Source organism: Acomys russatus, chromosome 16 (genome assembly GCF_903995435.1).
Source record: "Acomys russatus chromosome 16, mAcoRus1.1, whole genome shotgun sequence".
Taxonomy (NCBI): domain Eukaryota; kingdom Metazoa; phylum Chordata; class Mammalia; order Rodentia; family Muridae; genus Acomys; species Acomys russatus.
Window position 1 is genome coordinate 25,232,296 of NC_067152.1, and position 69,862 is coordinate 25,302,157.

Consider the following 69,862-nt stretch of genomic DNA (forward strand, 5'->3'; position numbering starts at 1 on the left):
GACTCTAGATCCAGATCAAAGGAGTCTAAATCACTGAGAAACATGTACTGTTCAAGCTGCAGGCGACTTTTTAGGTGGCTGGTGTGACCATGTTTCCTCCTCCACCCTGCCCTGCCTGTGTTGGGTGTGTGGTCCAAAGATCAAAAGGGTAGGAAAGGGCTAGAACGGGGAAGAAGTGAGTTTGAAGAGAAGCATTGGGTCTCCGGGACTGGTAAAATGATGAAGTGAATCTGGAGTGGTCAGAAGGTCTGTCTAACAGGAGCACGTATAAGAACATAAGCTGGGGAGGGCGAGGAATTTAGGCAGTGACGATTTCAACCACCAGGTGTCACTGCAGAGACTATTTTCTCAAGGTGCCTAGGAATGGAAATGATCTAGCATAGAGCATTAAAAAAAAATATTTATGCAGCCGGACGTGGTGGCGCACGCCTTTAATCCCAGCACTCAGGAGGCAGAGGCAGGCGGATCGCTGTGAGTTCGAGGCCAGCCTGGTCTACAGAGTGAGTCCAGGATGGCCAAGGCTACACAGAGAAACCCTGTCTCGAAAAACAAAAAACAAACAAAAAACAAAAAAAAAATTATGTATATGAGTGCTCTATTTGCATCTATGTGTGCCTGCATGACATAAGAGGACATCAGATCTCATCATAGATGGTTATGAGCCACCATGTGGTTGCTGGGAATCGAACTCAGGATCTCTGGAAGAAGTCCTCTGAGTCATTTCTCCAGCCCTAGCATAGAACATCTCCCCCCACCCCCATCCAGAGCCTAACTGTGTAGCTGTGGCTGGCCTGGAACTCACTCTGTAGACCCGGTTGGCCTCTAACTCACAGAGATCTACCTGCCTCTGCCTCTGTAGTGCCAGGATTAAAGGTGTGGGTCGCCTTACCCATCGTCAACTTTATCTTTTGAGAGTCTCTTACTGAGCCTGAAGCTCACTGATTCAGGTAGACCAGCTGGCTACTCTGGACTCTACTTGTCTTTGTCCCCTCCAGCTTTGGGGTTACAAGCACACACCACAGCTTTTGTGGGGTGTTTCTTTTTTGTTTTGGTTTTTGAGACAGGGTTTCTCTGTGTAGCCTTGGCTGTCCTGGACTCACTTTGTAGACCAGGCTGGCCTCAAATTCACAGCGATCTACCTGCCTCTGCCTCCCCAGTGCTGGGAATAAAGGCGTGCGCCATCACGCCTGGCTCTGAACATGTTTTTTAAAAAAGGTTTATTTATTATGTATACAGTGCTCTGCTTGCCTGTAAACCTGCACTCCAGAAGAGGGTACCAGATCTCATTATAGATGGATGTGAGCCACCATGTGGTTGCTGGGAATTGAACTCAGGACCTTGGAAGAGCAAGCAGTGCTATCTCTCCAGTCTTTGCACCCACGGATCCTGCCTGGCATGTGCTCCTTGCCTTCGCTCAACAGCAATGAGATTCTACTCAGCTTTCTTTTTCTGGGTTTCTGAGACAGGGTTTCTCTGTGTAGCCCTGGCTGTCCTAGAACTCGCTAGGTAGAACAGGCTGACCTGGAACTCAAGAAATCTTCCTGCCTCTGCCTCCTGAGTGCTACCACAGCCGGCAGAATTCTACTCACCGTTGAAGGCCTAGTTCAAACCATTTACAAAATCTCTTCTTATTCTTCAGCAGGAATTAATCACTTGGGGGACATCACCACAACTCTAATCACATGCTGACTTGGATGTCAACTAGCATGGTGACTCCCCAGAGGGCAGAAGCCTGGTCTTAGTCACCTCTGGAACCACCTCCCGGTACCTAGCCCAGTGAATGGCCCACAGCAGGTGATGTGATATTTACTTGACTAGGGGGTGGGGCCTAGCACTTAAGGCAGAACAGAGGGAAAACAAAAAATAATAACAGCTTATGGCTTATCACATATGCTTTCCCATTTATTACCCGATGAGCCTTCGAAGACTCTGTGAGATAGAAAGGACAAATACTATGAGGTAGCTGAGGCCCAAGAGCACACAGCTAATACGGGAGAATTAAGCTCCAATATTATTCTTTTACTTGAGGTTTAGCTCTGGTCATTGGTTTGACTTGAGGAGCAGGGAAACTTATGAAAGCAATGGGGTTGCCTGGGGTGGTGACCGAGATGCCTTAGTCATCTGCCACAGAATTAACAAGGAAGCCAGCAAAGGACAAGGATTCCCCTCTCTCCTCTAAGCACTTAGAGGAGTTCACAACACCATCCCTCAGCTCAGAGAGCTGGGGATCCTCCCCTTGCTGAGGAGGATGTTCAGACTAGGTGGCTGGTTAGCAGAAGCTTGCCTCTCTGTTGCTATGACAACCGGAGCTTGACTACTGGGCCTCTGCAAGGGTAGCAGAGTCGTATTCCTCCATAATTGAAGACCATATAAGGGCCTATGGTGCGTGTGGGAGGGGGGAGGGCGCGTGTACAGTGGAATAAACACGAAAGAAACATATTTGAGAAACATCGGTTAGCTCAGTGGTTCTTTACCTGAGGAAAAGTTCAGATGCTCAGGCCGCATTTGACCAATTAAATAAGCATCTCCTGGGCTGAGCCCTGGCATCAGTAGTTACTGAAAGCCTCGCAGGCAAGTCTCAGCTGCAGACTAAGATACAAAGCCGGCTTTTAACAGCGGAGCTCGTGCTTGCGACCTTCTCAAGATGGTGTCGCTCCGCCCCCACGTGCGCCGGTAGAGGGCTGGCTTCCCAGTGCGCATGCGTCTCGGGTCCTCTTGGCTCTCAGCTACCTCCTCCTTTTTTTTTTCCCCCCGCCTCCATTTTGTTCGCGGACGCTGGGGACGGTGGGAGCAGATCCATTTCCGGGTTGGTAAAAGGGGCGGCGGCGAGAAAGAGAGCTTGCGGCGGGGCGAACGGGCAGGACTAAACCGGGACAGAGGTGACCGAGGAATCGCTCTCGGAGCAGCCCCGGCCAGGTGGGAAAGACGCCGAGGCGGCCGAGCCCGCCGCTGAGGTGACCTGCGGACCTGAGTGGGAAGGAGAGCCGAGGAGGGGGGTCGGGAGCGGGGGGAGGGGACACCGGAGGAGGGGCCTGAGGCGGAGAGGGAGCCTGGGGGCGGGGCCCGGAGACCCTGGAGAGGGGGCGTGGGCCATCCGAGTGGAGGTTGGGGGTGTGCGGCGGGTAGGGACTGAGCGAATGGGCTGGGGGGAGGTTTTTGAGAGACAGGAAATTAGAGATCCTGAAGGGTTGGGTGAGGTGAGTAAGACGGCAACTCTGGGTGAGGAAGGAGGGGGAACCGTGCGCAGAGGGGCCGGGGCCGGGGGGGGGGCGGGGAGATGGGGAAGGGAGGACCTGTTGGGAAAGGTAATTGTCAGTAGGATGCTCTGAGTTGAGGAGTCCGGTGACATTTCGGAATTGATTGAGGTGGGAAGGAATGGTTGAGAGGGAAGGTTGTTTACACTGGAGGAAATCTTGAGTGTTGCGTGAGAGGGGGAGAGATGGCTGAGGTGCGCTTGGAAGCACCTGGAGTTGAAGGTTCCTGTTGGAGCCGGGTGGAACGAGGGAAGATGGAAATCTGAAGGCGCTAAACGTAGGCTGTGTGTGTGTGTGTGTGTGTGTGTGTGTGTGTGTGTGTGTGTGTGTGTGTGTGTGTGTTTGAGCTCCTGATTAGGAATGATTGGGAAAGCATATTCTGGAAGGATAATATTGGACCGAGGAGCTGGAGGAATCTACCCTCCTTCCCCACCCCCGCCCCTCCTTGCTGGGGATTGACTCCTTGTCCACCTGCATGCTGGGCAAGACTTTACCTATAAGCTACACCCCATCCCTGAAATTATCTATCTATTTATTTATTTTTTCTGTTGGAAAATTCGAGACAGTTTCTCTGTGTAGCCCTGGCTGTCCTGGAACTCACTCTGTAGACCAGGCTGGCCTCGAATTCACAGAGATCCGCTTGCCTCTGCCTCCCGAGTGTTAGGATTAAAGGCGTGCGCCGCCACCACTGCCCGGTCTGCAGCAATTTGAATTGTACTAGGTTGATCTCTCCCGGGCTCATCCTTTCTTTTTCTTTCTTTCTTTTCTTTCCTTTGCTATTACTTTTGCTTTAGAGTTCTGTCTTCTCAATGGCTTGCTGCATGTTTTTGTCTGCGCTTTCTTTCTTTTCATGAATCAGAAGAGAACTTGAGGGAGTGAAAGGAACTAGCTCATGTATGGATTTACGCGTGACGTTGAGACAGATTGTTAAGTTCTCATTCTCTTCCTCCTCTGTAGTACAGGTCTGACCTTTCTGTTGACCGATTAAGATTGTTAACCAATTAGATCTTCAAAGTGGTTGTAAAGAGAAACAAGATTAAGACGTTGCTGGATTTATTTATTTATTTGGGTTTTTTTCGGAGGTATAGTTTCTATGTTGTAGCCCTGGCTGTCCTGGAACACACTCTGTAGACCAGGCTGGCCTTGAACTCAGAGATCCACCTGCCTCTGCCTCTGGAGTGCTGGGGTTAAAGGCTTGCACCACCAGGCGTGCACCTGGCTATCTTAATATTTTTAATAGTCAAAATTTTTATGTTAACTGTGTTGGTTACCACCAAGAGGAAGATATGGACGTTAAAGTCAGAAATGAATGAGTTCAGCACTTAGTGACTTGGAGAATGCACTTTTATTTTCTAACTCCCCAACTATTGTAGAGAGTTGAGCCGTATGCCTTGGTTCAGTCTCTGTGGCCTTGCTGTCACTGGTAGGGACCATGCTGTAGACAGGATTGGATGCTTTCTTGTCAGTCATTTGGAAGTCTGTTTTGGCTTTTTCTTTGGCTAGGACACTCTGGACACTGGGCACGCCAGTGAACTTGTTTAGCCTAGAAGTGTTTCTGAAAGTCTTGGCATTTCTGGGCCCTGACGTGGATTTGCTCAAGATTGGGCAGTTTTAATTCTCTCTCTTGATATCAGAAATGGTGTTTACATTAGTTGGCACTGATTGGTTGTGTGGACACAGAGGTGAGAGTCGGGAGGTGAAGGCTCTTGGGAACAGAATAGCTTTTAGTTTTGCTTTGGGGCCTGGAGAGATGGCTCAGAGGTTAAGAACACTGCCTGTTCTTCCAAAGGTCCTGAGTTCAATTCTCAGCAACCGAATGGTGGCCCACAACCATCTATAATGGGATCTGGTGCCCTCTTCTGGCATGCAGACGTAGAGGAAGGCAGAACACTCATAGATAAAAGTAAATAAGCCTGTTAGTTCAGGCTGTTCTAGCAAACCCTAGTCTTCATAGCAACTCAGGAAGAGCTGCAGGCAGCGAAGTAAATGTTCGTATCTGGAGATAAAAACTTGTGATATTGTGCTACTGGGGTTTGGTTGGTTGGTGGGGCTTTATTTTATTTTATTTTTATTTTTTTGGTTTTTTTGAGACAGGGTCTCTCTATGTTAGCCTTGGCTGTCCTGGACTCACTTTGTAGACCAGGCTGGCCTTGAACTCACACCGATCCGCCCGCCTCTGCCTCCTGAGTGCTAGGATTAAAGGCGTGCGCCACCACGCCCGGCGCAATGGTCTATTTCTTTAGCACAGTGATTTTCGGTTTTTCCTGTCCTGTCACATTTTCCCATTGCTCTGCTTCAACTAGTCCCAAGTAGAAAGTGGCAAGTCACCCCCCTCCCCCTTTCCTCTGGTGGGCATCTTGTCTGTGTCACAGCTTGATACCACCGAAAGGAAAGGATTCTTGACTGCTTCAGATGGGGAGGGTGACAGAAGCCGAGCGGAGAGAAAGGACTCTGTCAAAGCAGAGACTAGTTGCCGAGACACAGACTGGGACCCTGAAGCTGTGACTGACATTTTGGCATCCGCATCCCTTTGCCAAATGACTTCTTTTCTTAAAGAGTGTGACTGTTGATCTCCTTCTCAAAGTAAGCTCTTGTTAGCTGCTGTCCACACAGCTCCCAAGCAGGAGCGAGCAGAGTTCTGCTTGACTGCCTGACTGCCTCCTGACGGCCATGGCCTGGATTAGAGCGGATGGGGCGGTCCGTGTCAAATGAAGTCCACTGGTAGATTGCAAGGGCCGCTCTGTAAGGAGACAGAGGCGGAACTCTTCGCTCAATGTCTTGGCTGTCCTTCTAAACTCAAGTCTGTTTCTTATTCATCTAGCGATGGAATGCAGAACCATCGTGTTTGCCTACTTTGTAAGACCAGGACATCGAGGAAAACAGTGTTTCAAGTTTACTCGTGTTCTCACTTCAAATCTTTGAGCCCGAAGAGCATTATAGGCCAAAGTTAGGACCCATTTCCACCCCCACAACACCGCCACATCTGTGTGTGCACGTGCATCCCTCCCCCCAGTCACACCATGCTTGGGGTGGAATCCAGGGCTTCACATGTCCTAGGCAAGTGCTCCACCACTGAACTACACCTCTACACCTCCAGCCCCAGGAAGCGTTTACTGGAATGATCTATGACAAGATACTGAAACATAAAATAGAAGCCAGGCATGGTGCTTCATGCCTGGAGTCCCAGCCCCTGGGAGGCTGAGGCTGGCTGCAGATTCAAGGCCAGTGGGGCTACAGAATAAGAGCCCATCTTAAAACCCACAGCGGGTGGGATCTAAAGAACTTAAAGATACTAGAGAAAACTGTGTTAATGTTTAAGTCACCTAAACCAATTTAAGAGTTTTGGCTTAAGCCAGGCCTTTACTCTCAGCATATGAGAGGCAGAGGCAGGCTGATCGCTTGGAATGTGAGGCCAGCCTAGTCTACAAAGTGAGTTGAGGACAGTCAAGGCTACACAGAGGAACCCTGTCTTATTTTGTTTTGTTTTGCTTGTTTTTCAAGGTTATCAGCGAGCAGAGCCAGTCATTGGCCTACCTGGCTTTTAGGTTGTCTACTTGGGTTGTACTTAGTAAACAGCCTTTTGCTTTTCAGGAGGTAGGTAGTTGAAGATAACACTGTATGTGCTGGATCTTGGGATGGATTATGCAGCTGTTTTCTTGAATATATGGCAGTAGCTCTCATAGCATTGGAAATAGCCCCAAAGTGAACCCCCGCTTTGACTTCGAATCCAAATTTCTCATCATTAGAATATTTTTAAAGTGTTACTTTTTTGTATATATGCATGTGTGTGTTGGGGAGCAAGGTATGTGGCATGTGTGTTGTGTTGGAGAGAGGACTACTGTGTGGATTTGGTTCTCCCCGTCCACCTCTGTGTTCTGGGATTGAAGTGAGGTTGCCAGGCTTACTACCTACAAGTGCCATTAACAATGGAGCCATCTCACCAGCCTGGAGTGTACTTTTTCTTTTTCTTTTTCCTTGTAGACCAAGCTGGCCTCGAACTCACAGAGATCCACCTGCCTCTGCTTCTCAAGTGCTGGGATTAAAGGCGTGCGCCGCCGCCGCCACCGCCGCCGCCACCACCACCCAGCTTCATCTTTTGTTTTTTAATATTCCCCATTAGCAATAAATAGATTTGTCCTGTCCTGATACAGATTCAAACTTCCCAGTCTTTTACAAGCTATGCTTCAAAAATTTACCACAATGATTTACCTTTTGAAGTTGTTTTTAGGGTGTTTTTGCCCAGTCTTCTTCATTTTCTACCACCTGAACTATAACCCAACCCTTATCTCATTAAAAAGAAATTACGAGTGTGTGCATGATTGCTCACGCGTGCCTGTGGAGGACAGGAGAGAGTGTCAGATTGCACCGAGCTGGAGTTACACAGGTGGTTGTGAGCCAGCAGGTAGGGACACTGGAAATTAAACTTGGGTCCTGTGGAAGGACCACAAGTGCTCTTAACAGTGAAGCCATCTCTCTAGCCCCTTGTTTTGTTTTCTTTTTTTTTTTTAAAGACTATATGAGGTTTATTAAGTGAGCATGGGGGAGAAGGAAAGGGGGGAGGGGCACCCCAGAGAGAGACAGAGACAGAGACAGACAGAGATGGGAGAGAGAGGAAGAGTAAGAGAGCCCTTGCTTTGTTTTCTTGAGGCAGGGCCTTGTAGCTCAGGCTGGCCTTGTGTATGTGCCACCATGTTCAGCACCGTGTGTGTGTGTGTGTGTGTGTGTGTGTGTGTGTGTGTGTGTGTGTGTATGTTCTTTTGAAGTTACTCTCAAGTTCATGGGAAATGAGCCGAGCACCTTGCTGGATGCCAGAGATATGGCTTGAGCTTTTGCCCTTGTGACACTTGTGGTCTGGTGGGTAGACCTCCATTAAGGAAATGATGAACTGTTGGTGCTCTTCCCTGTGCAGGCAGCGGATTGGAGAGCCAAGGCTGAATGAGGGGGAGGAGTCAAGGGGGACTTAAGGGGAAGGTCCTAAGGTCATCCTCAGGAAGGAATGTGTTTTGAGGAAAGAAGGCCCTCAAAGTTAGCACCAGGGTGGGAAGCAGACAAGTCAGGGGCAAGAGAACGTGGGTTTCCTGAAAAATGAGGTAAGTAATTCAGTTAGCTAACTAGTTAACGTTTGTGATACCGAAGACCATTCTCAGCCCCTCCAGCAGGCCAGGCATGTCTCTGCCTCTGAGCTCTGTCCCCAGCTGCAGCTTCAGGGAATTCTGAGCTCGGCATCAGGAAGCTTCAGGGTAACCCCTTCCCCGGCACTAGTCTACTGCTGTGGATGCTGAAGCTGTCTGCATCGTCTTGTCCTATAAGAAAGCCTGTGCTGGGCCAGGTGTGGTGGCGCACACCTTTAATCCTAGCACTCTGGAGGCAGAGGCAGGCGGATCACTGAGTTCAAGGCCAGCCTGGTCTACAAAGTGAGTCTAGGACAGCCAAGGCTACACAGAGAAACCCTGTCCCTTTAGACTCAACTTCTCCCCAGTCTTGTAAGTTAAAGTGGTTGGCTGGATTTGCTTTTACGATTACTGGGGACTGGTCCTTAGATTATGGGGTTATTAGTTTGCTACTGAGGAGACAAAGGATCTGTAGTTGTAGGAAATCTTGACAGCTTTTCGGAATCTTCTTGGGGCCAAGGAGAGAATACAGATGTTCTCACGTGAGCTGGTAAGAATAGTTCTGTCTCCCAGTCATCTGGGTCGTGTTTCTTCACAGGTCTTGTTGGGCGTGCAAGTGAATGAGTACCCTGAGGGGAAGGCTGTCATGTGCAAGAATGCATGACAGCGTTAGAACAGTGGAAAAGCATCTGTATCTACCGACTTTTGTTCAGAAATCACAGCATTCAAAGCCCAGCTGGGCCTGTGTGGAGCACTTTCCTTATGTAATTGGATCAGCCTGCTTTGCTTTCATAACTTCCAGTAGACTCTTGATTTAGCCCTATTGCTGGTGACCAAAGAGTGACAATGTGCGAGGTCTTCTAGCATTTCAGCAAGAAGTGTCTGCATTTCTGGTGGCTCAAGGGCATTAGAGTGCGAGAGAAGAGACTTCAACGAGCAGGCACGGCGCTGTGGTGAGTTGGGAGGAAGTACAGGTGTTTGAAAGGAAGCCTGACCCCTCCCTCTGTGTGAAGGCTCATCAACAGGGCATGGAGCGTCTCCCTAGAGTTTCCTTCGGTCCTGTCCTTTTGGGGCCTGTCACTGGCACCTCCTCTCTCTGTATGTGCTTTTCTAAAAGCTCTGCACTTGGGGTGTGCACAAGAGGATGCTCTGACGGAGGTGCACAGCCACTTAGAAGAGAGGTGGCCAGCTTACAGTGACAATAGCCTGTTTTGCCATCAATGACTAGGTTTCTGCCATTCTTGTTTGTTTTGGTTTTTCGAGACAGGGTTTCTCTGTGTAGCCTTGGCTGTCCTGGACTCGCTTTGTAGACCAGGCTGGCCTGGAACTCACATCAATCCACCTGCCTCTGCCTCCTGAGTGCTGGGATTAAAGGTGTGCGCCACCATGCCCAGCCTGCTTTTCTTGTTTGTAGCATTTCTTTTTCTTTTTCTTTTTTTTTTTTTTTGTTTATGTTTTTGTTTTTGAGACAGAGTCTCACTCTGTAGCTTTGGCTGGCCTGAAAACTGTGGGTGTGGACAGTGCAATGCTATTGATAAAAAACCAAATGGCAGCTGGTGCACCTTTAATCCCGTCTTGGAGGAGGCAGAGGCAGATGATCTCTGTGAGCCCAAGGCTAGCCTGGTCTACATAGTGAGTTCCAGGCCAGTGAGGACTACATAGTAAGGAGACCCTATGTCAAAAGAAGAAGAAAAGGAGATTCTAAAAGTGGTAAAGTAAGTGGTAGGTCTCAGTCGTGTGACCCTCACCTCAGCCTTCTGAGCTGTGGGATTCCAGTCATTCTCCTCTGTGTTCCGCTTAGCCTCTTCTTGCTTTACCTTTGCACTTATGTTTGGTTGGTTAGTTTTTTTTTTTTTTAATTTATTTAAAGAAATGGATCCTGTTGTTACCCATTCCTGGCTCCAAATTCCTAGGCTCAAGCCATTTCCTGCTTCAGCCTCCTGAATAGTTGAGATTGTGGTCGTGTTACCACACCCAGTTTGGTCATGATTTCTTTCAGTGTCCTGGAGGTTGCTCACGTATTTGGACTCCGATAGAGTAAGCGCTGAGGCCACTGATCACCAGTGGTTACACCCAGACTACAACAGAGATCCAGGTCACTGTAGGCAGCCTGATTCCAGTAGAGGTTCAAACAAGACCCAGGCTTGAATGTCCTTTAAATTCTTTACTGTGGGTGGGTGTGCACAGGTGAGCAGTGGGTATGTCCAGGTGAGTGTGTGCTGGTCCAAGGTGCTCTTGTGGAGGTCAGAGGTGTGGGTGTGCTCAGGTGAGCGTGTGCAGGTGGATATGTGGAGGTGTTCCTGTAGAGGTCAGAGGGTGTTTTTATGGTGTTGCTCTGTCTGCCTTTACTTGGATTCCAGGTTATCACTTAGGGTGTTAAGCTTGAAGGTCAAGCACTGTCACCTGCAGAGCCATTTTTCTGGCTCTTAAGTTGTTTGGAGGCTACGGGGGAATGGATAAAGTTGTTTACTTTGCTTTGATAACAGGTCCAACATTGACTTGAATCCTTGGCTATTATTTCTTTTTGTTTGTTTGTTTGATTTTTGTTTTTGTTTTCGACACAGAGTTTCTGAGTAGCCTTGGCTGTCCTAGACTCCCTTTGTAGACCAGGCTGGCCTTGAACAGTGTGTGGCACTCTGCCCGGCTTATACCCTTTCTTTTTAAAACAGGGTCACAGGCTGGAGAGATAGCTCAGAGGCAAGAGCTGCTCTCCCAGAGATCTTGAGTTCAATTCCCAGCAACCACATGGTGGCTCACAACCATCTATAATAGGATATGGTGCCCTCTTCTGGTGTTTAGGCAGAACATTGTATACATAATAAATAAATAAATCTTAAAAAACAAACAAAAAAAGAGCATCACACATACACACATAATTAAAAATGAAATAAATCTTTAAAGAAAAAAAAGCTGTCTCAGTGGGTAAAGGTGCTCACGCCAAGCCTCACAGCCTGAGCTTAGTTCCTAGGACCTACATAGGAGGAGTGACAAGACTTCTCCAAGTTGTCCTCTGTCCTTCACAAGTGCACCATGGCACACACATGCCCTTCCTTCCCCTTCCTGCCCCCCCAAAGTAAAACAAACAAACAATAGGGCCTGGTGAGATGGCTCATATAGTGAAGGCACTTGCCACTCAACCCTGCTGACATGTGAGTCTGGAACCCACATAAAGGTGTACTGAGAGAACCAACTCTGCAGAGTTGTCCTCTGATCCCCTAGCTGCACACTGTGGAGCACACACATACACACACATAAGTAAATAAATTACGGTGGGGGGCAGTGAGACAGTGTCTCATTATGTGGCCTGGGCTGGCCTTCATCTTGCCTTGTAACTGAGGAAGGCCTTAAACTTCTGGTCTCCTTGCCTCTACTTCCCAGGTGTTAGGATCACACACATCTATGTCCAGGTTTATTTTTTTCCAAGATATGATTGCATTATGTAGGCCAAACCAGCCTTGAATTGGAAGCACTCGTACCTCAGCCTCTTGAGGCCTAGATTACAGTCAAGAGCCGCCACACCCAGCTTGTCTTTATTGAAACAGTAAGGAAGGGTACACAGTCAGCAAGGGCTGGGTGTGGTGGTACACACCCTCAATCCCAGCACTCGGGAGGCAGAGGCTGAGTTGGAGACAGCCTGGTCTGTAGACTGAGTTCCAGGATAGCCAGGACTGCCTGTTGTGGCTACAGAATTGGCCCAGTGGTTAAGAGCTCTTGCTGTGCAGCCATGAGGACAGGTTTGGATCTCAGCAGCCTGGCATCTTGCACTTGCCTGTAACCCCAACCCTGAGGTAGGGGGCAGGTAGGCTCACTGGAGCTCTCAGAAAAATCCAAGCCCCAGCATGGCAGCTAACCCTAACCCTGAGACTCAACAGGATTAGGTGGAGAGTGACAGGTGCACATAGCCGCATGTGTGTACAGTTGCACATCCACACAGCCTGATAAATATAAATAGTTGCTTCATGTCTTCTTGCTTGTTCTCAATGACTCGTAAAATTTCAAAATGTTTTTGTTTGTTTTTTTTTATGTATATGGGTTTTTATTTGGATGTAGATCTGTGCACTATGTGCATGCAGTGTCCTCTAGGCCAGATCAAGGCACTAGAGCTCCTGGGACTAGAGTTACAGATGGTTTTGAGCCACCATGTCGGTGCTGGATATCAAACCTGGGTCTTGAGCCATCTCTCCATCCCTTTCCTCCCTCCCTCCCTCCCTCCCTCCCTCCCTTCTAAGGCTTATTTAGTATATGGGTGTTTGCCTGTATCTATGTCTGTTCACCACATGTGTGCCTGGCACCCTTGGAGGTTAGAAGAGGAGGTGTCAGATGCCCTGGAACTTGAGTTGTGGATGGTTGTGAACCACTGTGTGGGTGCTGGAAGTTGAACTCAGGTCTCCACAGGAACAAAAAAGCATCTTAACCGTTGAGCCCTCTCTCAGCCCCTTTCATACACACACACACACACACACACACACACACACACACACTTAATGTATTTATTGCCAGATGTACTGCTGCACGCCTTTAATCCCAGCACTCAGAAGGCAGAGACAGATGGATTTCTGTGAGTTTGAGGCCAGCCTAGTCTATTTAATGAGTTCCAGGACAGCCAAAGCTACATAGTGAGGCACTAACAAAAAACCAAAACGAAACAAAAAAATTATTATCATTGTGTGTGTGCATGATGTGTTGGTGGGTGTAGGTGCTCATGAGCAGTCAGGTGACAGCTTTGTGGCATCATTCTCCTGTTCCCTGTGGGTGGTTCTTGTCTCCCCCCCCTTCACCCCCTAGTGCTATATAGAAACAAGGATAGAGGGGAGAGAGGAATTAGGAGAACTCCTCAGTCTAATTTCTTAACTTTTGTCAGACCATTGTACTAACAAACTGCAAGGAACCTTCCTTTTTTGTTGTTGTTTTTTGAGACAGGGTTTCTCTGTGTAGCCTTGGCTATACACAGTGATCTATCTGCCTCTGCCTCCTGATTGCTGGGATTACAGGCATGTGGCACCACGCCAGGCTGCAAGCAACCTTCCTAAACAACCAGCAAACACCCCCTCCTATGGGGCACTAGCATTTATATGTCCTCTGAAAAGTTCCCAAAATCCCTCTCTGCGGCTAGCAAAACCATGTTTCTGCTAGAGCAGGAGGCAAATCATAGTCAGCCGCTGTGGGCAGTTTGAAGCAACCCCACAACACCTAGGATTAAAGGGCACGCCACCACGCCTGGGATATTTCTGTGTTTAAAAAAAAAAAACAAAATTATGCCACCAGATCTATTTATTTATCTATTGTATATGTATATGGGTGTGTATAGGGATACAACTTGGGGGAATTTTTGTTTTTGTTTTTTTTTTTCCTTTGTTTTTCGAGGCAGGGTTTCTCTGTGTAGCTTTGGCTGTCCTGGAGTCACTATGTAGACCAGGCTGGCCTAGAAATCACAGAGATCTGCCTGCCTCTGCCTCTCAAGTGCTGGGATTAAAGGCACGCACCGCCACCACCTGTTTGGTTTTTGCTTTGTTTTGTTTTGTTTTTAATGGTTTTTTGAGACAGGGTTTTTCTGTGTAAAATAATCCTGGCTGTCCTGGAACTCTCTCTGTAGACCAGGCTAGCCTTGAACTCACAGAGATTTGCCTGCCTCTGGAGTTTTTAAGATTTATTTATTACATATACAGTGTTTTGCCTGCACACCAGAAGAGGGCACCAGATCTCATTATAAATGGTTGTGAGCCACCATGTGGTTGCTGGGAATTGAACTCAGGACCTTTGGAAGAGCAACCAGTGCTCTTAACCTCTGAGCCATCTCTCCAGCCCTTAAGATTTATTTGGAGTGTGTCTGTGTGTCTGTGTCTTGTTTGCACGTGTGTGTGCATGCTGGTGAATGTGCATGTGTGTATGCAGGTGCCCTCATTCAGAAGAGGGTATTGGATTCCTGGGGTTGGAGTTACAGGCAGTTGTGAGCCATCCAACAGAGAGTGGAAACTTAACTTGGATTGGTCCCTGCAAACCAGTCTGTGTTTTAACTGAGAAGACCCTATGTCCAGTCTCCTTCAATTACTTTCAATCAACATTTTTCTGAATTACATATTATCTTTATATTTCTACAGAGCATGCTTATACCACCATTCCCTTTTTTTTTTTTTTTTAATTTTTCAAGACAGGGTTTCTCTGTGTAGCCTTGGCTGCCCTGGACTTGCTTTGTAGACCAGGCTGGCCTCGGACTCACAGCGATCCACCTGCCTCTGCCTCCCGAGTGCTGGGATTGAAGGCGTGCACCACCATTCCTGACCCTTGGTTTTTTTTTATTTGTTTGTTTTTTGACACAGGATCTTACTATGTAGTAGTGGTTGCTCTGGAGCTTGCTGTGAAAATAGATCAAGATGGCTTTGAATTCACAGAGATCCACTCTTGCTCTGAGTGCTGGGATTGAAGGTGTGCGCCACCACCACCCAGCCTACTTCTTAATTTTTATGCCTTGTGTATTCTGAATCGGTGCTGCAGGAGCTAAAGTTCCCCCTCTAGTTTTTTCCAAGACAAGGTTTCTCCGTGTGACGGCTCTGGCTGTCCTGGGCCTGCTTGCAGACCAGGCTTGCACCACCGCTGCCCGCCTGCTGTTCCCCAGGAATACCCTTCTCTCCACTGTCAAGTGTTTGGCCTCCTTTCTCTCTCTGTGTAGTTGGTGATCACCCCCTCCCCATCTCTTTCTTTGTCGTCGTCGTTGTTTTTGATTAGTGTGATGCTAGGTATTAAACCTAGGGCTTTGTGTTTGCTAAGTACCTATTCTGCAGCTGAGCTGTATTCCAGCCTCATTGTTGTTTGGATTTTTGGTTGTACCTTTAGAAAATGAATCCCCTTTTATTGTGGTTTTAATGTTTTATGAGGGACCATTGAAAATACATGCGTCTGCCCTACTGAACCAGCGCTCATCCCCTCCTCCCTGCTGGAGTCCATTCCGATGCCAGCGCCAATTCCTAGTGCTTCCTGCTCCTCCACACTAGGGTCCCCAGTGTCCGGTACAGAGCTTCTTGAATAGGTGTCTGGTCAGGTGGGTTTGGGTTAGGGCCTTGTGTTCGCATTTGTTTCTTTAGCAAATGTAGGTGTGGTTTGTTACAGGCGAGCTCAGAAGCCCAACTTGGGAAGAGTTCTTTGTAGACATTGCTGCCCTCTTCCATCTCTGAGCAAGCACCCTGACTTTCCTTAGGATCCCTGTACATTCAGTTTGAGTCTGGCCAGCTTTGGCCTTTTGGTCTGGATTTCTAAATTAGAATATGTGCCTTTTATCTGATTGACTCTTCTCTTCAGTAAAGTCAGCGCCCTAAACCCTCTCCTTCCCTAGTACTAAAGCTGGCCGATGGTGGTAAATTTTAGCTGTGTGACTCCATTTTTCTTGCCAATGTGCTCTTAAGCTCCCTGGTTGCTGGAGTTTGTGGGTGGGGAGGAAATATCAATTATGAACATTGAGCTACTCTATCATTTAACTGTCAAAATTCAGGAGCCTATTAATGTCTCTGGTGAAGTGCGAAATGGATGCTGTCTTTGAAAGCACACATAAATCATCTGCTCTGGATTTTCAGAGTCCTTTTTGAGATGGTAATGCACTGAGCTTTTGTTTTTCCTGTTCCTCTCTGGCCTTTTCATTCCTGACCATGTGACTGCTGTTTCTTGGGAATCCCCTTGGGGTTGGTTTCATTTTACCTTTCCATCTTTTTTTTTTTTTTAAAGATTGATTTATTATGTATACAGTATTCTGCCTGCATGTACACCTGCTGGCCAGAAGAGGGCACCAGATCTAATTAAAGGTAATTGAGAGTCACCGTGTGGTTGCTGGGAATTGAACTCAGGACCTTTGGAAGAGCAACCAGTGCTCTTAACCTTTCAGCCGTCTCTGCAGCCCACATGAGCTTCTAAAGTTGGGTTTTTAGTTTTGGAGACAGGGTCTTAAGTAACCCAAGCTGCTCTCAAACATCCAGACCTTCTGCCTCTACCTCCCAAATGCCACCAAGCCTGGCTTTGAGGCCAGTTTTTAACCATGATATATGAAGGGTATATTCACATCTCTCCTTTAGATGATAGATTCATAGGCTTAGAAAAGAAAGCAATTCTGTCCTTTACTGCTAGCCAGCAAAGCATCTGGAAATGAATGTGCTTGCAGCCAGCTACACCTTGGGTGCTGTCAATTGCCTGGAGGTCAGAGCCACAAAGTACTTGTGGTTAATGTTGCGAAGGCTGAGTGTAACACTATGGTAGCCCATTCTTGGAAATCCCTTTGTCTGTTGGTTAAGTCACGCTGGTTGATGCTGGCATTGAGTGCATTTGCATTCTCTGGTGAGAAGCTTTGTAGAAACAGCTTTCTTTTATGCACCTTAGCTCTCGCTGATGAGTAAACCCGAGGCTTTGTGCATACCATGTGCATACTCTACCACTGAACCACACTTCTTGGCCCCATCTTTTCTGAAATTTTAATTCTGATTGTGTATGTGTGTGTGTGCGGTGTGTGTGCAAGTGCAGGCATATATGTGGAGCCCAGAGGGCCATTTTTAGGAGTCAGTTTCCTCTTTCCACTGTGGGTCCCAGGGCCTGAACTCAGGTTGTCAGGCTTTTGTACCAAGTACTTTGGCCTGCTAAGCCATCTCCTGGGCCCACCCCATCCTAGATCCTTTGTGAAATGCTTTCACAAGTTCTCTTTAAATTCTGTTTAAGCAGTTATATATAAGGCCGAAAAGCTACCATTGAATGAAAGTGTGACTGTCTCGCGGTTCTGCATCCTTGGCTGTCTTAAGTGTCACTCACTGGTTTATTGTTGATAACATGGTATTTTGGGCCTCTCTGCTGCAGAACTAGATTGCCCCTTTGCCTTGATGGAGAGCGTTACAGGGCTGGAGGACTTTGGGGTGCTCTTCAGACTTTAATTTGCAATCCCTCTTGCATTAGTTCACTCTAGTAACTTAATTGAGTTTGCGTGTGGATGTCTCCTTGTTTGTCAGCACTGTGGATAAGAAGTCCTGCCTTCTGGGCCTTCCTGTGTCAGGAAATAAATATTTACACAGAGAGAATAAGTAAATGTCTGCATTTACATTTTAGAGCTTCAAAAATAATCCAGGGCAAGAGGAGAAAGCTCCTTATTGGGGTGGGGGTGGTTGGCCGTATCTGGTTTTGTTTTTAGGTATCACTGTCTACCTTGGCCTTCCACACGCTGAAGTTACTGGTGCGCTGCATGCCCAGCTTCTGGGCTGCTCTTTTTTTGTTGTTTTGTTTTTTTGTTTTTCGTGACAGGGTTTCTCTTGTAGCACTGGCTGCCCTATACTCACTTTGTAGACCAGGCTGGCCTCGAACTCAAAGAGATCCTTGGCTACTTAGAGAGTTCAGAGCTAGCCTCACCTATGTGAGACTTTGCTAATTCTTACAACTATCTATTGCTTTTTGAGTCACTCTTCTCTAGATAGCTCTGGCTGGCCTAGAACTCAAAAGAAATTCATCTGCCTCTGTCTCTGGGTGCTAGGATTAAATTGTGTGCCAACACACCAGGCAAGTCCAGGACAGCAAGTCCAGGGCTACACAGAGAAACCCTGTCTTGGAAACAAAACAAAAACAAAAAAGTGTATGCTAACACTCCTGCTAGAATTTTGCTTTAAAGCAACAATAATAACAACAAAAAACCTACCCATACATAGTCTGTTTTAGAAAACCTTTTTAGTTTAAACATTTATTTTTAGGCTGGGGATGAGGTTAAGAGCACTTGGGAGGCAGAGCAGGCGGCTCTCTGTGAGTTCAAGGCCAGCCTGGTCTACAAAGTGACTCTAGGACAACCAAAGCTACACAGAGAAACCCTGTCTCGACCCCCTCCCCCCCCAAAAAAAGAGCTCTTCTATTCTTCCAAAGGTCCTGAATTCAATTCCCACCAACTACATGGTGGCTCACAACCATCTCTAATGAGATCTGGTGCCCTCTTCTGGCCAGCTGACACACATGCAGGCAGAATAAATAATAAATAATAATAAATAAATCTTTAAAAACCATTTATGGTAAGTATTTTATTTTATTTTCTTTCTGGGCCAATCAGGCTTCCTACACAATTAAATTTATATGATAAAAAAATTGTCATAGCCGGGCGTGGTGGCACATGCCTTTAATCCTAACACTTGGAAGGCAGAGGCAGGCGGATCTCTGTGAGTTCGAGACCAGCCCGGTCTACAAAAGTGAGTCCAGGATAGCCAAGACTGTTACATAGAGAAACTCTGTCCTGGGGTGGGGGGTCAGGGGAATGCCTGTAGTTAGAAAAAAAATTCCCTTAATCTTCTTGGAGTTTTAACTCCATCTTTGCATATGATAGAAATCTATCTTACTAGATGTTTGACTGAACAGAATTTCAGAAAAGACTTGGTTCCTTTTGTTTTGAGAGAAGAGAGCTCTGAATTGTATAACCCTTTTAGTGAAGTGGTGATGGAAAAATAAGTGTAATATGAAAGTTGCTCTTGACTGTTGTGTTGGAGTTGTTTTTTTTTTTTTTTTTTTGGTGTTGGATTTTAGAGACACTAGAAATGCATTTTATCTGACCTAGAACACAGACATGCATGTGCTTGATTCTGTGTGGACGTCAGTTCCCCAGTAAGTGCAGGAAGCTGCTTGACTCCTGCTGTTGGGTAGCCTCCTGGACAAGTGTGCCGTACTCTTGGGCAGCTTTTCCTCTTCCTCTGTTGAGGTTCTTTGTCCTGGGACCACTGTGCTAAGGAAACTGTGATTTCCCAGCTTTCTTGTTGTTTTGCCATTGTCTTCTGGGTTGTTTTGCTGTTGTCTTTTGTGTGTGGTTTGTTTTTGAGACATGGTTTCACTCTGCAGTCCTGGCTTACCTAAAGTTGCTGTTCTGAGCAGGCTGGCCTCACCTAGAGACCCACCTGACCTGCCTTGAGTGCTGAAGTTAAAGACATACGCCACCATATCAGGCCTTTATTATTTTTTAGGAGCGATATTTTTTGGCGGGGGAGGTCTGAAATAGGGTTTCTCTGTACAGCCTTGGCTGTTCTGGACCCAGACCAGGCTGGCCTCAAACTCAGCGATCTGCCTGCCGAACTCAAAGCAACTCGCCTGCCTTTGCCTCCCAAGTGCTGAGATTAAAAGTGTATGCCACCACACCAAGCCCATGTGTTGATTTGTTTTGTTTTGTTGTTTGTTTTTCGAGACAGGATTTCTCTGTGTAGACCAGTCTGGCCTCAGACTCACAGTGAACCACCTGCCTCTGCCTCCTCATGCTGTGGTGACCCCAACCATAAAATTATTAAATTGCTTTGTTTTTCATAGTAATGACAGCAATGCCAGATTCACAGCAATAACAAAATTGCTTCGTTTTTCTTTTTCTTTTTTTCCTTTTTTTCTTTTTGGTTTTTTGAGACAGGGTTTCTTTGTGTAGTGCTGGCTGTCCAGGAACTTGCTGTTTAAACCAGGCTGGCCTCAGACTCAGAGATCTGCCTGCCTCTGCCTCCCAAGTACTGGGATCAAAGGTGTGCACCACCACATCCCAGCATACCCAGCTGTTTAAAATGTTGGTTCTGGGGATTGAACTCTGCACATTACCAACTGAGCTATCTCCCCAGTTCCTGCTTGGATGTTTGTGGAAATCAGAAGACAACTTATTGGAGTTTTTTCCTTACTGTATTGGCCCTAAGGATTGAACTCAGGCTATCAGGCTTGGAGGCCTTGAGCCATCTCACCTCCCACTGCTTGGTTCTGAAGTGAGTTGAGGTGGCAGCCTTCATGAGAACACCATCCAGGTACTGTTCAGCCTGTTGGACATCACACTGGCAGGAGTTGGGGTTGGAGATTTGTCAGTCAAGTTTCTGATCAGTTCTACTCTCCTGCAACAGCTCCTGACCTTAGACAGCCTGTGGGATAGCTCCTCTTTCCTTTCTCCACTCCAAGACTTTGAGACTATTAAAACTCCCCCCTCCTTTTTTTTTTTAAAGATTATTTATTTAATGTGTATGGTGTTCTACCTGCATGTAACACCTGCAGGCCAGAAGAGGGCACCAGAGCTCATTTTGATGGTTGTGAGCCACCCATGTGCTTACAGGGAATTGACCTTTGGAAGAGCAGCAAGTGCTCTAACCTCTGAGCCATCTCTCTAGCCCAAAACTACTCCTTATCCACAGTGGATTATGGATATCCCTGTGCAGAGTTCAAAAGCAGGCCTTCCTGTGGCTTGTCTTGCTAGCTTGACTTCTAGGCTTGGCTTGGCACACATGCTGTCATCTGTACTGTGGGCTACTCTACTGCACATCTGCCTCTGCCCAAATCACATTCGTTGCATTGTTTATAGGCGGTTCCTCTGTGAACTGACTAGTTGACTTTATTTTGAATGTTTTAAAGATTTGTGCTTACTTCTGTTTCTGTGTGTCTGTGTGCCTCATGTGGGTGGGTGCCTGTGGAGGCCAGAGAGGGCACCGAGTCCCCTGGAACTTGAGTTATAGGCTGCTGTGAGCAGCCTGGTGTGAGAGCTGCAAAAGCAGCAGGCTCTCTAACTGATGAGCCATCTTTCCGGCCCTTTATTTAGCAGCTTTCTTATATGAGTTTGTATTCATAGGGCCTATGTTATTTTGGCTTCCATTTTGGAGATCAAGAAAAGAGATTTTTCTTGGGACCAAACTTCGGAGGACGTGTTGTTCTTAAGCTCTTGTTTGATCTTTAGTCAGTTTACTGACCTACATCAGTCAGTCCCCTCATTGCAGTCATATCTGAGATGAAGCAAACTGTAGCGGGCAGTTAGATGTAGGTTCCAAATGCTAAGTGTTTGTGACCACGTAGGTAGCTAATTTCTCATGTGGTATTTATTCTCTAATCAAGTCCCATGGGTGTGACTATTCTGAGATACAGGTGAACTGTGGCCTATGAGTCAAATCTGGTCACCAGCTTGTTTTTGAATGCCTCTAAACTGAGAATGAGTGTGTGTGTGTGTGTGTGTGTGTGTGTGTGTGTGTGTGTTATGTTAGGTTTTTCAAGACAGTTTTTCTGTGAAGACCTGGCTATTCTGGAACATGTTATGTAGACCAGGCTGGCCTTGAATTCAGAGATCTGTTTGCTTCTGCCTCCCTAGTGCTGGGATTAAAGCCATGCGCCGCCGCCACCACCAGTGATTATATATTCTTAAAAGGCTATGAAAAAATCAAAAGAATGAGAAGGCAGGCCACAAGCTAGGAGAAAATACTTCACAGAGACATAGAACTTTAAAGACCCAACAGTAAAATGAAATGTCTAGTTAAAAAGAAAAAAATGTAAGGCTAGGGTTTTTAACAGCTTACTAGTAGAATATAGGCTCAACACACCTTCAGGTGCTAGCACCATCCCCCCCAAAATCTAAGGACTTAAACACCCCAGCCAAGAAGATACACAAATGCAAGCAGGCTTATGAAAACACAATCAACTTCAGGTTCTTTGGGCAAGATTCAGTACATGCTTACTAGAGTGGCCAAAATCCAAACTGGCAGCACCAAGAGCTGGCAGAGATGTGGAGCAACAGGAATTCTTCATTGCTGGCGCAAATCCAAAATTGGTATAGCCACTTTTGAAGCAGTTTGTCAGCTCTTCTGACACACTCTTAGTGTATGGTCAGCAGCCGCGCTGCACTGACATGCTTGCATGGGACAGAGCTACATAAAAACTATTGGTGACTCCTGCTCAGTTTTGCTGTGAACCTACAACTTGTAAAATATAGTGGGCTTGTTTGTTTGTTTTTAATTGGGCTGAGAGTAGAGATCGGTGGTGAAGCCCATGCTTAGCACACATGAGGCCCTGGGTTTGATTCCCAGTACCACAAAAGAAAAGACTTTATAAAAGGAGGCTGTCTGGTGGCGTTTTACAGAGCGTTTATGGAGGGGACGAAGTTCTCGGGGTCTTTGGCCCCTGTCCAATCTCTAGACCTCCTGGGCACTCAGGGCCGCTAATTAGAAAGCTGTTGTTTTGAATTTTGGTTTTGTTTACAGGTATATGAGTGACCTAAAGCTGCAAATAAAGACGGAGAGAGAACGGTGCCAACTGGGAGCAGGGCAAAGATGCCAATTCCTCCTCCCCCTCCACCCCCACCCGGTCCTCCCCCACCTCCCACCTTTAATCAGGTAGGTAATCTCTCCACTAGGCTGTTTTCAAAGTTTTAAGTAAATTGGTGAACTTCTCATGCTGCTCTGTTATTTTTCTTTTCAATCCTACTTGTTTAATATTTACAAATTTTCTTACCTGACCACTCTTTCTCTCTGAGCTTGCTCTTCAGTTGTATTTTTATGTCTTTTATATGTACTTTACATGGATGAGTGTTTTGCCTGCATGTGTGTATATGCACCATATCCATGCTTGGTGCCCCAGGAGGCAGGAGAGGGCTGCAGGGTCCTCAGGAGCCATGGTTACAAGCAGCTGTGTACCACCAGCCAAAGTTGCTGGGAACTGAACTTGGGTCCTCTCTGCAAGAGCAGCAAATGTTCTTAACCACTGAGCCATCTCCCCTGAACTCACCCACACCTCTTGTGGTTTTGTTTGTATTAGGATCTTGCTATGTAGTCCAGGCTAGCCTTAAACTTTAAGTGCTTTTTCCTCATTCCCCCAAGTGCTGGGATTACAGATATGAGATAACCACATCCATTAATCATTTTTTAAAGATTTATTTAATTATTATTTATATATATTCTGCCTGCATGCACACCTATATACCAGAAGAGGACACCAGATCTCACTGTACATGGTTGTGAGCTACCATGTGGTTGCTGGGAATTGAACTCAGGACCTTTGGAAGAACAGACAGTGCTCTTAACCTCTGAGCCATCTCTCCAGCCCCCATTAATCATTTTTAATACCATCTATAATCTTTTTTTTTTTTCCTAGACAATGTTTCTCTGTGTAGCCTTGGCTGTCCTAGACTTGCTCTGTAGACCAGGCTGGCCTCGGACTCACAGTGATTGACCTGCCTCTGCCTCCAGAGTGCCGGGGTTAAAGGTGTGCGCCACCATGCCCGGCACCATCTATAATCTTAATATATATTTGAATTTTGTTTTGTTTTGTTTTTAGAGACAGGGTCTCTGTGTAGCCTTGGCTGTCCTAGACTCGCTTTGTAGACCAGGCTGGCCTCAAACTCACAGCAGTCAAATAGTTATAAACTATACTAACTTAATAGAGAAAATATATTATATTTTAGCCTGCTTTCTATTTTTAAAATATGAATTTAATTTATTTATTATTATGTATAGAGTGGCCTGTCTGCATGTACACGTGCAGGCCAAAAGAGGGCATCAGATCACATTATAGATAGTTGTGAGCCACCATGTAGTTGTTAGGAATTGAACTCAGGATCTCTGGAAGAGCAGTCAGTGCTCTTAACCTCTGAGCCATCTCTCCAGCCCTAAAATATTTACTTTTTTTTTTTTTTTTTTTTTTTTTTTTGAGACAGGGTTTCTCTGTGTAGCCTTGGCTGTCCTGGACTCACTTTGTAGACCAGGCTGGCCTCGAACTCACAGCGATCCACCTGCCTCTGCCTCCCGAGTGCTGGGATTAAAGGCGTGCGCCACCACGCCCGGCTAAATACTTACTTTTAAATAGAAAGAACAAGGACTTATTATGTGTATGAGTGGTCTTGCTTGCCTGTATGTATGTGCACAGTGTGCATGCCTGGTGTCTACCGAGGAGGCCAGAGCGGGATGTCAGCTCTGGAACAGGAGTTGGGAGTGGTTGTGAGCTGGCTAATGTGGGTGCTGGGAACTGAGCCCAGGTCCCCTGTAGGAACAGCAGATGTTCTTGACCTCTGAGCCATATCTTCAGACCCTGCCTTCCTTTCAATTCTAAGTGTTGCTGGATTTTCTAAATATTTTCATGCTGTTTAATTTCTTTTGTGCAGTCTGGTCATGTGCTTTGATTATTTAACTGTTGGTTTGTAAAACCTCTTTGTCTGTTACAATTCTGTAGATTTCAGTCTTTCCCTGTGCTTTAGTTGTAGAAACCGTGAGCCCTGCTCATAATCCACTCACCTTTGAACTCTAGATGCTGCCATCTCAGCCAGCCACAGTGATCAGGAGTGTGCCACCGCATTCAGCTTCAGAATGGTTTTGGGTTTTTTTTTTTTGTTTTGTTTTTTGTTTTTGTTTTTGTTTTTCAAGACAGGGTTTCTCTGTGTAGCCTTGGTTGTCCTTGACTCACTTTGTAGACCAGGCTAGCCTTGAACTCACAGCGATCCACCTGCTTCTGTCTCCCGAGTGCTGGGATTAAAGGCGTGCGCCACCACGCCTGGCATTGGTTTTGATTTTTAATGGTTTCATTGAGACCTTAAAAAGCTCTGCATGTGGGCTGGCAGGTGAAAACAGTTGCTAACGTCCGGCAGCCTGAGCTTGACTCCACGGTAGATGGAGAGAACTTCTGAAACTTAGCTTTGACCTTCCTGGCTAAGCACGTGCACACACACGCACACACATGCACACCAAGTGCATTCAGACCCATAGCAGTACTGTGCTACAGTTCAGGTGTGTGTAGGACATTCATTTGGAGGTATACTGTACTTGCTGGTGTGTATGTGAAGCTTAGGTCAGACATGAGGGGAGATGGCTCACTAGGTAAAGTGCTTGCATCACAAGTGTGAGGTCCTCAGTTTACTCTAGCACATATATTAAAAAATGAAATCTAACCAGCTGAGGTGGTGCACACCTGTAACCCCAGCACTCAGGAGGCAGAGGTCAGCTGATCTCTGTGAGTTCAAGGTCAGCATGGTCTACAGACTGAGTTTCAGGATAGCCAGGACCACAGAGAAACCCTGTCTTGAAAAATAAGCAAACAAGCTGGGCGGTGGTGGTGCACGCCTTTAATCTCAGCACTTGGGAGGCAAAGGCAGGTGGATTGCTGTGAGTTCGAGGCCAGCCTGGTCTACAAAGCGAGTCCAGGACAGCCAAGGCTACACAGAGAAACTCTGTCTCGAAAAAACTGAAACCAAAAAACAAAAAAGAAAAATAAGCAAACAAACAAAAAAGCTAAGTGTAGCAGGACATAGAGGTGAGTGGCTCTCTATGCATTCAGGTCAGCCAGGGCTAAGTAGTGAGGTGTGGTCTCAAAAATAAAATAAAAACTAATACAAAAAATGAAGTGAAGCTGGGCAGTGGTGGTGCAGGCCTGTAATCTCAGCACTTGGGAGGCAGAAACAGGTGGATCACTGAGTTCAAGGCCAACCTGGTCTACAAAGCAAGTCCAGGACAGCCAGGGCTACACAGAGAGACCCTGTCTCAAAACAAACAAACCAAAAACGAAAAGGGGGAGGAGAAACCCTCTCTCGAAAAAAATAAGCAAACTTGGCTCCCATCTGACAAGTACAGGCTCTTTCTGTACAAACCTGGTGACCCAAATTCAGTCCCTAGATCCCAAAGTATAAGCAGAGAACCAGCTCCAGAAAACTGTCCTCTGACCTCTGCATGTTCCGCAGGGCACATGTAGAAATGACAAATAACATTTTAAAGTTTGAAAAATTGGCTTGGTGTCTGCTAATGATGTGCTCTTAACTTTCTAGAACCATTCTTTCCTCAGTTTTGGGGTAGGACTATCAAGGTCTACTGTGTAACATTGTATAGAAGACAAAGTAGTAGGAAGGTAAGGGATAAGCTGGGATAAAATTCTGCAGAGTCAGCACTGGGGTGTGACTTCTCGCTTTTACCAATGACTGATCATGACCATGGACACTCTTCAGCTTCTGAGCCACACTTTGAAATGTGGATCACGGGAATCACACCTTTCAAGTTGTAAATGAGGTAATCTAAGTACTCGTTAGCACAATGCCCAAGGCATGGTGCCTCAGGTAGAGCTTGTGTTCTTGATGCTGCTCTGTTAACACATCCAAGACGCAAAGTCATGGCTGGTTCTTCCCTCAGAAGCTTGTGAACTGGAGGGAGGTCTGCGCCCTTTGCAGAAGGAAGTGGGGAGTTAAGAAGAGTGATGGATGGTGCACACTGACGTTGCTCCCTGGCACAAATATCTGAGTGTACTGCACCAGCATCTTATGGGACACCTTGGCTTAAGCCACTTACATCAGTCCTATAATAGAAGGGGCTCTTTAGGGTAAACTTAGCATTTCCCTTCTTCCTCCAGGCAAACACAGAACAGCCCAAACTCAGTAGAGATGAGCAGCGGAATCGAGGCGCCCTCCTACAAGACATTTGTAAAGGGACCAAACTGAAGAAGGTGACCAACGTCAATGATCGGAGCGCTCCCCTCATTGAGAGTGAGTCTAAGCTTTCTTCCTAGGATCCAGGCCTGGAAGATTTCTCTGGAGCATCTGTGGGAAAATGGTGTCCTGGGTGTCTTAGCTTCCCTTTGAGCTGCAGAGTTGAATACCATAAAAGTTGCTTTTAATTCTCTCAGGGTTAAACCTCCCCCCCTGCTGCTAGTGTTTGTCATGGCACATCCTTGGCTCTTCTCTCAGGAGACCACCACATTCCTGGAAGCCTCTTGGCTGAAACCAAGGCTGCTTTTCCAGTTGCTGTACATGCCCATTCTTGCAGGCCTCAGGAGAGTCATTCACACTCCATCCCCTGAGCCCAGAGAACTCTGCTTAAAGGAATCCTCGACTGAGTTATTTTCCTTCACCCTAAGTAAAGATGGCCCCTCCTTCCCTTTACTCTTTTGGGTTTTGTTAGTAGTCTCCACATAAAGGTGCACAGCTGTGAGGCCTCTGTGTTCTTGGGTTTGTTTGCGTGCTTGGAGGTGCTGTGCTGCCTCCTGATAGAGAGGCAGAGCAAGGTTGGTATGTTTGTAATGAAAGCCTCGCTAGAGGAATGCTCTCTCCTCGGCTTGACTTGGTCAGCAGCTCAGAGCAGTTGAAGTGAAACCCTGTACCTCTGCCTTCCAGAGCCCAAAGGGAGCGGTGGTGGCTACAGTCCTGGCCCTGGAGCTGCTGCACTGCAGCCCAAGGGGGGCCTCTTTCAAGGAGGAGTGCCTAAGCTCCGACCTGTGGGAGCCAAGGATGCTTCAGGTATCTGAGGATCTGAGAAACGATCTTTATCTCTCAACCACGTCTGGTTTTTGTTGTTGTTGTTGGTTTTTTGTTTTTTGTTTTTAAAAAACTTGTTCCCTTGGCTGGTCCGAAGGTAGTGAGTTATCACAATTGATTGTTCACAGTCAGTTACAGATTGAACTCCTGTTCTACACTTTCCCCCCTTCTCACTACTGCACTTGACTAGTCTTTAAAAAAAAAAAAAGAAAAGAAAAGAAAAGAAAAAAACTTGTTCCCAGTGTGCTGTCTTAGGTTGAGAACTGGGGTCGAGGGTGGGAGGAAAAAGAAACAGGAGCTACACTGTAAAGCAAAGCTCAGGGGTAAAGAAGATGAGAGCACGCGTGGGTGCAGTCTTGCTTGGGAGGCTAAAGCAGGAGAATCACAACAGGAGAGTTGGAGGCCAGCCTGACCCACAAGGGTGAGAGTCTGCCTTAAAGAAACAAAACAGATTTTAAGTGCTGGGTTATAGCTCAGGGAGTTGAAGGCTTGCTAGTGTGTATGAAGACTTGAGTCTAGACCCCTGCACTGCATAAACCAGGGTAGGTGGACATATGTAATCCCAAAACTTGGGAGGTAGAGGCAGGAGACTCTCAGACATTCAAGGCCATTCTTGGCTACATATTGAGTCTGAGGCCAGCCTAAGTTACACACACACACACACACACACACACACACACACGTACACACCCAGAGAATCGATTTATTATTTGGCCCTTAAGAAGAAAATTAATGTTATTTGTGACTATGTGGACAGACCTAGAGGACATTGTGTTGAGTGAAATAAGGAACAGAAAGACAAATAAGCTGAGCTATGATGGGACACGCCTGTGGAGGCAGGTGGATCTCTGAGTTCAAGGCCAGCGTGGTCTACAGAGTGAGTTTAGGACAGCCAGGGCTACACAAACTCCCCCTGCCTGAAAAAAGGATAAAAGAAATACAATTCAATTTCAGTGTGTTCAACTTATATCATTAATATTTATTAACAGGCCCTGAGTCTGTTTAAACCTGATTAAAACTCAGAACTTGCAAGGTGTGAGCACGCATGCCTTATTTCCAGCATTTGGGAGGCAGAGGTAGGCGGATCTCTGTGAGTACCAGGACAGCCAGGGCTACACAGAGAAACCCTGTCTTGAAAAACAAACAAACAAAAACCCCTCAGAACTAGGCCTAGAGATGTAGGCCAGCACGGAGAGAGTCTTGCATGCTTGGGGCTCTGGGTTTGGTCCCAGGCCACAGAACTCGAAGGGCGGTGCTACCACTCCTTCGCTGCTGTGCAGGTCCCACTGAGGAGGCTGGTCAGCTACATACTGACTGATAGACTTGAACTGGTTTTGTTTTGTTTTGTTTGGGTTTTTGGTTTTTCGTGACAGGGTTTCTCTGTGTAGCCTTGGCTGTCCTGGACTCGCTTTGTAGACTAGGCTGGCCTGGGACTCACAGTGATTCGTCTGCCTCGCCTCCCAAGTGCTGGGATTAAAGGCTACCCCACTTTAGACTTGAACTGTTAACGCTGTGCTGTCGGGTGTATTGTAGAGACTCCAGCTGGTAAGCCAGCCCTGCAAGTCCCCAGTTCCCGAGCTGCTGCTCCAAGGCCTCCAGTGTCAGCAGCCAGTGGGCGTCCTCACGATGATACCGAGAGCAGTCGAGCCTCCCTCCCAGAACTGCCCCGGATGCAGAGACCCTCTTTACCGGACCTCTCCCGCCCCAACACCACCAGCGGTACCGGCATGAAGCACAGCTCCTCTGCTCCTCCCCCACCGCCTCCAGGGCGGCGTGCTAACGCGCCCCCTGCTGCTCTGCCCCTGCACAGCAGCAAAACCCAAGCCTACAACAGGGAGAAACCATTGCCTCCAACACCAGGACAGAGGCTGCACCCTGGTCGAGAAGGACATCCTGTTCCACCCCCTGTAAAGCCACCTCCTTCTCCTGTGAATGTCAGAACGGGACCCAGTGGCCAGTCTCTGGCTCCTCCCCCGCCGCCTTACCGCCAGCCTCCTGGGGTCCCCAATGGGCCTTCAAGCCCCACCAATGAGTCAGCCCCTGAGCTGCCACAGAGACACAATTCTTTGCATAGGAAAACTCCAGGGCCTGTCAGAGGCCTTGCACCTCCTCCACCCACCTCTGCCACCCCCTCCTTGTTGAGTAACAGGCCGCCTCCCCCAGCCCGGGACCCGCCCAGTAGGGGAGCAGGTAAGTGCTTAGAAGCGCCTTCTCTCTCGGCTTTGTCACAGAGTGAGCATCTCTGCGTAATTAGAATACGAATTCAAGTACCAGGTTTATTGGTGCTTTTTTTTTTTTTTTTTTTTTTTTTTTTTTGAGACAGGGTTTCTCTGTGTATTCTTGGCTGTCATGGACTCACTTTGTAGATCCACCTGCTCTGCCTTCCACGTGCTGGGATTAAAGGCGTGCGCCACCATGCCCAGCTATTGGTGCCTTTTTATGTGTTGGTAATTGTTAGGGAAAAGATTAAAGAACTCAATGTTGTGGACAACCTAGTAAATACGTATGGCAGCGGTGGGTAGTATGCTTTAGCGGAATACACACCAGGCAAGAAGATCCACTAGGGAAGGCGTGGTGGCGATCTGAGTTGGAGAAGAGGGTAAAGCTAGACAAGGCTTAACCTGTGTGGTGACAGTGTGGGAAAGACCTGAAGTAGGAGTAGTTATGGCACTTGGGACAGCAGGGAGGTCACTGAAAATGAGGGCAAGGGTGGCGGGAGTGAGAGCGGGGAAGTTAGGTAGACTCCTGGGGAGAGTGTGAAGACTTGGAGCTGAGCCCATCCCACAGCCAAGGCATCCTGTGGCTTTTGAGACAGAGTCTCTGTATCCTTGGCTATCCTGGGACCTGTTATATAGACCAGGCTGATCTTGAATGCAGAGATCCACCTGCCTCAGCCTCCTGAACGTTGGGATTAAAGGCCTGCACTAGCATACCTGGTTCTAAATAAATTTTCATTAAAATAATAATAGTAAGAAAATAATGCTTGGTGGTTGGAGAGATGGCTCAATGATTTAAGAGCATCTTCCCGAGCACCTGGGTTAGTTTCCCAGCGCCCACACATCTGCTTAGAGCTGTCTGTAGCGTCAGCTGTAAGAGCTCTGACGCCCTCTTCTGGTCTCTGAGGGCATCAAGCGTGCCTGGTGCCCAGGTACAGATGTAAGCAGAGCACCCGTACACACAAAGTATTAACTGTAAAAGACAAAGCAAAAGCTCAGTGCAGTGATGGCAGCACTGACACTGTCTGAGCAATAGGCAGCCCTTCTGTGCAGCATCAGGAGAGAAGTGGTAGGTGAAGAAGGAGGCAGATTGGGGTGGGTTCAAGAATTTAGGGTACCAGCTGTGTAGGAAGGCTGACTTGAGCCATAGGAGTTTTGAGGCTAGCCTGGGCAACATAGGGAAACTTTGTGTGACCAAATGAGAAAGGAACATTTAAGAAAGCATTTAGGAACCTTTGTGAAGGCCTAGTTGAGTGTGTCTGTGTACACAGATAGAACGGTCGCTGGAGCACCTGCTGCTCTCCCTGAGGTCCTGGGCTTGGTTCCCAGCAGCTCACAACTCCTGTAACTACAGTTCCAGAGGATCTGCTGCCCTCTTCTAGCCTCCATGGGTACCTGTGCATACAGGGTGCACATACAGACATGCAAGCACACACGCATATGCATAAGTAAGTAAAAATAAGTTAAAAAGTAAGCTGGGCCTGGTGGTGCAATCCCTTAATCCCAGCACTGGAGAAGCAGAGGCAGGCAGACTCGGTGAGTTCAAGGCCAGCCTGGTCTACAAAGTAAGTCCTGGACAGCCAGGGCTGTTACACAGAAACCCTGTCTCTAAAAACAAAAACTTAAATAACTTAGTAAAAAGGCCATTATCGTGTCCTGCTGCTTGGTTAGGCTGCGTGTAGATTCGCACACTCCCGAGCAGGCTTCTAGAGGGCACCCCACACAACCTACCTGCAACCGTAAGGTAGCTCAGGAGTCTGTAACGTTCAGGTTTCTTTTAAAAAACTGCACACAGAGGTTAGGGATAAAGCTAGAGAGATGGCTCAGTAGTTAAGAGCGCTGGCTGCTCTTTCCAGAGGACCCGAGTTCAGTTCCCTACACCCACATGGCGGCTCACAGTCACTCAGTCCCTGGAGAAGCTGGAGGACACTCTTTTTTGCCTCTGCTGATTGCAGGCGTGCACATGGTCCACACACACATGCAGGCAAACACGCATACACATAAATCTTAAAAAAAAAAGACTCATTGTGAGTAAATCCCATAACTTTCTCATCCCATTCTGTAATAAAAGCAGAGAAAATAAATTGATGTGTGGGTTAGGTGAGTAGTGTCAATGTCTGCAGACTACTTGCTTTTCAGTCTACGAGTCGTATTCTGTCTGTAAGCCATGAGCAATGTGAGCCACGGCGAGGCCTCGGCCTGCTGCCCCCGTCCGTAACCAGAGCCGCAGTTCCTGAGCAGCCCATAGTCTTTTCAACAGTAGCTGTATTTGTTGTGCAACATTGGGCAGATTTTTCTGATTCTTTTGAGTTTGTTTTTCATTTGTAAGCTAGAAGGATATGTGAAAATGTAGTGCGCTGATGAATTTGTATGTAAAGGGCACCTGAGTAGTTCACGAACTGACTTCTGTTAAATTACGTTACTGTATGAAAATGCATGTCTAGGCTGAGCAGGCAGCAGCAAGTTCCAGACCAGCCTGGGCTGAATAGCAAGTCTGAGTCAAGCCTAGATCAAGATGAGACCCATTGCTGTGTTGGTTGCGTATGCCTTTAATCCCAGCACTCAGGAGGCAGAGGCTCTGTGAGTTCAAGGTCAGCCTGGTCTGCAGATCAAGGGCCAGGACTACACAGAGGGTGGGGGAGAAATGAAATCAATCTTAAAAACACAAAACTCCCAACAGATCAAAACTGAACAAATAAATGAAGGGATATGGGGGGTGGGGAGAGTGGTGACAGCAGCTCTGGATGGGAAAGGTGATCTGAGACTCAACCACCCTAAGGCTCCTCTTAGAGCCTAATTCTCTCTTTTATTTTCTACGGTTTGTCTCTTTTGTTTTTTGTTTTCTTTTTTAATATTTAATTTTAATTCATGTGCGTTGGTGTGAGAGTGTCAGATATTTGAGTTACAGATAGTTGTGAGCTGCCATGTGGTTGCTGGGAGAGCAGGCAGTGCTCTTAACCATTGAGCCATCTCTCCAGCCTGTTTTTGTTTTTGTTTTTAAAGATTTATTTATTTATTATTATGTATACAGTGTTCTGCCCGCCTGTACACCTGCAGGCCAGAAGAGGGAGTCAGATCACATTACAGATGGTAGTGAGCCACCATGTGGTTTCTGGGAATTGAACTCAGGACCTCTGGAAGAAGAGTCAGTGCTCTTAACCTTTGAGCCATTTCTCCAGCCCCCCGTTTTGTTTTTTAAGACGGATTTTTCTATGTATCCCTGGCTGTCCTGGAATTCGCTCTGTAGACCAGGGTAGCCTGGAACTCAGAGCTCTGCCTGCCTCTGCCTCCTGAGTACTGAAAGGCATGATGTACCACCACGGCCTGGCACTCTGAATTTTTTTTAAGTTGGTATACAAAACAATGAATTTCATCACAAAACGTCTATACATTTCTCATATTCACTCCCTCACTAGCCTCCCCCAGACTGCTTATTTTATTTTTAAAGATTGAATTAGCTGAGTGGGGGTGTCGCACACCTTTAATCCCAGCACTCAGGAAGCAGAGGCTGATCTTTGTGAGTTTGAGGCCAGCTCCATCTACAGAGTGAGTTCTAGGACAGCCAGGGTTCCACAAAGAAATCCAAAGAAAGGTGAATTTTTATTTTATGTGCATTGGTGTTTTGACTGCATGCATATCTGTGTGAGGGTGTCAGATCCTCTGGAACTGGAATTACAGACAGTTGTGAACTGCTATGTGGATGCTGGGAATTGAACCCAGCTTCTCTGGAAGAACACAGAACCTTCCAGGCTCTACTTTCTTAGTTTGTGTCTCTCAAACTCTTCTCTCCTTTGCCAGTTCTAGCCCAGCCCTAACTGCTTTGAATTTTAATTGCAGCTCCTCCACCCCCACCACCCATGATCCGAAATGGTGCCAGGGATGCTCCCCCTCCCCCACCACCTTACCGAATGCATGGGTCAGAGCCACCGAGCAGAGGAAAGCCCCCACCGCCACCCTCAAGGACACCAGCTGGGCCACCGCCTCCTCCACCACCGCCCCTGAGGAATGGCCATAGAGACTCCATCACCACTGTCCGCTCCTTCTTGGGTAAGTAGGTAGTGAGCTTTGTCTCACAGTTCTGGCGGTGACGTCACTGACCGCTGGGCCTCGGGAGATAGAGGATGGCCTAGAGCTGCAGCCGTTGTTTACAGCCGCTCTTCTCCACCACGGAGTCCTGCTGTATGGACACCCCTTCCTTATGTGAACAGGCTGGTTCTGCAGCTGCTCCCCAGCCCCCAGAGGACCACTGCTTAGGCTTTTTCTTCATATAAATCCTAGAATTCTGTATCCAAGGAGGGAAGTGTCTTCCTGGTTACTCAGGATGAAGCTCGGTGGTGTAGCGCTGGCCTAATGTGTCCATGGTCCTGGGTTCAGAAAAAGCAGGAAAAGCTAAATAAGCTTAGCTTACTGGGGCCCCTGGTTGAGCCTAGCACTACAAAAACAGAGGCCAGTGGCGAACCAGCCTAGTGAGTTATTAAGGAAGTAATTTCATTTCTTTGGCGTCCACTTTTACTATCTATAGAACCAGGAAATTGACTAGAGAAGTATTGTATCGATCAACTTACCTAAGCTTATAAAGTAAGGGAGTTCACCTTGTGGTCAGGAATGGAGCCATAAGTAGAGGTGTCCAGATGAGTCGTCAGGCCTCTGTTGACGGTCTCTTGCAACTCTTAACACTCTAGGCTCTATAATGGGGGTGCTCCTCTGTCACTATCCCCCTAACACATCCCAGTCTGTTCTGAGCAGAAGCACCAGGGTTTTGCTTTGGACATACATCCATATTGCAGAGCTCTTTGAAATGTAGTGTGGTATGGTGGCACGTGTCTAATGCCAGCACACAGGGTTTAGCTGAGTCAGGAGAGTTTGTTTTTTGTTTTTTGTTTTGTTTTTCGAGACAGGCTTTCTCTGTGTACCCTTGACTATCCTAGACTCATCTTATATAGATCAGGCTGGCCTCGAACTCACAGCGATCCGCCTGCCTCTGTCTCTCAGGTGCTGGGATTAAAGGTGTGTGGCAGGAGAATCTTCAATTCAAAACCACCCTATAATACATAGCAGGACCCTATCTAAAGATTTAAAATTTTTTTAAAATTTTATATATATGACTACTCTATCTGCATGTATACATGCAGTCCAGAAGAGGGCATCAGATCTCAGTATAGATGGTTGTGAGCCACCATGTGGTTGCTGGGAATTGAACTCAGGACCTTTGGAAGAGCAACCAGTGCTCTTAACTACTGAGCCATCTCTCCAGCCCCGCAAGACCCTATCTAACCAAAAAAGGAAAGCTTTGAAGTAAAAAAGAGACTTCAAGGCTTGTGATCAGGCTGTACCCATAAAACTTGTGAATCTTCTGACGGGGTCACAGGAAATAGGAGTGGGGCAGGACACCACTGTCTGAACTGTGTTGCAGAGCAGCATAGGATAACCCAGGCTGAAATTTTTTCTGGTTAAAAAACTCACTAAAGCCAGATGTGGTGGCAGTGTATATAGTTCCAGACTAGCCAAGGCTCCGTTAGTGAGACCCTGTCTAAGAACAAACATCATCATCATCATCATCATCATCATTTATTTGGCTCACACTTCCACATCACTGTTTATCATTGGAGGAAGTCAGGGCAGGAACCTGGGAGCAGGAGCTGATGTGGAGGCCTTGGAGGGGTGCTGCTTATTTGCTTGCTCCCCGTGGCTTGTTCAGCCTGCTTTCTTACAGACCACCAGTGAAGGGATGGCACCACCCACAATGGTCTTGGCCCTCCCCCAAAAATCACTAATTAAGAAAATTCCTTATAGCTGGGTCTTACGAAAGTATTTTCTCAAGTGAGGATCCCTCCTTTCAGATAACTCCAGCTTGTGTCAAGTTGACATAAAGCTATTCAGTACATAAATAAAGAGAATGGAGAGATAGCATAGTGGTTAAGAGTATTGATTATTCTTTAAAGGACCCAGGTTCAATTCCCAGCATCCACATGAGGTTCAACCGTCCGGAACTTGTGTCTCAGGAAATCTGATGCCTTCCTCTGTCCTCTGTGGGCATTGAATGCATGATGAACAGACGCACATTTAGGCAAAGCACACGCACACAATTTAAAAAATGAATTATGGCCACGGGGTTGTGGTGGCGCATACCTTTAATCCTAGCACTCTGGAGGCAGAGGCAGGTGGGTCGCTATGAGTTTGAGGCCAGCCTGGTCTATAAAGCGAGTCCAGGGCAGCCAAGACTACATAGAAACCCTGTCTGGAAAAAAACAAAAAGAATTACATTTTTCTCTATGTATGTTTCCATGTGTATATGTATCTGTGCCTGTGTATGTGTATGGTTGGGTATGGAGGCCAAAGGTCACCATTAGGTGTTTTCCTTAATCATTCTTTTCCACCATAAATTTCTGAGATCTGTTTTGCTGACTGAACCTGGAGCTCCTCGGTTGGCCTGGCTGACTGGCCAGTGTGTCCCAGTGATTCCCCCTTCTCTTTGCTTCCACAGCCCTGGGTTACAGGCTCCTGTCACCATGCCATCCTTTTACATGGGCACTGGGGATCCGAACCTAGGTCCTTATACTTGTATGACTCGTAGGGCAAGCACTATATTAATGACAGTGCCACGTCCGCGGCTCCCAGATAAAGGGTCTTTGGATATCCACTGTATGTGAGATGTACCCAAGGCAATGCTTCTGCTGCCTTGGGAACTTTAGTTTGGTGGGTAGGATTTCTTCATTTAGCAGAACTCACAGATGAGTAAATAGGGAAGGTCTTAAGAAGTGAGAAGCCAGGGCTGCAGAGATGGCTCAGTGGTTAAGAGCACTGGCTGCTTTTCCAAAGGTCCTGAGTTTAACTCCCAGCAGCCACATGGTTGCTCACAACCATCTGTGAGATCTGGTGCCGTCATCTGGCCTGCAGGCACACATGCAGGCAGAATACTGTATAGATAAATAAATAAATAGATCTTTTTTTAAAAAAAGAGGGGGCTGGTTAAGAGCACAGTGGTTAAGAGCACTGTCTGTTCTTCCAGAGGTCCTGAGTTCAATTCCCAGCAACCACATGGTGGCTCACGACCATCTATAATGTGATCGAATGTGCACTGTATACATAATAAATAAATCTTTAAAAAAAAAAAAAAAAGAAGGCCATGCATACTGACGCACACCTTTAATCCTAGTACTTGGGAGGCAGATTGCTATGAGTTTGAGGCCAGCCTGGTCCACAAAGCTAGTTGAGGACAGCTGGGGCTACACAGAGACACCCTGTCTCGAAAAACAAAAACAAAACAAAAGAGGTCAGAAGTCTGTGGGAGAGACGACTCAATACTCTGCTCTTTTCACAGATGATTTTGAATCCAAGTACTCCTTCCATCCAGTGGAGGACTTTCCTGCTCCAGAAGAGTATAAACATCTTCAAAGAGTATACCCCAGCAAGACAAACCGAGGTGAGAGGCCAGCGAAGGAAGCTCCATGACTGTCTGCTGCATGGTTCATGTGTTCTGTGAGGTCAAGTGTGCTTCCACACATGTAGGTGTCAGCCGGAGTTGGTTTTCTTCCACCAAGTGGATCCTGGGGATTAAACTCAGGCCAGCAGGCTTGGCAGCAAGCACCTACTTACCCAGCCATCTCTCCAGCCCTAATCCCTTGATTTTAGAAATTGACTTAAAGGGCTGGAGAGATGGCTCAGAGGTTAAGAGCACTGGCTGCTTCTCCAAAGGTCCTGAGTTCAATTCCCAGCAACTACATGGTGGCTCATAACCATCTTATAGTGAGATCTGGTGCCCTCTTCTGGCCTGCAGGTGTACATGGAGACAGAACACTGTGTGCATAATAAATAAATTAATTTTAAAAAAAAAAAGAAAGAAATTTACTTAAAGAGTCTGTCCTGGGCTAGAGAGATGGGCTCAGCAATTAAGAGCATGGCTGCTCTTCCAGAAATCCTGAGTTCAATTCCCAGCAATCATATGGTGGCTCACAGCCATCTATAACTGTAGTCTCGTGGGATCAGATGACCTCTTCTGGTGTACAGGTAGATGTACATGCAGACAAAACATCCATATACATATATACATATGTGTGTGCATATACATACATACATACATACATACACACAAACACATTTTAGGGTCGGGTATGTGAGCTGACTGTGTGTAACTTTTTTTTGTCTTCTCCAGCTGCACGTGGAGCCCCCCCTCTGCCACCCATTCTCAGGTGAAGCCTGGCTTGGTCCTGCTCCTCAGGAAAAGGATGGAGCTCCTCTTCTCAGATGGTCTCCCAACCCCTGAAACCTGCATGAGAGCTCCTCCAGTGTTTCTCCAGTGCAGCCAACCATAGAGTCCGAGCATCCTCCCAGCCCAGCTCCATCTATGCATCTCCTCTCTGGACTTGGTGATTGGATTCTTTCTACTGGCAGTAGGGTCTCAAGCCCGGTACCCACCTCTTCCAGGAGCCCTGCTAGCCGGAAGAGGAGAAAGCCTCCATGTCGCCTGCTTTCTTCCAGGGAAAGGTGCCTTGTTGCGGTGAATGGACTCAAATTGGGCAAGGTGGAAAATGGAACCCCTGTCTGCTGTTGCTCACCAGGGGCGAAGTGCGGTATGCACACTGCATTCCATAGGTGGGGGTTGGTGTGCGCAGGACTTGTGAGGAAAGGGCAATTTTGGTGCAGCACGAAGGGGGTTGCAGTCAAGTGATCTGTTTTAAAGGTCAGGTTACCGAAAGGACAAGGACAAGGATCGTCTTCGTCTCTAAGAGTGTTTGGCTTTGCTCTCATCCCTCTCCCCGTCCCCAGGGGTAACTTGTACATACACCAAGTACTAATCAGCTGAACTGAACCATAAAAGGGGATGAAGTAACCCGGGGACCATCTGAGAGCTAGGCAGCTCTCCTGCCACCATCCTGCCCCGTCCTCAGGGTGCTAGGCTGAAGGGTGTCCTTTCCCAGCCTCTCGAGAGGAGTCACTTTTTTTTGAAGGCATTATTCATTCCTAATTTCACAAACCCCAGAAACTTCTTATAAGAGATGAAAAGAGAGGTCCCAGGACCTTAACCTCAACCTTGAGATTGCCTCACTTGTATTGGATTAACCCTGAGGTGGTCAGCAGCCCTGAGTGTCCTACGGCCCGTGGGGAATGCTCCAGGAAGCTCTCCTGGCCAGCGGTCCTGACAGCATGTTCCTACCCAGCTGACAAAGCAGGCTCTTTCTGTTTTCTTTGCCGCCCCTACTTTCTCAAGGCTGCAGGGTTAAGGCCGCAGAGTAGAAAAGGGAAGGACATCTGTAGGAGCGGGGGATATTCAGAACCGAGAAGCACAAAGACTTAGGGAGGTGTGCCGCAGTACAGTGCTGGCTCTTCCTTGGCAGCCAGCAATACATTGTTTGTCTTCCAAGTTGTAGGTGAACAGCACAGGAAATGCATGTTCCAACTGAGGTTGGTCTGGTGGCCCTTCTTTAGCAGCAGTGTAGGGCACCGGATACGGTGTTTTCCTACAGTTGTTGCCATGGGCACAGGCTGCTCACATCTTCCGTGACTGTAGGAAGACCAAGCTGTTCATTAAATTGGAGTGGGAAGCTACTTAAAAACTTCCAGATACACCACAGAGTTAAACTGTCATTGGGACCATTCTTTACTTTTTATTTTATTTTATTTTTCTGAAACAGGGTTTCTCCATGTTCTGGAACTCACTCTATAGACCAGGCTGGCCTCGAACTCTTAGATCTGCCTGCCTCTGCCTCCTGGTGCTGAGCTTCGTATCATGTGCACCACACCCGGCTTATAGGGACCTTTCAGATTTAATAGAACGTAGCCTAAGGATCTGTGTAATACCAGGTGAAACCACATTTTCCCGCGTTGGTGAGCGTGGCATTGGTCATCTATTTATTGGTGTCACCCTTTGCCATCTCCTACCACATTGTCTCTTGGGACAGACAATGATTAGATTTCACCAGACTTCTAATTGGTCACTATTTCTCCTCCTTCTCAACTGTTGTCAGCAGTTACCTCCCAGGAGGATCCCAGCATCCTAGGTGAGCAGAGGTAAGAGAAGGAGAAGAGCTGACACTGCACAAGTTCCAGGGTGGATGCTGACTAGTTACTGAACCTTGACTGTGAAGTCTTCCCATTTGTTTTTGAAATGGGAGTTGATGCCTTTTGTACAATGTTATCAGAGTGTGTAAAGAGTTTCCCTCACTGAAACATAGATCATATATATATAAAATCTCACAAATAAAGCTGAACCCCAGCTTTTCCATGGGGCTCATAGTTCCTTGACATGACCTGCCATCCTTTATAGTCTCCAGATTTGGACTGTGCCATGTGGGTATTGATTATATTTTCATTGTCTTTACCCGATGGAACAAAGCCCAAAAAAAGGCCTGGCTTTAGACCTAAGGAAAAGGAAAGGGTTTGCTCTCCAGTTGATGGGGCATGTTGGTGACACAACACCTAATTTAAATGCCTTTGCCTTATACGTCACTTGGTCCCACTGTTAATAACAGATTTGTTATCATGTATATTTGCTATTGAAGATGGGAATGTGATCCTCAAAATTGTCGGTCTATTTTGTATGTTGTACAAAGCTTGTAATACAGGTTTAAGGTGGCCGAGCTGTGAGAGCACTACGGTTTCCCCTTTTGAACTGCTCTTTCATCTCCTCATGGGAATGTTGTCTCCTCAGTAACTATTGGGTGGTCTCATGTTGAGGCTACTGCCTAGTACCTTTGATTCCCTTGTTCTTTCCCAAAGGGAAGAGACGTTGCTCAGCTAAGCAGCAAGAAGCTTTGTCAACAATGGGGTTTGTGGTATTTTTCCCTAATGGGAAACACTCAATGGTTGTTTCCTACTGCCCTGCCTGAAGCCGGGCAGTGGTCTCTGATTTCCAAATGAGCTAGATGCTCCTCTTTCCCCTTCTCCAGTGACCAAACCTGGACCAAAGTACTTGGCTATTCCAGGCGTGGTTTGCTCTCTCCTGGGGATTTGCTGCAGCTGCAGAGCCTGCCCTTGTCACAGCCTAGGCTAATTGTGTGAGCAGCTAAGGCTCTCCCAGCTGAGGAACGTGAGGCTGCCATCCCTTTGCCCCCTTTCCTAGCAAAGGCAAGGAAACAAGTCCTAGGCCATTGCCCTGTGGGAATCCCCTCACCCAGTAACTTCCCAGCTTGAAACCTAGATTTACCTCCAGAGAGAGCTGAGGAGGAAAAAGTAACTGTAAATAGACTTGCTACAGAGCAACTCAGGGTTGGGCTATGTTTGAATTCTCCTGATCACTTGAAATTATCTGTAGGCTGACCGCTTATGGAAGTGTGGGAGAAGTGTGGCTCCAGGGTCCTTCGTCCTGTGAGGCTCTGGCGGTGGAGTGTAAGGCCTCAGAGGCCCTTGGATAGCACTGTACTGTGCTGTCTGTCCTTCTGGAAACCCAACCTACAGTCAGCTGCAAATGAGATCCTTTACATTGCAGATGTGATCTTTCTTTCCCTGTGACTCTCAGTCCCTAGCTGTATGGTCAAGGTGATTCTGTTACCCAGGTATCAGGAATGAGAGGGAAGAGATGAGGCCATTGTAACTCTGCCTTCAAGACGCATTTCTTGAAAACAAAATGAAAAAAAAAAGAAAAGAAAAGAAAGATAACCACCTTCAATCACATGCAAAACCAAACAAAAACAGCAACCATCTAATGGAAGGAAGGGTTCGTCCCACCCAGCTCTGCGTTCATTGTGCCTTTACTTGTGTTAGCTCTCTGCTTCCCCCCCCCCCCCCCCCCCGAAGTAATTAAAATCTTCCTTGATAACCGCTGTTTCCTTTCTGCTCCTGTTTCTTACAACTCAGTGGGTTTCTTCTCTGATTGTTTTAAGTCTTGCTCCCCTTGTGGCAGAGGGGTTCAGCACACCCTCTTATTTCATGTCTAACTTTTGTCTTTTCTCAATTTCCAGCCTGGAAGTTAGTCAACACTGAATAAAAGACCAGAGCGATGTGTGCATGTGCGTTTGTGCGCATGTGCGTGTGTGTTCATCATCTGCATGTGGATCCATTTCTTTAAAAAATAATTTTTTGTGTGGTTTATTTTGGAGTTTTTATCCTGGTTACAAATGCCACTCCACAATAGCCTGGGTCCCTCCCCCCTCCTTCCCCGCGACATAAAGTGTATCATCTGGTCTCAGGTTGGATTTCTTGGTACATGTCTTTCTGTGCAGTTTAATTAAACCTTAAAAACAAAAACCAACCAAACAAACAAACAAGGAAATGATGTATATTTCTATCTACCCAGGCAGTGCTTTGAGGCCGATCCTCAACCAGACAGTGGAAGAAAAGATGGAGGCAGGGCCCTTGGGATCTTGTGAATCCATATTTATGTGTGTGCTGTCTATTTCTCTTCACTTCTTTGCTTGCTTGTTTGTTTGTTTGTTTTCTGAGACAGGGTTTCTCTGTGTATTCCTGGCTGACCTAGAACTCACTCTGTAAACCAGGCTGGCCTAGAACTCAGGGACCCACCTGCCTCTGTTTTTGCTGGGATCAGAGGTGTGCGACATCACATCTTCATTGCTTTTTAAGCTAAATCATAGCTGGTTTCCTTGAACATTGACTTTAGGTGTTAAAGTTCAACCAGGCCTCTCTCTGCTCAGCTGACAATAACAGGGAGTCCACTGAGCCTGTCACTGCTAGTGACAAGCTCTTCACTACTGATTTGTAGTGGGTGTCTGTATGGATCACTCTCACGCTCACGTAATCCAGATACCAGAGTGGCTGCATTCCTGATTATTTGACCCATTATTGTTATTAATATGATTAATAAACTATTTATTGATTTTGTTGTTCTTCCTGACTTACTAGCCTGCCTATGGCACTTCCTTAAATGACCCTCAACTTGCAAACCCCTGGGCTCTCTCACTGAGATAGTCTTGCTCCTCTGAGTGTGTGTACCCTTGCACATGGTCAGAAAGACGCCAGACAGGTCTTTCTAGTGTGACTTGATTCCTGCTCCATGACCCTGTTTGAGTTAAGTGATAAGAACACCAGCTTGCTCCGGTGGTTACTCAAGCGCAGCTGGGCGTGCTGTGAGTGTGCTGCACCTACGGAAGGAAGGAAGCTGCTGTTCTCTTCCTCCTCAGTGCTCTGTGTGTGGTAAAGGACAGTCTCTGGACCCTGACCACTCCAGAGAAGAAAAGAGGTGTCACCTTTGACACCACCGATACCCAGTTGGAACTGTTTTTACACATAATTAAACTTACTCTTCCAGGTTTATGGCTCTGTTTAAAGGACTGTGTGTGCTATCCAACCATATCCCACAACAGTGACGTCAGCCTGACAGAATGCCCTTTTTATTTGGACAGCTCTGCCCCCTCCTTCCTCCCCGAGTCAGGGTTTCTCTGTGTAGCCTTGACTGTCTTGAACTCTCTTTGTAGACCAGGCTGGCTTCAGACTCACAGAGATCTGCGTGCCTCTGCCTCCTGCTGTGCTGGGATTACAGGCACCAGCTTGGAGAGCAGCTGTCATGTACTTGATGGCAGAAATCTAAACATGAACATAACATCATCTTCGCCTTCAGAGTAGATCATAGTGAGCAGGAGGAACCAATGCAGAGTGTTGAAAGACTTGAGTAGGGCTTGACCAGGAAGGGAAGTAACAGGTTCCAGCCAGGAAATGGGTACAAAGGTACAGAAATGAACGTGTTACGAGGTTACTAGAGGAAAAGCCCCCAGCAGATAACCTTTTACAGTTCAGTCTTGAGCTTCTGTCTGCACAGTGCTCACTTAACTCTTGGAGACTTCTCTTGAACTGGTGCCTTTTTTTCTTTCTTTTTTTAAGTCCCCTCCCCCCAGACAAGGTTTCTCTGTGTAGCCTTGGCTGTCCTGGACTCACTTTGTAGACCAGGCTACCTTGAACTCATAGCGATCCACCTGCCTCTGCCTCCCTAGTGCTGGGATTAAAGGTGTGCACCACCACGCCCAGCTTTTTCTTTGTGTGTGTTTGTTTAATTAACCTGAATGATTTTGTAGGCTGTAACCTGCATATGTAACACAGCCTCGCCTCTAACTGAGATAGGTCGTGTACCACCATCTCCTAAACTGGGCTGTTTCAGATGTGGGCAGGTTTTAGGCCCTCAGGCTATAGAAATATGAGATGCGAAGTTGGTCTTTTAGGTCCCATGGTCCTACTAAGCGGAAACAGCATCTGGGCGGAAAGCCTCCCTCCAGTGATGTTTTCTCTCAGCTTGTTTTCTTAAGAGTTCTTAGCTGCTAGGAAACCCTCACAAAACCCCTTCCCCATCTTGCCCTGCTTAGAACTCACCTCTCTTTAATCCTTCTCCACAAGCTGTCAGGGGTTTAGTCTTCTGTCAGACTTCAGAATACAAATACCAGCTCTTCCACTTAACTTGTTTTATGACCTAGAGCAAATTTACTCAGTCCCCTCAGCTTTGGTTTCCCTCTGAACTTCCTAAGGTGCCTGTAAAGAGTAATTAAGGCGATACAGCTAAAATTCTGAGCTCGGCCCCTACATAAATAAATAAATAAATAAATATTCCACAATTTTTACCAGTACTTAGAATAATCCAAGGTTAGCCAGGTGGTGGTGGCACGCGCCTTTAATCCCAGCACTTGGAAGGCAGAGGCAGGTCAGCTTGGTCTACAAAGTGAGTCCAGGACAGTCAAGGCTACACAGAGAAACCCTGTCTCGAAAAACCGAAAAACAAAACAAAAAAAACCCCCAAGGTTATTAACCTTGGAACATGGCTGCAAACGACGCCTCTAATTTATATTTTTCATTAAATGCTCAGCTTGCCTCTCCTGTAACGGTCTTCCTAGCCCTGAAACCCTAGTGCTTGGCCATAAAAGATTTTCAAATTAAAGGGACATAATTTTATTCCCTACAATGTGCTGATGTTAACACTCGTGGAATTGTACGCTGGGTTTCTTGCTTCTCACTGTTAAAGTACAAGTCAACAAATGGTGGGATGGTGTCAGTTTGCTTATTTAAGTATAGAACTTGCCCCCAAAAACGCCCTGGTTCCAGTCATCAGTCCTTCACCAGCGAGGACGCGGTGACCTTATGCATTCAGATGCTGCATGCCGTACAGGACTGTCCCCAAATAGTAGGTAGGCCCTCTTAAAACCTAGCCCACCAGAATAATGAAAATAGTTACGTTTGGCAGAGAAGAGGGGCAGAGATATTCCAGTAGAATGAGTACGTTTGGCAGAAAGGAGGAACAAAGATACCCGAGTAGAAATAAAATTGCGGAAATAGACAAGTGGAGGCAAAAAAAACTACACTTCCCGCCGTGCCTTGCGGCGAGGCATGCTCTCCTAATGAGTCGCGCAAGAGCGCGCCTTTCTTCGGAAGTCTCGGATGTAAACGCCTTCCCCGGCGAGTGGGTGTGACTTAACGCTGGGCGCTGAGACCTGGGTCTGTCTTATTGGCTGCCGGCCGTCATCGGCGAAGGCGTGGAGCTTAGTGACAACTAATCAGAAGCGTGGCTGGACTTTGGCGCGAGACGGGAACGCAGAGGCAGTGCAGATTTGGCGCGAGTTAACTTCGCTGCAGCTGTGGCTCCTGTGGCGGTCCGTGCGGTGAGAGAGCCCTTGCGGTTGTGATCCAGACACGAGGAGCGTGCAGTGCGGCGACACAACCCTGAAGAGTGGAAAGCAGCGGATTGCTCCCTGAGGTCCGAGGCCCAGAGAGTTGGGGGCTGGTTCGAGCGAGGTCGGTGGAGAGCGGAGATCGCCTGAGGTCAGGGAGGAGGTTGTGATCTCTGGGATCGGTTCGAGCCCGGAGAGGTGGGAAGGAGCTGCTGGGAGGAAAGGGTGTAGGCTGGGGTTGAGAGCTACGTGGAGTGCCGGCTAGTCCTGGGCAGAGAAGGACGGAGCTGCGCCCCCCTGGGCTTGGGGGAACCTAAGTCGGGAAGCTAAACTGATTCTATAAAGAGGTCTCGAGTGTCTGGAGTGAAGGAGATGGAAGTATTGTAAAAACGACTGGAGATAAACTTCTGGCATCGCCCAAGTGGAAGAACTTGGGTTCTGGTCCCCGGAAGTCTAGGGTGATAGCCGTGTTTTTCTGTGACAGTTTCTACGTCGGAGGTACAGTAAGACTGAAGTGTGTAATAATATGTTTAACGGAATGTGACGAGGCAGACAGATCTGTTAACATAGATTTGGATAGGAGCTAAATGTTGAAGATCCTATGTTAACGTGATTTATGAAGTGAGTGTTGGTCACCGGTACAAATAAGCTCTGTATGTTTCTCTTCGCTTTCCTATGTTGTAGGCTTGCTGGTTTTCTTTTGCGTCCAGCTGTGTGGTCAGCATGCCTCAAACCCGATCCCAGACACAAGCCACCATCAGGTTTCCGAAAAAGAAACTGTCTAAGACACCGAACAAAACGAACTCTGGTGATACTAAAGTAAAACTTAAAAACATACAGGTTGTACCCTCTGCTCCATGTGTGGACACAAAACTTTTGCCTCTCAGTCCCAGGAAACGTTTGGGTAAGTTTTCTTCCATGAGTGCAATTTTGTGACTGAGCCCTCCTCAGCCTTTCTTTCCTTGATGCCCAGACACCCTGGTTAAAACCATAGATTTTACCTAGTAGTGTTTTGTTTTTGCTTTTGGTGTTTTTTTTTTTTTAAGATTGATTTATTTATGTATATGAGTGCTGTGTTTTCATGGACACCAGAAGAAAGAATCAGATTCCATTACAGATAGTTGTGAGCCACCATGTGGTTGCTGGGAACTGAACTCAGGACCTCTGGAAGAGCAGCCAGTGCTCTTAAGCTCTGAGCCATCTCTCCAGCTCTACCTTGAAGTTTTACATAGTATTGTAAAATTTGCCTACATACTTGGGAAGAAACAAACAAGCCAGGCTGTGGTGGAGCACCCCTTTTTCGATCCCAGCATGCATTAGGCAGAGGCAGGCAGATCTGAGTTTGAGGAGGCCAGCCTGGTCTACAGAGTAACCCAGGATTGACTCAAATTTGAGGTCCTTCTCCCATAGCCATACTTGGCTGTATGTGGCGATGGTGCTGCTGCTAGGAACAGCCTTACAATTTCACCCCACTAGAACTCAGTTTCTACCAATGATGAGATTCGGTGGCGCCATCTGGTGGCCACATTTGCTCCTTGGTGAGTTTTTTTGTTTTTTTTTTTTTTTTTTTGAGACAAGGTTTCTCTGCGTATCCTTGGCTGTCCTGGACTCACTCTGTAGACCAAGCTGGCCTGGAACTCACAGTGATCCTGTCTGCCTCTGCCTCTGCCTCCCAAATGCTGGGATTAAAGACGTGCGCCACCACGCCCGGCTGAGAAATTGGTTCTTTTGTGGTAGAAATTTACCTCCTGCCAACAGTGGTGGTGGTAGTGGTGCCAGGCCTTTCATCCCAGCACTCAGGAAGTAGAAGCAAGAGAATCTCTGTGAACTCAAGGCCGGCTTGGTCTACAAATCAAGTACCAGGACACCCAGGGCTACACTTGAGAAATCCTGTCTTAGAAAGAAAACAAAGGCTTCGAAGTTTCTGTTACTGCCTTCCACTGTGAATGACCCCGTTTTGCGTTTAGTGCTTTGTGTTGTGCACTTAGTGCTTTGGCAGCGCCCCTGTGAATGACCGCACTCTTTTAACGTTTCAGGGGATGACAACCTGTGCAACACGCCCCGTTTATCTCCCTGTTCTCCGCCAAAGCTAGGCAGGAAAGAAAACGGGCCCCCGCGCTCACATACACGGAAGGGATGCAGACTGGTATTCGATGATGAGCCGACGGTTAAGTCCTCGGGCCAAAAGGAACAAGACAGACTTCACCAGAACCAAATAGTTCCCTCAGTGCCAAAAGGTCAAGAGAGCCAAACAAACCCTGAGCAGAAATGTCCACCGGAGAAGGACTCTGCATGTATTAGACTCTTCAAGCAAGAAGGTGAGGCGTTTGGTGGCAGCGGTGGTGCAGCCATCTGGTGCCATGCCGGTGGTCTTGGTGAAACCCAGTCACCTTCGGCTGTGTCTTGATGGTTCTTTTATTTCTGGCTCAGGCACTTGTTACCAGCAAGCGAAGCTTGTCCTGAACACAGCTGTCCCGGATCGGCTGCCTGCCAGAGAGCAGGAGATGACTGTCATCAGGGAGTTCCTGAAGGAACATATCTGTGGGAAAAAAGCTGGAAGTCTGTACCTTTCTGGCGCTCCTGGAACTGGAAAAACCGCCTGCTTAAGCCGGATTCTGCAAGACTTCAAGGTACCCTGAGAACCTGAGTTATGAGTGCTATTGCTGCAACAAATAAGTCATACATAGACATAAATGTAGTATGCGCATGCGTGTAGCATTGGTGCTCTGCCTGCGTCTATGTCTGTGCGAGAATGTTGGTGCTGGGATTTGAACCCTGGGTACTTTGGAAGAGCAGCCACCGCTGAGCTATCTCTCCGGCCCCAACATTTGACTCTTAAGGGAAAAAGAATTTTGTAGTTTCACAATATAGATCTTTCCAAAGAAAGTAAAGCTTTGCTCCTGTATCCTGTTAGCTCTCAGAGACCTGATCGGGTTTCAGGAAAGCTTTGTCTGCCCAGCTCGACTCCCATGTTTACATCTTTGTTGTTGGTTTTTTTTTTTTTTAACCTAGAAGGAAGTGAAAGGCTTTCAGACTATCATGCTGAATTGCATGTCTTTGAGGAGTGCTCAGGCTGTGTTCCCAGCCATCGCTCAAGAGATTGGGCAGGAGGAAATGTGCAGACCAGCTGGGAAGGACTTGATGAGAAAATTGGAAAAGCGTATGACGGCTGAGAAGGGCCCCATGATGTAAGTCTTTTCTCTGCTGCCTGTTGCTTGGCGAAGCCCTGCCCTGTAGGGTGTTATCTCCCAAAAGAACTTGCCCTGAAAAGAACTTGGCTCTGAGAAGTGGTTACACACACTTGAGGAAAAGAAAGATAATAATTTTGTGATTTTAAAAATACTCTACTAGTCCTGGTGTGGTGGCGCACGCCTTTAATCCCAGCACTTTGGGAGGCAGAGGCAGGCGGATCTCTGTGAGTTCAAGGCCAGCCTGGTCTACAAAGTGAGTCTAGGACGACCAAGGCCACACAGAGACACCCTGTCTGGCGGGGGGGGGGGGGGTTAATAATTTCTTGGTGGTTCTGGGACTCACACTCGGGTCCCTGTGTATATTTGATAAGTCACTCTACAACTGAAGTCACACCCATAGCCCCTATGCATTCTGATTTTTGAGTTTAAAATTTTTGTTTGTTTGTTTTGTTTAAATAAATATTAACTGGTTGTGTGGTTGGTTGGGTTTGGGGGTAGGGGTGTCTTCTTGAAATGGTTTCTTTTGTGTGTCCTTGGCTGCCCTGGGACTACACTGTACATAGACCAGGCTGGCCTTGAACTTACAGAGATCTGCCTGCCTCTGCCTCCCAAAGTGCTGGGATTAAAGGCGTGTGTCATCACTGGCAGACGTAGTTTAAGATTTAACTTTTTTTAAAAAAATATTTTATTTAATTATAATTTATGTGCATTGGTGTGAGGGTGTTAGATCTTGGAGTTACAGACAGTTGTGAGCTGCCATGTAGTTGCTGGGAATTGAACCTGGGTCTTTTGGAAGAGCAGGCAGTGCTCTTAACCACTGAGCTATTTCTCCAGAAAGATTTAACTTTTTAAACTAGTTCCTTGAGAACAATTGAATGATACTTGTTAGTGATGGGAGATGTCATTCTGACAATGACTCGTGGTAAGACAAGCAACCTAAGGTTAGCTCAGACCAAACATTGGGAGATTGAAGATGTGACCGATACTAATTATCTCTCTTTGTATGTAGCGTGCTGGTGTTGGACGAGATGGATCAGCTGGACAGCAAAGGGCAGGATGTGTTATACACACTTTTTGAATGGCCGTGGCTAAGCAATTCCCGATTGGTGCTCATTGGTTAGTGCTCGGCTACTACTGTTAATGTGGTGAATTTGAAATGTTGTTAAAATCTGTTAAACTTACGTATGTCAAGTATGTGGGTATGCATGAGTGTGTAGAGGCAGAGGTTGATGTCAGAGGTCAGCTTTTTATTTACTGAGGCAGAGGCTCTCGCTGAGCTTGGGGCTCGATGATTCAGTTAGTCTAGCTAGCCAGCTTGTCCTGGGGGCCTCACCTCTGCTCCCCCCACCAACACCCCCCAGATGCTGGGATTGCAGGTGGGCCACCCTGCCTTCCTGCCTTTGACGTGGCTTCTGAGGGTCTGAACCCAACTCCTCATGCTTACATGGCCAGTGCTTTGTTCACCGAGCCACCTCCCCAGTCACTATGCAGGTTGGTTACCTGCTACTTTATTCATTATTTAACATGGTAGGTGTTTTGCCTGCAGGCAGCTCTGTGTACTGCTTGCATACCTGATACCCACAGAGACCAGAGGAGGGCTCTGAAGCCCTAGACTGGAGTTACAAATGTTGCGAGCTGACATGTGGGTTCTGGGAGTTGAGCCTGGGTCATTTGGAAGAGGGTTTCTCTTGTTTAGCCCTGGCTGGCCTGGACTCTCTATGTAGACTAGGCTGGCTTCAAACTCACAGCGATCCACTTTACCTCTGCCTCCCGAGTGCTGGGATTAAAGGTGTGAGCCACCATGCCCGCCTGCATCTGGTGTTCTTAACAGCTGAGCCATATTATTTTATCTTAAGCCAGGTTACTTTCTTAGCAAAAATAAGAAAAACTGCTATGATAGCAATTTTAATATAAGGCACATTGCTTTTGTTGGGTCTGAATAAAAACGACAAAGGAGGGCCGGGTGGTGGTGGCGCACGCCTTTAATCCCAGCACTCAGGAGGCAGAGGCAGGCGGACCTCTGTGAGTTCAAGGCCAGCCTGGTCTACAAAGTGAGTCCAGGACAGCCAAGGCTACACAGAGAAGCCCTGTCTCAAAAAACCAAAAAAAAAAGCAAAAGAGCCAGATACCATATTCCATTCCTGTGGTCCCAGCTATGTGTGAGGATGAAGCAGGGAAACTTATTATTACTACTACTGCTGCTGCTACTACAAAGTAGTGGGGTGCTGCTGGGCAGAGGACTCATTGAGCAAGGTGCTTGTTGCTTAAGAGTGAGAGATCCTGTCTCAAAAAAAAAAAAAAAAAAAAAAGGCAAGAGCTGGAGAGCTGGCTCTTTGCAAAGAGCCCGGGTTCAATTCCCAGCAACCGCCTGACAGCCCATACCTGTCTGTAACTCCAGTTTCAGGGGATCTGACACCTTCACACAGACAACAGACATGCAGACAGAACACCAGTGTACATAAAGCTAAAAATAAATAATTTTTAAAAGGGGAGTGGGCTGGAGCTGTTCTTCCAGAAGTCCTAAGTTCAATTCCCAGCAACCACATGGTGGCTCACAACCATCTATAATGTGATCTAATGCCCTCTTCTGGCCTGAAGGTATACATACAGGCAGAGCACTGTATACATAATAATAAATAAATAATAAATGTTTTATTATTATTATTCCTTTTTTTTTTTTTTTTTAGAGCTTGGCTTGGTGGCACACGCCTTTAATCCCAGCACTTACTCAGGAGGCAGAGGCAGGCTCATTTCAGTGAATTTGAGACCAGACTGATTTGTACAGTGAGTCCAGGCAAACTAGAGCTCTGTCACACAGAGAAAACCCTGTCTCTCTGGTGTAAAACCTTAGAGGAAAACATAAGACATCGACTCAGGCTCCTCCTACACTCAGAGAAGTGCGCACACACGAATATGCACATCCACTGCGTGTAGGCCATGCAGACTGACGTAGGTGGTGTGAGTTGCTGGTAGAGCATGTGCTTAGCATGCCCAAAGCCCTGGCTTCAGTTCTCATCACATGCACACTCAAGAAAAGAGCATAATGCTGCGTTTTGAAACAATAGATTTGCTTTCTGGTTTATTTTGGCTTTCAAGTCTGTGTTTCTCTTGTGTAGCCCTGGCTGGCCTAGAACTAGTTCTGTAGACCAGGCTGGCCTTGAACTCAGAGAGCCACCTGCCTCTGGAGAGCTGGGATCAAAGGGGTACACCACCATATCTGGTTCAATAGGTTTGTTTTGGTTTGGTTTTTTCTTTTTTTTTTTGTCTTTTTTGTCTTTTTTTTAAGATTTATTTAGTCATTATATATACAGTGCTCTGCCCAAATGTACACCTGCAGGACGGAAGAGGGCCTGCATTATATTCTAGATGGTTATGAGCCATTATGTGGTTGCTGGGAATTGAACTCAGGACCTCTGCAAGAGCAGGCGGTGCTCTTAACCTCTGAGCCATCTCTCCAGCCCCTGGTTGTTTTGTTTTTGTTTTCCCATAAGATTGATTTATTTACTTATTTTGTAGACAGTGCTCTGCCTGCATGTACACCTGCAGGCCAGAAGAGGGCATCAGGTCACTTATAGATAGCTGTGAGCCACCATGTGGTTGCTGGGAATTGAACCCAGGACCTCTGGAAGAGCAGTCAGTGCTCTTAACCACTGAGCAATCTCTCCAGTCCAATAGATTCAGTTTTTGAGGCAGAGTCTCATATGAGCCCTGGCTGGCCTGAAGCCCAACAGAAATCTGTCTGCCCATCCTCTTTCTCACCCCTTCTTCCTGGAGACAGGGCCTCTAGCTCAGGGTAGCCCCCAGCACCCCTGTGTGCATGCTCCACTGTACCTGTGTAAGCACTGCGTCTTACCTGGTGTGTCGTCTGTAATGTGAGGGGGCGGACAAGGGGAAGCCACAGCTGAGATGCTGAGTTGGGGCTGGGGAGCCTATGTTTTCGGAGCATTTGGCTTCCTTTTAGGACGATCCGACTGCTGACCGCGATTGGTTTTTGTCTTCTCAGGCATTGCTAATACCCTAGACCTCACAGACAGAATTCTGCCGAGACTGGAAGCTAGGGAAAAGTGTAAGCCACGGCTACTCAACTTCCCGCCTTACACCCGAAATCAGATCGCTACGATCTTGCAGGATAGACTTAATGAGGTGAGTGCCAACCATCGTGCCAGGTTCTGCTGTGGAGATAATCTCTGTGATGAGAACCTAACAGTAGGTTTGAAACACTTCCATTTGATTGTTTTATAAACAATGTGGCAAGCTCCTGTGGACCATAATGAGGAAGAACATGTTTTTTATGTGTGTGAATTTCTGTTTTTTTGTTGTTGTTTTCTTTTTTTGGGGGGGGGGGTTGGTTTGTTTGTTTGGTTTTTTGAGACAGGGTTTCTCTGTGTAGCCTTTGCTGTCCTGGACTCGCTTTGTAGACCAGGCTGGCCTCGAACTCACTGTGATCCACCTGCCACTGCCTCCCAAGTGCTGGGATTAAAGGCATGCGCAACCACACCCGGCCCTTTTATGTGAATTTCTGCACGTGCTTTTCATTTATTGGCTGTTTCACTATTGAAATAAAAGCAGGAATTAGAGGACTCGAATGCTTCCTTAAAGGCCTATAACGGTAGGCCTGGGCCAATGAGGTGGCTCAGCAGGTCAAGGCTCTGGTTGCTAGCTCTAATGACCTGAGTTCGGTACCTGAGACCCACATGGCAGTGGGAGAAAACTGGTGCCTGGACCTGTCCTCTGACCTCCACGGCTGCAGCACTACTGACTCTCACTCCAAACAAAAATAAACAAATGTAATTTTTAAAAATAGGGCCCATGCTGTGCACAGTGGTGTGTGCCTTTAGTCCCAGCACTTGGGAAACAGAGGCGGGCAGATGGTTGTGAGTTTCAGGCCAGGCAGGGCTACATAGAGAGAAACAGTTTCAAAAAAAAAAAAAGACAAAGGGTCTATGGAAAATAATTTGTAGTTTCAGTTGCTTTTTTAAAAAATTCTATTCATGAACCTCTATATCTATATATCTATAAAAGTCTTAAATATGAGCAATATGTCCCTTAGACTTAAAAAGGGTGGCCATTTGGGTTAAGATCTTTGCAATACTGAGTGTTAAACTCAGAGCCCTGAGCGTGCACTCCTGGTCCCAAAATTAGACTTAATCTGACAAAATATATTTAGTATCTAAATTGCTAAGAGAAGCTCTCAGGGTTCAAGGTGTCTTTTTATTATTTATTTATTGCCAATGCTGGGATTGACAAAGCTTCTCGTGCTAGTAACGTGCTCTATGCTGAGCTGTACTTGTTTTGTATTTATATTTATTATATATTTATTTGAGACCGAGTCTCTGTGTGGACTTGACTTTAGATTCCCTTGCTGCAGTCTCCCAGTAGTTAGGATTATAGGCCTGTGTCACTAGGCCTGACTCACTCATGTCTTCTGGGCCTTGTCTGAAGGTGTCAAGCGACCAGGTTCTGGACAGTGCTGCGATTCAGTTCTGTGCCCGGAAGGTGTCTGCTGTTTCTGGAGACATCCGTAAAGCTCTGGATGTTTGCAGGTGAGTTATGGCACTGTTAACTATTTTTATTAAAAAGAGGAAGTAGCTGTCAGTTGTCTTGTGGAACTCAAAATGAATGTGACTTAAGAGGCCCCATTGTGTTACTTTTTATGCTCTGGAAAAGAGGACTTGTTTCTCAGTGGGGAGCTCTGAGTTTCCACCGTGTTAATGTCTGAAACATTATCAGTCCATTACCTACAGAGGGGGAAACAAATGAGACGTCGCTGGCACTCCCTGTGGTGATTATAGATTGGTTAATTACATTTGTATTAAAAAAGACTCCAGTTTGCTTTTCCATTTGCTGGTCTCAAGCAGGTTTATTTATGGACCTGAACCGTCTTTGCCTTTAAGACTTTCTTCTTCCTTTCCTTTTTCTGGGCACCCCTTCCTCCTTCCAGTTGGTGGTCCCCCCAAGTCCTACCTTGGACCTCTTTCTCTCTTCCATCCCTGTGCCCCTCCTGCTGGGGAAAGCCTATGTGCTGACTGATGGACGGTCCTCCCTCCCAGCAGGGGCACTGGGTCCATTAAAATGATCCTCGCTGTGCTGGCCCCGCTGGTCCAACTTCCCCCTATGGCCACACAGAAGATCCAGGTCTGCCTGTGGCCTCCTGTGGACAAAGCACTTTAGAGAGAACAGTGGGAGAGGGCGCTCTTCCTGCTGCCAGATTGCATGATCTGCAATGTGGAAGTTCCCCCTAGTCAGCAAAACCGTTTGAATAAAGACTACAGCTGTGAGTAATAGCCACGCAGGCCGGCAAGATTAGCCTCCGTGTGTCCTATGTATAGCTGAGGACCCCCGCCCTTTGGATATGCTGTGTGGGGGTGCTATCAGCTCCCCTAGTCCCTAGTCCATCCCCCACGCTGCATATCCCTTCCACCCAGGACAGTGCCCTCATCTAAAACGTTGCCGGCTCAGTATATGACAGCCTACTTGAGGAAGAGAAGTACTGTTTATCAAAATTCTCAGTCTTTATTTTAAAAGCAGATAAGTCTCCCCTAAGCTGTAACATAACCCAATTTGTTTAGGGTCCTTAATTTTACTTTTAGGCACTCACTATGTAGACCAGGTTAACATCTTAAGATTTATGTACATTTTCGGTGTGTGCGCGTGCGCAGTGCCTGTGGAGACCAGAAGAGGGTGTCAAATCACCTGTGCTGGGAATCAAACTTGGAAGGGACCTTAAGGTTTTTTTGGTTTTGTTTTCTGATTTTGCTCCCCGACCCCCCCAAACAGGGTTTTTCTGTGTGTAGCCCTGGTTTTCCTGGACTTTGTAGACAAGGCTGGCCTCAAACTCACAGAGATACACCTGCCTGCTTATTTATTTATTTTTGGGGGTGAGCCTTAATTTTTTTAAAGCTTGTTTTTAGTTAATGTGCTTGCTTTGGGGAGGAGTGGCTTGATGTGTTTGGTTTGACCCAGAGACTAATTTAATTTTGGAATTATTTTTTATAGGCGAGCTATTGAAATTGTGGAGTCGGATGTCAAAAGCCAGACAATCCTCAGGCCCCTGTCTGAATGTGAGTAGTTTACCTGTTCCCTGTCTGCTTTTATAAACGGACGGAAGAGAAAGATGAATGGATATGCTGTTAAGGCCATATGCGCACGCGTATACACACACACGCGCGCATGCGCGAGGAGTGAGGTGTAGTTTCATCTGGTTTGTTTCAGTCTGTGTGTTACTGGAAATGAGTTCCTGGGAGTGTTTGTAAATGGTGGGGCTCAAGCAGTAAGGTTTTCTCCAAGGCTCTCAGATGAAAATGAGCTTTCGGCACTGGAGAGAGAGCTCAGTGGTTAAGAGCACTGTCCGCTCTTCCAGAGGTCCTGAGTTCAGTTCCCGGCAACCACGTGGTGGCTCACAACCATCTGATGAGGTCTGATGCCTTCTTCTGGTGTGCAGATAGCATACCCATACATAAAATTAAAAAGGGGGGTCAGGAGGGAAGAAAATAAAATGAGGTTGCAAGGTTGAGTGGCCCTTTTCTGGGTACGTACATTGAGTGCCTGTTAGGTATTTATGTAGGAGGAGGTGATGCCTGGTACATAAAGGAGAGAAAGGAAAAAGTTGAACACATCCTGAGTTCATCCCGGGGCAGCCTGTGAGGGCAGTACAGAGATCCCGGGCCTACAGGAAACCAGCGGCTGTCACGGATGAGTTTGATTGCCTCAACCCTGTTTTTTTCACTGGCAGATGTCACATGGCTGTGAACTTACCAGAAGTTGAGTCCAGTGTTCATCTTTAGAAACAGGGTGGACCAACTTGTTTCCTCCTTCATCCCTGCCCTGGCTGGGAGTTCAAAATAAAAAGCTCTCTCTTTTCCATCAGTATTTATTTAGACAAACAATTTAAGAAGGTTTCAGAAGTAACTTAAATCAGTGCTTTGGCTGTGAGTGGGCAGTATATATACATACCAGTCTGCGGGCTTCGGGCGTTTTCGTTGTCTCTTTAGATTGCTCTTTCTTACTGGACCTTTTCCCCTAGCACAGCTCAGTGCTTGTCAGTGGCTCTGGGATCATCACTAGTGCATGTTGCTAAAAGAGCTCCAGACTCCTGGTGTAAATCAGAGGAGTAACCTAATTCCTGTCTTTTACTTGTGATATGTGTGGGGCTAGTTGTGTTTTGGGTTTTTGTTTTGTTTTTAAGTTTTAGTTATTACGTATACAGTGCTCTGCCGGCATGTACACCTTCAGGCCAGAAGAGGGTGCCAGATCTCATTATGGATGGTTGTGAGCCACCATGTGGTTGCTGGGAATTGAACTCAGGACCTTTGTAAGAGCGGCCAGTGCCCTTAACCTGTGAGCTGTCTCTCCAGCCCCCATGTGGGGCTAGTTTCAACGACCTAGCTGTATAGAAAACTTCAGAGGCAGTGACTTCAACTAAGTATAAGGAATTTCCTACTGCCTAGAGATGGGTTTTCGCCGGGCATGGTGGATCATGCCTTTAATCCCAGTACTTGGGAGGCAGAGGCAGGGTGGATTGCTGTGAGTTCGAGGCCAGCCTGGTCTACAAAGCGAGTCCAGGACGGCAAAGCCAACACAAAGAACCCCTATCTTGAGAAGAAAGAAAGAGGTTCTAGCATTGAAGTTGGGCAAACGAAAGTTGGCTAGATGCATAGCATGGTGGGCCATACCTGTGATCCCAACACTGTAGGCCAAAAGCAGGAGGATTGCTGCAAGTCCAAGGCCAGCTCGGGCTACATAGAAAGACTATTAAACTACAAAATAACAGAGAAACTGGGTAGGTGTTGTGCTGGGCTTGCCTTAGAAGGGAGGACTTGGCCACTGTGTCGGGAGTAAGGACGGATTTCCAAGTTCCTTTCATCGTGGGGCTCCATGCTACTTGATCTGTGAGCTCTGGTTTCTCTATTAGCTCTTGGCAGCTTCCTGCTTGTGGTAAAGCAATAGAAGCAGATTGCTGTGGGGCAACTGCGGACGGGCTCAGGAAGTAACTGCCCGCCCAGGCTGTCAGAGAGCAAATCCCGCCTTTATCGCATAGGCATGCTTCTCCAAACAGTGGGGCCCCTCGCCTGTGTATTCTCCACCGTCCCTAGCCCCTGGCTCTGGGGAGGGTTCTGTCTGTTCGAGTGCTGCTGCCTTGCAGATCAGCTTGCCCGAGTGAACAAGCTCCAAAGGTCCTGTGGGGAAGCCATCTTGGGTGTGGGGGCCCAGGTGGGGTCGACTTTACTGTCCATACTTAACCCACTCGTTTGACTCAAAATATTAGATAAGTTCTCCAACTATTTCTTAGCCACCAGGCAGACACAGTCGTCTCTGCTTCCTTCCAGGGTTTTGTGCTGAGGCTCAGACCGGGGACTTTGTACAAGGCAAGTGCTATTGCACCAGTTCTCGTCCCCGGCCAGCCTCTGAGGTAGTTAGCCATATTCAGTGGCATCCATCTGTGGGGTTCTCACTCGCTCTGTGGGTATCTTAGTTGTCTTCTCAACGTCAAACTACACCCTAAAGGACAAAATCGGCTCAAGAGACCTTTTCCCCTCATCTTTTCACCTCAGAGGTGGAGCCTCCGCTTCGCCCTTACTTGACAGCATGTGGGCTTCTTTTAGCTAAAACCTGCAATATGTGTCTTCACACATAGACAGGCAGTATTTTAAATATCAATTAAAGTGCTAGGTGGTCGTGGCGCACACCTTTAGTCCCAGCACTCAGAAGGCAGAGGCAGGCTGATGGGTGAGTTCGAGGTCAGCCTGGTCTACAGAGTGAGGTCCAGGACAGTTGGGACGACACAGGGAAACCCTGTCTGAAAAATAGAAAAAGAAAGACGTCGAATCAAGCTTGCCTGACTTCTTTTCAGGTCAATCACCCTCCGAGTCGTTGGTTCCCAAGCGTGTTAGTCTTGCTCACATATCCCAAGTCATTTCGGAAGTGGACGCTAACAAGGTGGCCTTGAGCCAAGAAAAAACCCAAGGCTCCCTCCCTCTCCAGCAGAAGATCTTGATTTGCTCTTTGCTGCTCTTGACCAGGCGGCTGAAAATCAAAGAGGTCACTCTGGGGAAGGTAAGCTAGAGTCTCAGCGGGTGGAGCTCGGCCTAAAGTGAGGCCATTTTCCAAAGCCTGTCTTCTCCAGGCAATTCACTGCATTTAGGAGGCAGAGCTTGTAGATCTCTGTCTATTTGAGCTAGCCTTGTCTACATAGTGAGTTTTTAGGGGCTATCCAGGACTACACAGTAGTGAGACATGAGTTAAGGTCAGGTGGTGGTGGCACATGCCATTAATCCCAAAACTCTGGGAGGCAGAGGCAGGGGGATCTCTGAACTCCAGGACAGTCTGTCTAATCTACTTAGTTTACAGAATAGCCAGGGCTGTGTAGAAGGACCCTGTCTCAGCCAGGTGTGGTGGCGCACACCTTTAATCCCAGTGCTTGGGAGGCAGAGGCAGGGGGAATCTCTGTGAGTTTGAGGCCAGCCTGGTCTACAAAGCGAGTCCAGGACAGCCAAGGCTACACAGAGAAACCCTGTCTTGAAAAACCAAAAGAAAGAAAGACTATCTCACCACCACCACCACCCAAAATTTAAAAACTAAGCTAACTATTAGCCAGATATAGTGGCCCAACGCCTGCAGTCCTAGTACTTAAGAGGTGGAGGCAGGAGTCTACATGTATTGCAGTCAAGAGCAACCGCTGCTAGCTGCAGAGGACCCGGGTTCCGTTCCCAGCACCCACACGGTGCATCACAACTTTGTGTAACTTTAGTTCCAGGGGACCCGACTCTTGTGCTCTCTGTGGGCATCAGGCATGAGTATGGTGTTCATGCATCAAAACACCAGCCAAACACACAAAATGAAAAGTAAATCTTTTTAAATGATAATCATAAAGTATAGGAAAAGGGCTGCAGCAGGTTATTGCCTATTCAGGAGGAAAATGGGATACTCAGATAACTTTAAGACAGGGGTTCTGGGCTTTTTTTTTTTTTTTTTTTTTTTTTAAACTCTGTAAGGTTCCGAGATGTGGCTTTTAAGTGACCCTTGTTCCCTCTCATTTCCTCCCAGTTATATGAAGCCTATGGTAGCATCTGTCGCAAACAGCAGGTGGCAGCTGTGGACCAGTCTGAGTGTTTGTCCCTTTCGGGACTCCTGGAATCCAGAGGCATTTTAGGACTAAAGAAAAATAAGGAGAGTCGCCTCACCAAGGTACAAAAAAATGGCGTGTGTGTGTGTGTCCCTGCTTTTAATTGTCATGTTTTGGAGAGCCAGAGTAAAGATTAGGACTGACTAGCGGGCAGTTTGTTTTTCTGCCAGCCAGGGTTTTAAGATGCGAGGGTGGAGGGATGTGCTTTGGGCCATTGACGACAGCCGCGCGCGCATGCTTAACTTGCTGGTGTGAGGGAAGTGGGATGTGATGGGGAGGGTAATGGCCTGTGGCTGCGAGCACACACGGCGCGCACATGGTCTTCATCATGAAAAGTCCCTTTCTCTTTCCAGGTGTCCCTGAAGATTGAAGAGAAGGAAATAGAGCATGTCCTGAGAGGCAAAGCTTTCCTTGGTAACATCCTCGCTGCTGGTCTGCCCTGAGCGCCTCTCTTCCTGCAGCTGCCCTTGTGTCCGGGCCAGAGAGTCTTCATTTTAATAAGGTCATTTGGAAACAATTCCAACCTTTTTTACTCGGCACCAGTAAATTTTAGTGTAAGAGTTCATGAGTGTTCACTCTGGCTCTTGCTGTTTTTACCCATAAAGATGACCAAATAGCTGGGAGTGATGGCATGTGCCTGTGATCCCAGCACTTGGGAAATAGAGGCAGCAGTTATCACAAGGTCAAGGCCATCCTTTACTGCCTGGTAAACTTGAGGCTGGCTTCAACTACGTGATACTCTTTAAAAAACAAAGCCAATGACCTCTGTTAAAGCAATATTCAGAACCTTTCCCGCTTTACGTTTCTAACCAGTGTGCCTTGTGTTGAAGAATTTGTGTATATTTACTTCTGTCTGCAAACAATGTGTTTTTAAAAGAACTTTGAGGTTTAGAAGGACGAAACAATGATCCAGAAAAATACACAAGCCTACCTGGAAATTTGGAGGACCTTTTGTTCAAAGGGTTCTTTCTACGTTCGCATGGCATGTGCCGCTGCACTGGACTTTTTAAGGGCTGATGGCGTTGTTTCGCTGGTGCTCCCAACCAATGTGGAGGTGGTGAGGAGAATGTACCTACAGATTGTGAATATATTTATTTTCAAGTTTCATTTGTTTGGGCTGCATTTGTTGTCTTTTTTTTTTTTTTTTTTTTAACAACTTACTTGTTTGTGGTCACACAGGTGCTCCAGCGGTCACGTGGGAATCAACAGGGAAGGAACTCAGGTTGTCCTTTACCCTCTGAGTCATTTCACCAACCTGCATTTGTTGTCTTTTTAAGCAGTCACCTTCCATGAGAGCTTAAGCTTTCAGGGGTTAATACAAAAATACCTTCTCAGCCAGAGGTGGTGGCACAGGCCTTTAATCCCAGCACTTTGGGAGACAGAAGTGGGGGGAGGGAATGCTGTGTCACTGTGAATTCAGCCTGGTCTACAAAAAGATTCCACGGTAGCTACACAGAGAAACCCTGTCTCAGAAACAAACAAAACTTCTCGCCAGGAAGTTGTGGTGCGGGCCATGCCAGCACTAGGGAGGCAGAGACAGGTCGATCTCTGAGTTCAAGGCCAGCCTGGTCCATAAAGTGCATTCCAGGACAGCCAGGGCTATACAGTGAAACTCCAAAACAAACAACAACAACAACAAAAAAAAAATCAAACAAATGAAGATGCCTTCTCATACTATCCCACAGTGTTTGCCAATGTTTCAGTATGACTGGGTTCAAGTTTGGATTTTCATCTGAGCACATTTTTCCAGTCTCCTTAGATAAGTTCATCCACATGGTTGCTGAGACTTCTGGGTTTGATTTCCAGTGGCATAAAATGGCAATTTATGACAGGGACACCAGAGGGCACCATGATAACACTGCTTTGGAAGTGTGGGCTGGGGCCAGAGTGGTTTTTCAGGAAAGGGTCCCCAAAGGTGCCTGAGTCTGACTTGTTGGAGGTTGCTGTTCCTTTACTGCCTATGCAAATGCTTGGAAACCAGCCGGCGGATGGAAGGAAGGGTCTGGGCCTTTGTTTTTCTCTGGGCAAGGCTGCTTCTTCCTTGTCTGATCAGGCCTCGGGTTTTGGGAATTTGATATACGAACAGATCTGTTGGCCACTGTTTCGTTCATTCTGTTCATTGTATCCTTGTAAAGTGATCTGCGCTACAGCAGGTGGTACAGGATGGGATAGAAGGGCAGCGAGCCCTCTGAAATGCACACTACTTGCCGCCGGTGTGTGTGTGTCAGAAGAGTCTGGAGATAGGAGTTTGGATGTCGCACACTCACACTAGAGTGTCCCTTCCCTCTGGGGCAATGTACAAATGGAGAAGTTTGGAAAGTGTCCGGAACTATAAGGGTTAACGAGCATAATTGTAAAGATTGTCTGAAGACTGATGGAAAGCAGAGACGGAATGCGAGTGGGAACAGATGTGGGGCTTGATTTAAATTACATTTTATTGGATGCTGCAGCCTTAAGAGACGTGACTGCTTTACAGTTTGTTTCCACACTGTGGGCAGCTGCTGTCTGTTCTGTGTCCACAGTAGGATCCTGCCCAAAAAGGAGCGGCCTCCCCACCTCGATGTATTTGAGGCTTGGCGCCTTCCTCTAACCGTAGGGCTTGGGTCTGGAACATGGCTTGACTCTCAGTGGGACCGTGCCGCGCCGTCGTCCCTGCCGCCGCCGCCGCCATACCCTCCCTGGCTTCTAGCCAAGCTTGCATTTGCAGATTCAGAGGCCAAGTTGCTTGCACCTCTTCTCTCTCCCCTTGCCCCGTATTTGGAAATAGGGCTTTTTGTGTACTGTTTTGTTAGTTTCCTTTGGCTCTTCCCCCCCACCGTCAATTTCTAGGTCATTGCTGCTCTTAAGACTCCAGCGATTGGAACGGGGTTGGTTGTGTCAATGATGCGTGAAGCAGACTTTAGAGTCGTGCCCCCCCCCCCCCCCCCCCCCCCGCTTGGCTTCCACTGCCCTTGTGGGAGCAGCGGCTGATGTATGTTTGTCAGTAAAGCCTTAAGTGTAATTCAGACAGCCGGGGCAGAGAGGAAGAGAGTCCCTTTCTTGCCAGGTTTTTCTCACTGAAGCTGACAGCTATGGGAAGGTGGTGGGAGTTTAAGTAGGATGGGATGGGCCTGTGGTTAACGAGTTTTTGCCAGGATCTTAGGCCACATGGAGTAGTGGCAAAAGATGTTGACCTACATTTTCTCCTTTTAAAGACAGTGGGGTGTGGACCTATATCCTGATCTGTCGTTGTTGTTGTTATTATTATTATTATTATTAATGAACCAGATTAAGCCTCCATAGTGTTGGGTATTGCTGTGGAAAGAACATAGACTCAATAAAGTTGGTATGAATTCCCACCCCAAAATGCCTCGGACACTTCTGGCTCAGTGAAGACTTGCCTGTGGCTAGCTGACTCCAAGAATGTGTGAGGTCCAGGCTAGCTACCCAGAAATCAGGAAACTTGGCAGAGCCCCTTTCCTTCCCTCCCTGCCCACTGCCCCACCCCCACCCCCATACAGGAACTTTGCCACTGAACTGCTTCCCTGGCCTTCCTGGGCCTTGTAAGTACACTCTAAAGATACACAGGGAACTGGCCCTGGTGGTACAGTAGGTCTGCAATGCCAGTTACATAGGACCACGAAGCCAAGGGCTACCTGAACAACAGTGAGTTCAAGTCCAACCCGAACAATTTAACAAAACTCTTTATCTCAGAATAAAGTGTAAAAGGAGCTGGCCTGAGACACGCAAGGCCCTGGGTTCCATCCTCAGTGGAAAGGAAAGAAGATGATGATGATAAGGGCCAGTTAGCCATGTTTGTAAAAATACCTTGACTAGCCAGGCAGTGGTGGTGCGCGCCTTTAATCCCAGCACTCGGGAGGCAGAGGCAGGTGGATCACTGAGTTCGAGGCCAGCCTGGTCTACAATGCTAGTCCAGGACAGCCAAGGCTACCCAGAGAAACTGTGTCTCGAAAAACAAAAAACAAAAAACAAAACAAAAAAACAAAAAACCTTTACTAGGGCTGGGGAGATAGCCCAGTTGGTTGCTGTGTAGGCATGAGAACCCAAACTCAATCTCTAGGATGCCCTGTCACACACTCATATATACGCAAGTACTTTAATTCCAGCCCTGGAAATGCTGAGACGGGCAGGTCTCTGGGGCATGTTGGCTTGTCAGCATCTTGGTCAATTCAGGTAAAGAGCCGCCTATATAGTTTAAAAAAAAAAACAAAAACAAAAAAAACAGACGGCTCCTGAGGAATGACACCTAACAGTTGACCTTTAGCCTACAGAGCACAAAAATAGCCTGACTATAGGAGGGAAAGGGAAAAAAAAAAAGCACATGTGAGTTTTGTTGTTTACCGTGTCGAGGATTGAACCCTGAGTGAGATTTTATTTACATTTGTATCCATCTCCAGCACTCACTCTGGTAGTTATTCATTAACTACGATTCAGTGAACAGTACAAGGAAGATACTACTGCCTTCCCTCCCTTCCACCCCTCCCCCGCCCCCATCTTGAAAACAGTCCTCAGCTGGAGGTAAACTTGGCCGGCACAGAGGGACTCAGATGGGCTGGGCCCCTGCGAGAGGAGGCGCTGCTCACAGGCACCAGCCCTTGGGATGGATGTCCTAGTAATTTGCTTCAGAGAGGCTTCAGAGAGACTTGCCCACAGGCTAGGAAGAAAAGTGAGAAAACTGCCTCCAGCTGGTAAGGGACAGCAGAGGAACCCACCTTTGATGTCCTACTTTTTAGTGTTATCTCAGTCTCCTCCTGGTGTCTACCCGGCCACAGAGGAAGGTGTATGTGGCATACGTGTGTCCTTCCGTCTCATGTTCCAATTTCCGCCAGTTCAGACACTGCCAGGAGAAGGATAGTTGGGTGCAAGGAGCTGGCTGAAGGCTGGCAAAAGGAGAGCCGGCTCCTGGTTTTTTGTTGTTGTTGTTGTTTGTTTTGGGTTTTTTTTTTTTAATTTCTAATTGAGTTCTGAATCAGCCCCACTTGCTTTGATCCCTCCTGTTTCCCACACTGCCTGAAAGAGCCAGATCAGCACTTTGTAACAAGGGTGCGCCTTGCTCCCCACACCTCCCCCCTCCCCTGACGCTCTCTGCTGCCGCCATCCACTGCTTGTCTCCTTCAGTTAAGATAATGAAGATGCTGAGAGATAAAATGTGTATTTAATAAGGGTGGGGGCAGGGAGGCGGAAAGGGGCAGCCAGGGCCTTCCCTAGTTTTGGGGCCTCGCCAAGACTCTAGCTGAAAGCAAAGCTAGAGTAAGACTTGGCCTCAGGGTGTGGGGGTTTCTGGGCCTCAGTCCAGCTGACTTCACTGCCTGCTGTTTGCCCTAAATTCCCCCACCTCCACCCTCTCACCCCCACACTCCTTTCCTCTCTGCTTGCTCCTAGTGGGAAAAAGGAGTCTTGCTTGACTTTCTTTTCAGCTGGTAACTTGGCCTTTGCTATGGCACCCCCCCCCCCATTCCAGTGTCAGCTGCAAGGTCAGACTAGGGCAGCCCCCTGTAGCCTAGGCCTGTAGAAGCTGTGGGTTCACAGTGGGGGGCGAAAAAGCTGGAGTTAATGAAGGCCAGCTGCCCGGCTGGGTTCTGCCTACAGCTAGCTGGAGGCCAGCATTCGGTGGTGGTGGTTAGGGGGAGGGGGAGGGTGACCTCCATTCCTGGGTACAAGGATATCCTGTGGCAGCTGGGCCTGCGCTTCTCCGGGAGCTTGGTTTTCATCCTCCGCTGGTGAGAGAGCAGTCTGCTCCCCTCGTACCCTGCTCTTCGCCCCCCCTTCACCCCCCAACCCCTCCAAATAACACTCAGCCCTCATTGAGGTTTATAACTGTAGTGGTGGCCCAGCTGAGATCTGAGGAGCTCCAAGCCCTTTGGTAAACACTCATTAACTGCCTGGGAAGGATCCGGAGTCCTGGTTAACAGCTGGGAGAGAACTGAGGCACGTTAGGGTGAAAGGCTTGACCTGAGCTCACCCCATAGACTCCTCCCCGGGGCTTCTAGTCTAGCTAGCTGCCTAGCTCCTTTCTAGTTCTTCCTGCAAGACTGTGGGTTAGAGGTTGGAGGCTCCGCTCTTACCCTCTCTCCTTTCTCTCAGTATACCCTGGTCTGCTAGTCCTTCACCCCATGACATCCTCCAGCCCACCCCACCCCACCCTGCCTCCGCTGCTGGAAATCCTATGCAACACTCCTTGCAAAATGTCCACAGTCCAGCACTCTCAGACAGACTCCTCAGCCACCTCCCCCCGCTGCCCACCTGGCCCACCACGCCTGAATTTTTCTTTCACGGTGACCAGAGAGAAAGAACCTTTGAGAAAGCTGTTTATTCCATACTACAGAGCCAGTGACCTTGAAGTTGATCTACTAGGTTTGGAGACACCTCTGTCCCCAGAATACCTGTATGAGGGATGGGGAACCCCGCTTTCACATGTTCAGTACAGTGATAAGGACTCAAGATCCTTCTGAGGGCTGAGCAGGGGCTCCATTGCTGCTTGACCTATAGGTTCTGTGTCCTATGCATTCCCTGCTAATTGCCACCACTAGGACGGGATCCAAAGCTTCTCCCCAGCCCCACCTGCTCAGACACTCCTATACGTGAGTGCACGCCACAGGCTCCCCAATCCGCAGTGGCCTCCAGCTGCCACTCAGACATCCCTACATCTCTCTTCCTGAAGACCAACGGTTTCTCCCAGGATGACCTCTGCCACTTAGGGGATGATGGGGTGGGGTGAACAGACTGCTGTCCTCTGAAAAAGAGGACAGAAGCAGGTGTCTAAAAGGAAAGTTGCTTTCCTTGCATTCCTGATAGCTGATAGCTAAATAGCCCAATGGAAATGGTAGGAAATAGGCCTTAACCCCATCCCTAGGACGCAAGGCCAAACCCATAGGCTCAGGAGAGGCAGAAAGAAAGGTCAATTTGTTTGCTTGGTCTGTGTTAGGATGCCATACAGCTCCTGGCCCTCCATCTTTCCTCCAGCGGGCTAGTTCTCCATCAGTCCTCAGAGCTGAGAGAGAGAGAGAGAGAGAGAGAGAGGGAGGGAGGGAGGGAGGGGAGAGAGAGAGAGAGAGAGAAGAGAGAGAGAGCGAAGAGGAGCGATGAGAGAGGAGAGAGGCGGAGCCGAGAGAGAGAGCAGCCACAAGGTGAAGAGTGGGCTTTAGGACCCAACGGGAACCGTGCCTCTTGCAGCAGCCTAACCCAGAAGCTGGGGGGAATCCTGAATCGAGCCGAGAGGGCTTCCCCGGTTCTCCGGGGAACCCCATTGCCCCCCTGCCGGCACACACCTGAGCAGGTAGGATCGTGCATGCCCCCTCCCAATTCTCCCTAGGTCTCCTTTCCGCCTGGGCCTCTCTGCTTCTGATCCGGCCGCTTCCTTCTTTGGCAGTTCAGGCTTTCCCCATCCTTCCTCTCCCCCCTCCCCCCCGCACCCCCATTGCTCACAGTAGTCCAGGAAGGTGGAAGCCTAGCAACCCTAGGGCGCTGGAAAGCTCTGCGCTCTAGACGCTCCCCGCCCCCCCCCCCGCACCCAACGCCCCTCCTGCAATTCGCCCCCCTCAGGCTTTCTCCATTCTTTAGCTAAGAATGGAAAGTAAGAGACCGCCTGCCCAGGCCCCACGCCCTTGCACCCTCCTTTGCAGTATTGCCTGAACTCCCCACCCCCACCTCACCGAGACTGGAGAATTGGGAAGAGGTGGCCTAACTGAAAAAGTGGAAAGGGACATGAGGGGGACCCTACTGCCCCTGAGGGATTTCTCCCTTGCTGCCTCGTGGCTTGTCAGGCTCAGGACTTTGCCTCAGCTCCCTCCCTACTTATGTTAGGGAGCCCCGGAGGTCTCCTTCCAGGTGCATGACACACTTGGGTGCCCAAGGGCTTTGCAGAAAGGTGGTTGTGGTTACACTGTTTGCTGACCTTGTTCTCAATGGGAACACACATCCCTCCCGCCCACACCTCCTCGCCTAGTGCAGAAGCCCCCTCCCTTGAGCGCCTGCGTGTGGTTGTGAGACCTACACATTTTGGATAAAGGTCCCTGCAAGCATCCAAGGGGAGAGATCAGAGTGAGGCCCAAACCAGGCTCAACCCAGATGGCTGGGGAAGGGGGTGTGGACCAGATCTGGAAGGCTGATCAGCCATGCCAGTTCCCTGCACTCCTTGGCTTTCAGAGCCTCCCGGCTCCTCTTGTTACTCCAGAGCTAGGAGGTCCCCAAGCCTCAGCTCTCCTGCAGGCTGTCTGGAAGAGAGCTGGATGGCACCTACTGTTTACACTGGCGGCTTTTCCTCTCCAGTGGTGGGCTGATAGGCCAGGCGTGCTGAAGGGGGAGAGGGGGAAGGGGGCAGGGGGGGATCTCATTATAGTCTGGTGGGTTTATATGAAGGGCAGGTGGCTTGTCCAAGTAACTAGTATCTCTTGCCTCTGAGGGTATCCAAATGGGGAGCGAGCTAGAAGAAACCCTGACCCACCATAGTTAGTCTCTCAGGATGTTGTGAGGGTGGGTGACGATGTGTACCAATTTGGAAACTTGCTGTGTGTGTGTGTGTGTGTGTGTGTGTGTGTGTGTGTGGTGTGCGTGTTTGAGTAGTGTGTGGATGGTGTATGTGGTTGTGTGTGTATGTGATGGTGGGATATATGTGTGTGGTGTGTGTGGTGTGGGGTGTATGTGTGTGTGTGTTCTATCCTCCTTCATGTTTTCCAAAGTCCCCCTGAGGACTGGCTCTGGAAGAAAGGGTCAGTAATGGAATGGAGTCTAGACTTAGTTCTGCTCTCATTACAAAAAGCAACGTGGAGACCCTGGGTGTGAGCACAGCCTGAATTTGAGACTCTTAACCGCACACACAGTCTTCTCTCCAACTAAGCCTCTCCATTGGTTTCTTCATTTGTAAAAACTTCTGTGCATAGCTGCCTGGGCTTCCCTGACAGTGACCCTGCCATAAAAGGTCCTGGGAGATAAAGGATGCTGAAACCCAGGTAAACCCTGCTTATGACGGCAGAGAGTTCTAGAATGGGAACCCTCTTTAAATCTAGGTCAGTCTCTGCGCCTTCCATTGGTTTCCTTCCACCGCTGCCCAGGGGACAGAGGCAGCCGCCGCCTTGCAGGGCTGTTGCCCTGAGGATGCAGGATTTTCCTGAGGAGAGCAGCTTTCCCTGTCACCAGGATGTTTGTCACATAGCACCAGGTTCCTTTTTTCCCCTCAGAAGCTACACAGCTTCACTTCAGGAGCCTCTCCGACACCTCCCTTTTGCCATCCCGCCATCCCCGGCTGCCTGCGTCCTTGTCTGTGTCTTCCCTGCCCAGTGGCCCCCTTCTCCAGCTCACTGGGCAAGAGCCCTAATCGGATTGGACAGCTGAGATATGTGTGGTGGCTGAAAGCGGGCGGGAGGGGAGCCAGTGGGAGGATGGGGTGAGGGCTACCCCCTGGCACTGCCCTGGCTCCCAAGAGCACCACCTTGGGCTTGCTGACTCCTGGCTTGGTTCCAGGGAAGGGGAGCCAGAGGGAGCCCAGGAATGAATGGTTAGGGTCTGGGCGCCGGAGCTTGGTGTGGCTCCCATACCTGAGGCCCTGGTTACTACTTGGCCTTAAGATGCGGGCACCTTACTACTATGAGGAGATATAGCAGGTGCAAGCCAGGCTGTCTCCCCCAACCCCGCGGTGTCTTCACTTTCTTCTTTTCTGTTCACAATAGTATTTGCTTCTCCAATCCAACCCTTTTGGCCAGAATCTTCCTATGGGTCACTTCTGGGAGCTGTGGAAGTAGGGCTGACGCGCGCGCGTGTGTGTGCGTGCATCCTGTGTGTATGTGCATGCATGTGTGTGTGTGTGTATGTATGCCTGTGTGCTCGAGCACGTGTGTGTACGTGTGTGTGTGCACATTCGTGCATGCGTGTGTGCGTGTGCGTTCTTACCAAGCCTATTTCCTTTCCTCCCCTTGGAGATCTTTTTTTCATTCACTTTCTGGGCTGGAGGCCAGGATGCCTGGGTTTCCCGCCTGCCTCACAGCACAGGGCTCCCTTGCTGGCCTCCAGAGAGTCTCCGAACTAGTTCCCTGCCTCCTGTACGGAAAGGGCCTTTCCCTAGGGTTGGGAGGTGCCACAAATCCAGATGGGATAGGGAACAGGTACTGTATGCAATGTAGCCTGTGGCCAATGGGAGACTTTTCCCTTGTGACCTGATTCAGCTTGGGGACAGTGCATCCCCAGCTTGGTGGTCACAGCCTGCTTGCCTTCCTTCCTTCCTTCCTTTCTTTCTTTCTTTCTGTTTCTCGACACAGGGTTTCTCTGTGTAACCTTGGCTGTCGTGGACTTGCTTTGTAGACCAGACTGGCCTCAAACTCACAGCAATCCACCTGCTTCTACCTCCCGAGTGCTGGGATTAAAGGCGTACGCCACCACTGCCTGGCACAGCCTGCTTTCTGTTGCTCTTTTGGCTATGGTATCTTAGGGGTACTTTTTTTTTTCCCTCAAGACA

General features: G+C 47.8%; 2 protein-coding genes across 2 annotated transcripts; both read left to right on the forward strand.

Moving 5' to 3' along the window:
- Positions 1 to 2,746: 2,746 nt before the first annotated feature.
- On the forward strand, positions 2,747 to 38,187 carry Wipf2 (WAS/WASL interacting protein family member 2). The gene is made up of 8 exons (XM_051158510.1): positions 2,747 to 2,916; positions 22,327 to 22,458; positions 26,447 to 26,579; positions 27,207 to 27,329; positions 28,881 to 29,537; positions 33,401 to 33,610; positions 36,885 to 36,986; positions 37,716 to 38,187. The coding sequence occupies exons 2-8, from the start codon at positions 22,396 to 22,398 to the stop codon at positions 37,754 to 37,756; spliced, it is 1,329 nt and encodes a 442-aa protein (XP_051014467.1). The 5' UTR covers positions 2,747 to 2,916; positions 22,327 to 22,395; the 3' UTR covers positions 37,757 to 38,187.
- Positions 38,188 to 45,825: 7,638 nt separating this feature from the next.
- Positions 45,826 to 60,123, forward strand: Cdc6 (cell division cycle 6). The gene is made up of 11 exons (XM_051157835.1): positions 45,826 to 46,006; positions 47,139 to 47,420; positions 47,533 to 47,732; positions 48,115 to 48,290; positions 49,303 to 49,409; positions 52,297 to 52,436; positions 53,736 to 53,836; positions 55,290 to 55,354; positions 58,144 to 58,346; positions 59,337 to 59,477; positions 59,769 to 60,123. Exons 1-11 carry the CDS (start codon positions 45,826 to 45,828, stop codon positions 59,856 to 59,858), a joined length of 1,686 nt encoding a protein of 561 aa, XP_051013792.1. The 3' UTR covers positions 59,859 to 60,123.
- The last annotated feature ends 9,739 nt before the right edge of the window (positions 60,124 to 69,862 follow it).

What these genes read in the sequence shown, in the direction of transcription:
- Wipf2 (XM_051158510.1), top strand. Translation starts at nt 22,396, where the DNA reads ATGCCAATTCCTCCTCCCCCTCCACCCCCACCCGGTCCTCCCCCACCT. An exon ending in CCCGCCCAGTAGGGGAGCAG is followed by an intron (nt 29,538 to 33,400) that starts GTAAGTGCTTAG and finishes TTTTAATTGCAG; the next exon opens with CTCCTCCACCCCCACCACCC. An exon ending in CCCCAGCAAGACAAACCGAG is followed by an intron (nt 36,987 to 37,715) that starts GTGAGAGGCCAG and finishes TGTCTTCTCCAG; the next exon opens with CTGCACGTGGAGCCCCCCCT.
- Cdc6 (XM_051157835.1), top strand. Translation starts at nt 45,826, where the DNA reads ATGCCTCAAACCCGATCCCAGACACAAGCCACCATCAGGTTTCCGAAA. An exon ending in TAGACTCTTCAAGCAAGAAG is followed by an intron (nt 47,421 to 47,532) that starts GTGAGGCGTTTG and finishes TTTCTGGCTCAG; the next exon opens with GCACTTGTTACCAGCAAGCG. An exon ending in CCTCAGGCCCCTGTCTGAAT is followed by an intron (nt 55,355 to 58,143) that starts GTGAGTAGTTTA and finishes ACTTCTTTTCAG; the next exon opens with GTCAATCACCCTCCGAGTCG.